The 72089-nt window shown below is 36.8% G+C and overlaps 2 protein-coding genes and 1 pseudogene across 6 annotated transcripts; 2 read left to right on the forward strand and 1 right to left on the reverse strand.

Moving 5' to 3' along the window:
* Nucleotides 1–18634: 18634 nt before the first annotated feature.
* LOC121175236 (50S ribosomal protein L2-A, chloroplastic-like) lies at nucleotides 18635–20587 on the reverse strand (annotated as a pseudogene).
* Nucleotides 20588–30313: 9726 nt separating this feature from the next.
* Nucleotides 30314–36098, forward strand: LOC100811353 (uncharacterized protein At4g17910). 4 transcript variants are annotated; one of them, XR_005892669.1, is made up of 17 exons: nucleotides 30314–30559; nucleotides 30663–30726; nucleotides 30831–30867; nucleotides 31287–31408; nucleotides 31573–31646; nucleotides 31855–31933; nucleotides 32016–32105; nucleotides 33190–33263; nucleotides 33782–33869; nucleotides 34474–34596; nucleotides 34668–34791; nucleotides 34912–35038; nucleotides 35141–35192; nucleotides 35289–35333; nucleotides 35513–35582; nucleotides 35653–35751; nucleotides 35844–35887. XR_005892669.1 is itself a non-coding variant. In XM_003530512.4 (16 exons), the coding sequence occupies exons 1-16, from the start codon at nucleotides 30504–30506 to the stop codon at nucleotides 35994–35996; spliced, it is 1392 nt and encodes a 463-aa protein (XP_003530560.1). In that variant the 5' UTR covers nucleotides 30314–30503; the 3' UTR covers nucleotides 35997–36098. The 4 variants fall into 4 exon arrangements, 3 of the variants coding, with proteins under 3 accessions (XP_003530560.1, XP_040874392.1, XP_006585889.1); XM_003530512.4 differs by lacking the exon at nucleotides 35513–35582 and having other exon boundaries at nucleotides 34474–34600; nucleotides 34687–34791; nucleotides 35844–36098; XM_041018458.1 differs by lacking the exon at nucleotides 35513–35582 and having other exon boundaries at nucleotides 35844–36098.
* Nucleotides 36099–37673: 1575 nt separating this feature from the next.
* LOC100784115 (transcription factor bHLH71) lies at nucleotides 37674–40396 on the forward strand. 2 transcript variants are annotated; one of them, XM_041018459.1, is made up of 3 exons: nucleotides 37674–38705; nucleotides 39146–39559; nucleotides 40057–40396. In XM_041018459.1, exons 1-3 carry the CDS (start codon nucleotides 38307–38309, stop codon nucleotides 40153–40155), a joined length of 912 nt encoding a protein of 303 aa, XP_040874393.1. In that variant the 5' UTR covers nucleotides 37674–38306; the 3' UTR covers nucleotides 40156–40396. The 2 variants fall into 2 exon arrangements, with proteins under 2 accessions (XP_040874393.1, XP_006585890.1); XM_006585827.4 differs by having other exon boundaries at nucleotides 37720–38705; nucleotides 39155–39559.
* Nucleotides 40397–72089: the final 31693 nt, after the last annotated feature.

The raw sequence follows: 72089 nt of genomic DNA on the forward strand, positions 1-72089 counted from the left end.
TCAAATAAATGTTGGTGGCGACTCCGCGCGTATTCCTTTCTTGGAAGACGCATCCTGCGAGTCAAGCGTCGCTCTCCCGCCGAAGGGTAGTTTGCGAAAGTTGGCGACTCCACTGGGGACTATTTTTAGAGAGTTAGGCCATTTAACCTTGTGCAATGTTTCATCATAACTTTCTCCTTTGTTGGTTTCCCTTTATTTTTCTTATGTTCTTGTGTATATAACTCTTTGATGCTTTTAGTGTGCCTTAAAAATGTATGCATGAGGTAAATATTTATTCATTTGATGCACACAAACACCAACACTATTTGCACACACAGTGAGTTGAAAAAAGGGCCCTATACCCGGGTTCGTGGAAACATAAGGAGTGGAGGTGAATCTGTGATCGTGCAAGGTCTTCGACTTGCTTGATTACAGTGAACCCTCGTCTAGAGTTTTTCTCTTTGATAACATATTGTTGCTAGTAGTCCCTACTGCTGTAATATGTTCTTCGAAGGGGATGATACCTCTAGAGACCATCAAGAGAGATATGACCACCTTGGGAATTATCACTAAAAGCCTTTTTAGCTCCCTCCCATATAGGTCCCTTGAATAGGGGCACGGAGCAGACACGCTGCGTGCCATTTTTCACACTGTCATGCATAAGTGTCATGTACCCTTTTTGCTTATATTTTGTGAATATTGTCGTGCTATGTACATCCCCGTGTTGTTCCTTTCGCATATGCATCATGCACGGGTTCTGTCTTGATACCCTCTCTTTGGCAAACCATCGGAGGGTCCGTGTCACCTTCTTAAATACATGCGTCGGGCACTGTGCTACCCCAAGACGTTGTATCTAAGAAGGAGACAATTTCCCGGGCTCCCGTATTCATAAATTGCATCTGTATCATATGTGTTTCTTCATGCATTCATCCATTCCACCCATGATAGATGTCGGAGTTTTGATTCTCACCGATTTTGTTTCACTTTAGTAAAACATGGGATCAAGTCAAATGCCTTCGCTTAAAAAGAGGTTCTATCAAGTCAAGATCAAGAGCCTAGGGATCACCAGTCTAAAAGAGTTAGGGCAATTGATAGGTCAGCTCCAACGGCAAGCTTTTCGCAAAGCTTACGGTAAAATCTGGGACCTAGCCATGGTAGAAGTCTCCACAAAGGCCATTGCCTCCCTCGCCCAGTACTATGATCAGCCATTGAGGTGCTTCACCTTTGGGGACTTCCAGCTATCACCCATGGTAGAAGAATTTGAAGAGATCCTAGGATGTCCTCTAGGGGGAAGGAGACCATACCTCTTCTCAGGGTTCTATCCCTCATTAGCTAGAATTTCTAAGATAGTCCAAATCTTGGCGTAGGAATTAGACCATGGAAAGCAAGTCGAAAATAGGGTGGTTGGAATACCGAGAAAATGTTTGGAGGCAAAAGCAAGAAACTGGGCAGGCAAAGGCGAATGGACCCCCCCCCCCCCCCCCGTTCATAGACATTCTCGTGCTGTTGATCTTCGGAGGAGTCCTCTTTCCAAATATGGATGGGTTGGTGGACCTAGCAGCAATCAACGCTTTTCTCGCCTTTCACAACCATAAGGAAAGCCCGGTTGTCGCTATGTTAGCCGACCTATATGACACCTTCGACCGAAGATGTGAGAAGAGTAGTACGAGGATTGTTTTCTGTACTCCAGCTCTTTATGTATGGTTGGTTTCGCACCTTTTTCGCCAATAAGTGAGGCATGCTTGCCCGCTAGAAAGTCACCATTCATGCACAGAGAAAGGAGGGGAAAATTGGGACTAACTCTTAGCAAACAAAGAAGGAGCATCTGTCAACTGGTTCCCTCGATGGAAAGAAGGAAGAACCGGAGTTATTATTTCGTGCGGAGGATTTCCGAATGTTCCCTTGATGGGGACGAGGGGTGCATCAGTTACAATCCCGTTCTTGCTATAAGACAAACTTGGCTACCCTATGAGAGGGGCACCACTAGAGGAAGAGATCGCGCCTGTCATTTCACGAGGTTTTAATAAGACCAACATGGAGACGCTTCAGAAGGTCCGCAAGGCATGGGAGGTGGTGCGAAAGAAAGACAAAGAACTCAGGGGCAGTAACAATGGGCCCATCGGTGGCTACCGTAAGTGGTTGAGAGCCCACGTGCAAGGTTTGGATTGACTCCCAAGTTTGAGAACCGCTAAAAGGGAGGAAGTTGAGGCACCGGAGGAAGATGAAGAGGTGTAGGCCCTTAGGACAGAACTCGAGCAAGCTCAAATAGTCAAAGAAAGGTTCAAGTCAGTAGCTCTGAAGATCCGAAAGGAGAATGCCGAACTGAGAGATATAAATACAGCTACTACCAAAGCCTTGGAACAAGAAACCAAGAGGGCTCGTAGGGAATAGCACAGCCGGAACAAGTTCCGAGGGGCTCTGTGGGGCAATAACAACGAGCTTAAGCTCCGGAGAGAGGAAAGGGACCAATCATGAGTAAACAATTTGATCTTGAAAGATGAGTTGAAGGTTTGCACAAGGTCCGAAAGAAACTTGCCTCAACGGTTATGTGAGACAGAGACCAACATGTTAGCTATTGTCAGCAAGTACCAAGAAGAACTAAATCTAGCCACGGCCCACGAGCATAGAGTGGCGGACGAGTATGCCTAAGTGTACGTGGAAAAGGAGGCTAGAGGAAGGGTGATCGACTCGTTACATCAAGAGGCAACAATATGGATGGACCAATTTTCTCTTACCTTGAACGGGAGTCAAGAACTTCCCCGATTGCTAGCCAAGGCCAAAGCGATGGCAGACACCTACTCCGCCCCCGTGGAGATCCACGGACTTCTCGGCTATTGTCGGCATATGATAGATCTAATGGCCCATATAATTAGAAACCGCTAGGAAACTTGTATTGTCACTCAGATCTTGACTAGTTATAACTTTCTGAATAAAATGAGTTTATCCCATATTTTACTCCAAAAGTCAATGCGAATCAAATCACTCCTGCATTTTATCTCTAGCATGCATTCATTATTCTTTACCTACTCCACACGTTTAGTTTTTTAGGAAGTACACCATAACTAAACGCGCCCCAAGGCATCCCTATCGCACCAGATCCAAATCTAGAACGATGGGTGATCAAGAGGAGACACAGGAACAGATGAAAGGCGGCATGTCGGCTTTGAAAGAACAAATGGCTTCCATGATGGAGGCCATGTTAGGAATGAGGCAACTCATGGAGAAAAACGTGGCCACCGCTGCCGCTGTTAGTTCAGCTGCCGAAGCAGACCCAACTCTCCTAGCTACCGCGCACCATCCTCCCCCAAACGCAGTAGGACGAGAAAGGAGAACACTGAGGCACAACAGCAACCCCCATTTGGGATACAACTGGGTGGCTTACCTTACCCTTACAGATTACCACCTAATTACACGTCGCCAGTCATGCATGACGATGCGGGTCATGTCTTTTCCACCATCCTCGAAGGAGAGCCTCCTCGACAGCCCGACGAGACCCATGAAGATCATCGAGAGCATGCCCAAGGGGATGTCGATTTCTACCCCCCGATCCCCGTCAAGGGGCCGGCGCCCAACACATTGCCTCAGCCCAACCTCACAGCACAGCCAATATTCTTGTCCACATTGGGACCACCCCCGACGGCCGAAGAAAGAAGGATACTCGATCTCCTCGAGGAGATATTGAGGGCTGTTGAAGGCTTTGGTGACTATCCGTTCACGTACATGACGGATCTTTGCTTGGTACCGGACGTCGTCATCCCCCCAAAATTCAAAGTGCCTGATTTCGACAAGTATAAAGGGACGACTTGTCCTAAGAACCATCCCAAGATGTATTGTTGCAAGATGGGGGCAAACTCTAGGGATGAGAAGTTGTTAATACACTTTTTCCAAGATAGCTTGGCTGGAGCCGCGGTTGTTTGGTACACTAATCTGGAAGCTTCCCGCATCCGTACTTGGAAGGACCTGATTACTGCTTTCCTAAGGCAATATCAGTATAATTCCGATATGGCTTCCGATCGCACTCAGCTACATAATATGTTTAAAAAGAAAGGTGAGACCATTAAAGAGTATGCACAGCGGTGGAGAGACCTGGCAGCACAAGTGGCCCCTCCCATGGTCGAAAAGGAGATGATTACCATGATGGTAGACACCTTGTCAGTGTTTTACTATGAGAAGTTGGTAGGCTACATGCCTTCCAGCATCGCGGACTTGGTATTCGCCGGGGAAAGAATCGAAGTAGGGTTGAAAAGAGGGAAGTTCGATTATGTTTCCTCCACAAGTGCCAATGCTAAGAGAATCGGAGCAACTGGGGCAAAAAGGAAGGAAGGAAGGAGATACCCATGCTGTCACTTCGGCGCCCGCATGGTTCAAGCCCCCGCAGACCTCTCATGGTACACATCAGTACGCACAACATCATCCGAGCTTTTCAGCTCGCGCCGGGAACTCCTCCAATTCATAGCCCGTGCAGCCTAGAGCGCCCGCCCCCATCCCGAGGGAGGCCCCCCAAGCTCCAGCTCCAACCACGACTCGCCCGGTCGGCAATGCCCACTTTGGTGCCGGTTCCAACGCGATGAGGAACTTTCCCCCGAGGCCAATTCCAGAATTCACCCTGATCCCAATGACGTAGGAAGATCTCTTGTCGTCCCTCATCACCAACCAAATGGCTGTAATAACTCCCGGGAAGATCTACCAACATCCTTTCCCAAAATGGTATGATCATGACGCAACTTGCACGTACCATGGGAAAACCAACATCGATGGCGAGGAGCTACCTTTACCCATGAACTCTGATGTTGTCAAGCGATACTATGCTTAGAATATGGGGCAATTAAGGATATCGCTGCATGTTCTTTTATTTTTATGTGTTCTTCTTGGTTTCCCCCAGGGATTTTCATCTGCTGTATATTTCTCATCACAGTCTTTTTAAAAAAGGAGAACATGAGTTTGAGGCTTCAGTCCTCACTTTGTGCTTTAAACCATGTGTAGTTTGTGATAACCTGAGCCTTTTCGCTCAGTCCATGGGATGCCCCAAGCGCTTAATTAAAACTGAACCTAACCAGCTTTCACTAAAAAGATTGTTGCATTTAAAAACACTAATGCATACGCATACGCATGCATATTTTGTGATAACAGAGGCAGAATCATCTTAGGCAGTGGTCAGATGCCGGGACGAAGCTGAAGGCAGAAACCAATCAAGGTAAAACGGTAACGCGGTCACAGTTTGCCGCGCAATGTCATTTCCTATTTTCAGGTACTGAGGGACGGACGCAAGTAGAGGCTAGGGTCACGACCAATAGATCGTCGTCCCTTGCCCAGCTCTGGACAAACGAAAAATGCCACTGCAAGGCAACCTAGTATCCTTTAAATTCCCAGTAATTATTACTGTTGTGTCTTTAAAATAAATATTGGATGCCTAATCTACCCCGAGGGGGTTCGAGTAAGCGAACGCCGACCCATAGAAAGCCTTACTTATTTCTTCCCCCAAAAAAAATGCAGGTTAGCTCGCCTGGGCGAGCAACCCCTGCACGAGAGTGGTTAAAAAGGGGGAGGGGGGAAGGTTTTCTGCACCCAAAAACTCTCCCCCCCTCATTCAAAAAACGAAAGCTACGGGATTCACGAGTTGTGCATCCCTTAGGTCACCATTTTTCTGCATTTTTGATTCCATTTTATGTTATTATTCATCTCCAACAAGTAAGTACCTCATTCTTGGGCTCTTTAGCTTTCCATTGATGTATTTTGGTGCTCTAAGTAGCATGTATTTGCTCAAAAACATGAGGGATTTATCCTTGAATTGTTGCTTGTTCTTGTTGAATTGAGGGGTTGTAGGGGATGGTCCTAGGCCTATGGTGCATTCTAAGATAATGGGGCATGCCACATTGCTCCTATTCCCTTGCTATTCATGCCTAAACATGCGCCCACCAAGTGTTCGATGAAATGCCTCAATGGAATTTGCGCATGATTTTGTGAAACTTAGCTTGTGAAACAAATTGTGCACATATGGCTGCCATTGTGAATGTGTGGGCAGTTTTGTAGAAGCTAGACTAAAGTGCCAAAAGCATGATTTATGCCTAGGAATCTAAGTTTTTGGTTTTGAATGTAAAAGATGCATGAATATTAGGACATGTTTGAGAGGTTTTTTACTAGAATTTTAACTGGCTGCCTCATGAGGAATACCTTGCACCTAGGTAGCATGAAAAATACCTTTCAACAGTATGTATATATGTGAATATATATATATATATATATATATATATATATATATATATATATATATATATATATAGCATGGAAATGCCTTGCAAAGTGTGTGAATATATGGCATAAAAATGCCTTGCAAAGTGTGTGAATATATAGCAAAAAATGCCTTTCAAAAATCTGTATATGTTGGATAGATAGCAAAAAAATGTCTTTCAAAATATGTATATTTGTGAGTAGGTAGCATACGGAGCCTTTCAAAAAATGTGCATATATATGGGATGTAGCATGAAAATGCTTGTCAAAAACATACATGGATGTGTGTCATAAAATGCCTTTCACCAAAACAAATTTTATGTGTGCGTGTGTAAATGCATGTATATAGATATGTGTCATAAAATAGCACATGCCCTAATGTGATTATTTTGTAAAGCACATGTTGACACTCGCACCATATAAGTGTTGTTTGGCTCTTGTTCGTAATGATTGGTATTTTCTTGTAAATTAACTTTCCAAATGTTTGTCCTCGCAGGAAATGGCTCCAAAAAAGCTTTCTGCGAAGAGATCTAGGAGGGACGCTACGGCTGAAGGGACCAGTGCCGCCCCCGAGTTTGATAGCCACCGTTTCAGGAGCACCGAGCACCAACAGCGCTTCAAGGCCATCAAAGGATGGTCGTTCCACAGAGAGAGACGTGCCCAGCTCAGGGACGATGAGTACACAGATTTTCAGGAGGAGATAGCTTGCCGACATTGGACATCGCTAGTCACTCCCATGGCTAAGTTTGACCCAGATATAGTCCTGAAGTTTTATGCTAATGCATGGCCCACAGAAGAGGGAGTGTAGGACATGCGGTCATGGGTGAGGGGTCAGTGGATTCCCTTTGATGCAGTTGCCCTCAGCCAGTTCCTGGGTGACCCGCTAGTGTTAGAGGAAGGCCAGGAGTGCGAGTTTAGTCAGAGGAGGAACAGGGCTGATGGGTTCGACGAAGAGGCCATTGCCCAGCTATTATGCACACCGGGGCAGGATTTCGCCCGGACTGCTGCAGGGAGGCGGGTGAGGATCATGCGCACCAGTATGACCACCTTGACCCAGATGTGGATGACATTGCTGCTCAACAATGTCCTGCCTAGTGATCATAACTCTGACCTTCCTCTGCCGAAGTGTCAGCTGGTGTATGCCATCCTGACACGGATGAGCGTCCATGTGGCTCAGTTGATTGCTGACGCCATCTATTTATTTGCAGGTATGCCACCCACCAGGCACCCTCTAGACCTGGATAAGTCTAACAGGGCCCTGGGGTTTCCGGCATTGATCACGGGTCTTTGCCAGTCATTCGGGGTTCCCGTCACACCTAGTAAGGTGATCCGACCGCCGATCACCCGGGCCTTCATTGAGAAGTATTGCACGCCTAGGCAGGCGCAGGGTGATGCACCACAGGCTGCAGACGCACCGCTACCACCTCATCAGGCTGATCCTGCTGGGTCATTAGGCATGGAGCAGTATCTACAACACTTGGTTCGCCAACAGGCGACCAACCACCGGGGGCAGGTGCAAATACATGAGTGTCTCTACCAGCTCAACCTCAGTCAGCAGGGCCAGGGTTTCACTCTTTTTGCATGCCCTACTCCAGATCAGTTTAGGGCTGAGGTCGCATGGCTCGGAGATTGGCCCGACGCCAGGTAGGGGAGGCGCCTGCAGGAGCTCCCAGCGATGCAGAGGAGGCCCGCATGGATGAGGAGATGACGGACTTGCTCGGTTTCTTGGGAGGAAGCGGAGCCACGTGACCGAGGTCACCGCACCTTTTTGACATTACTGTTTTTTTATTAGTTTGCTATTGACATTTTTTTTGTTATTGTCTATATTGCTGTTGACACCATTATTTTTTGTTTTGTTCATATGGTTACTAACATTATTATTATTATCGTTCGTTTCTGTTAGAAATTTTTGGCGTTATGGCTCTCAGTTATTTTGTCGCCATTTTTGCGACTTGCCATTTCGTACGTTTTTCGTTTACCTTGTGGTTAGACGTAAGTAGGTAGTGTGCGCCCTCGTCCGCACGACCATTTCAGAGAGAAAAAGAGAAAAAAAAAAGGGAGGAAATGAACAAATGATAAATAACTTAAAAAAGAAAAAAAAAGAGGAAAAGGAAAAGAGAGCAAGTAAGAAAAGAAAAAGAAGGAAGGAAAAAAAGAAGATAATAAAAAGAAAAAGTCGTCTAGCTAAAAAACAACACGCTTGTAAAAAAGGATAACTTCCAACTTTTCTTTGAAAGAATTCACTGATCATAACCAGTTTTTGAAAAAATGTGTATACATTTGAAGGGTAAATGTTGTGAAAGTTTTTTCGAACACCCAAAATAGACTCGGATGAATGCACAAATTGATAAAAGAACATATTTTGGAAACACTGGGTTGACTAAAGTAGAGAAAATGAATCCTGAGCCCTAGCATCACATGACCAAAAAAATTTCGACACTTGAGTGTCCACATAGGTGCATGCATGACTAGTTTTGCATAAAATTTCCAAATCATCATTGTTGCATTTGTGTCATGGAAATAATGTAGGACATCCCCTTTTATCCTTGAACCAAACCAAACCCTGACATATATCATGTCCAGCCATGCTACAAGCCTTGAGCCAAAATCCCAACTTACCATAAACCTTGCCCTCGGAAGAAAACAAAAAAAGTTTCCAATCAAAAGAGTGGGAGAAAACAAAAAGAGAAAATTCCCAATCAAAGATTGAGAGAAAGCAAAAAAAGAAAGGAAAGAAAATTCCCGATCAAGAATCGAAAGAAAACATAAGAAATATGCAGAAAGGTCTTTGGACCAGACAACATCTAAACAAATACAGAGTTACCACCAAGTAAGCACAAAAAGAAAGGAAACCACGACCTAAAGTCATCCTCTCCCTTTGATTGCAAACCAAAATCCTGTGCGTCAGTGACTTGTTCGCCTCACACTAAACAAAAATTGAAAAGGAAAAGGCCAAGAACACTCAAAGCCAAAGTTCCCACCAAAAAACACCATTCCCAAGAAAAAGTCCTATTGATCCATGATCACGCATGTAATCTTTGATTTGATAGGAAATGATTTGCAAAATCAAGTCATGACATATTTATGGTTCGGAATTAGGATGAAACACTTACCTGTGTGAGATTGATACACTTTGAGTGATTTTCTTCTACTTTTGTTGAACCCAGTGTTTCCTCTAAATGGTCATTTAGAAACCAAATGCTAATCCAAAATCTCATTTATGATTATGAGAAGATTTCATCAGCATACTCCCCTTGCCCGGTAGACACATTGTTTTTCATCCGAAAAGCATATGTTGCTCTGATTAGTTGGAAGTTTTGTCTCTTTACTAAAGCATGTTCGCATTTTAGTGAAGAAAACACCGAGACTATTTTTAGTCTCACAAGTTATCCAGAACTACGGAGGTCTGAGTTCCTCATTGAGGATACGTAGGAGCAAGAGCCTTGCTTTTGTCGGTCAACCCCACAATCTCTGTCATACTGACCCTGGGGTCATGTGACATGCGGAGATACCTGATGGTTATCCGTATAAACTTTCTTTTGCTATCTCTAAGACTCAAAGCATGATAGCACGCAGAGACTAACGTCGTCTTCTGCACCCTTTGTCAATCACGTCCAACAAGCCCGTTGACACGCGGAGATTAACGTCATCTTCCGCGCAGACAACCTCTGTTAGTACTAACCCGTGAAGTTAGGGGACAGGCCGAAATACCCAAGTGGTTATCTGTATAAACTTTCTTTTGCTATCTCTAAGACTCAAAGCATGATAGCATGTAGAGACTAACGTCTTCTTCTGTGCCCTTTTGTCATCCAGAGGCGACGGGCCCCGATGACATGCGGAGACAAATTATGGTCATTCCGCACACCTTTTCGCCATTCAGACACAGTCGTGTCTGATGGCACGCAGAGACTAATGTCATCTTCTGTGCCCTTTTGTCATCCAGAGGCGGCGGGCCCGATGACATGCGGAGACAAATTATGGTCATTCTGCACACCTTTTTGCCATTCAGACACAGTCGTGTCTAATGGCATGCAGAGACTAACGTTGTCTTCTGTGCCCTTTTGTCATCCAGAGGCGGCGGGCCCGATGACATGCAGAGACAAATTATGGTCATTCCGCACACCTTTTCGCTATTCAGACACAGCCGTGTCTGATGGCACGCAGAGACTAGCGTTGTCTTCTGTGCCCTTTTGTCATCCAGAGGCGGCGGGCCCGATGACATGCGGGAACCATTTGGTCCCGCACTTTTTCACCTTTTGTCATGCAGAGGCGGCGAGCCCGATGACATGCGAGAACCATTTGGTCCCGCACATTTTACCTTTTGTCATGCAGAGGCGGCGGGCCCGATGACATGCAGGAACCATTTGGTCCCGCACTTTTCACCTTTTGTCATCCAGAGGCGGCGGACCTGATGACATGCGGGAACCATTTGGTCCCGCACTTTTTACTTTTGTCATCCAGAGGCAGTGGGCCCGATGACATGCGGAGACAAATTATGGTCATCCGCACACTTTTGCTATCTGTAAGACTCAATGAGTGATAAACGCACAGAGACTAGTTATGGTCATTATGCGCCTTTTGTCATTCAGGAGCAGCAAGTTGAGTGATAAACATGCAGAGACGAGTTATGGTCATTCTGCGCCCTTTGTCATTCAGGGACAGTAAGTCGAGAGGTGGGCGGAGACAAATTATGGTCATTCCCCACACCTTTTTGCCATCCAGAGGCGATCGTGTCCGGTGGCACACGGAGACAAATTATGGTCATTCTGCGTCTTGCCACCCAGGCTCGATCGTGTCCGAAGACACGCAGAGACAAATTATGGTCATTCTGCGCCTTGTGATACCCCAAGAGGAATGAATTCGACAGTATCAGGATGATGTGTCGGTATTGATCACTTTCCAAATTTTTGCAGGTTCCGCTGGCAGGGAGATTCACCGGCCGAATGGTGTTTCGCCCGAACGAAATTAGTGTCTTATCTTTACTTCCCTTTTATCTCCAATAAAAGACAAGTAAATAGGGGCAACTGTCATACCCTAATTTCGTCCGGGGACCATCCGTTGTTGGGATGCGACCCTCGTTTGACCACTTCGAGGTACTTGGCACCCATCGTTAGCCAATTCGTGAAGTTTCGTGACGTGCCGGAAGTCAAAAGAAAGCATTGTTGCACAACCCGTGAAGTTCCGTGACATGTCGGAAGTCAAAAGGAAGTGTTAGTACGCAATCCGTAAAGTTCGGTAACATCCCGGAAGCCAAAAAAAGGGATGATTACGTGATTTGTAAGGTTTCGTAACATTACGGAAAAAAACAAGTATCGTTATGTAATTCGTAAGTTTCCGTAACGTTACAGAAAAAGAATCAGCAAAAAAAGGCAAGGGGTGTATTTAGTAAACAGGGGGGGTACAAATAGCACCCAGGCCCACTTGGGCCTTCCAGGAAGTTCTCTAGAAGGCGGTGCTTCTGGAGGAAGCAACCTAGCTCGCCTGGGCGAGCTGGGTGGCAAGCTTCTCCTTCCTTTTCCTATAAATAGGGGAAGGAGGGAAGAACAAAAATGTTCAACCCTCTTGGTATCTGAGATTCACTTAAAATTAGTGAGAAAAATTGTTTCCGTGAAGAAAATCCAAGCCGAGGCACTTCCGTAACGCTTCCGTGACGTTTCCGTGGGTGATTTCGCAAAGATTTTCAATTGTTCTTCGTCGTTCTTCGTTCGTTCTTCGTCGTTCTTCGGTCTTCAACCGGTAAGTTCCCGAAATCGAACTTTTCAATTCATTCTATGTACCCTTAGTGGTCCTCATTTGTTCCGCGTGCTTTTATTTCCATTTCATTTACTTTCTGTACCCCCTTTTGACGCGCTTTAGTCATTTATTTAAGTCATTTTCTCGCCTAATCAAAAATAAAATAAATTTCCACCGATCATTCGTATTATAACATCTTTTAATTTCTGTTAAAATGAATTCTGACCGTTCGGTCATGCCGTAACCATGTTTAAAACCAAAAAAGAGGCAAAATAATAATATAATAATCAAAAATATCTTTTAGTAAAATAAATATAAAAAAAAAATCAATCGGACGTTTTTCTTTGGGATTTTCCTTTCTTAATCGAATTGATTAAAAACCAAAGTGAAACTAAGGCTAAAATCAATTCATAAATCAAACTTTTTTCATCACCTAAAAAAGCCATTTTTAAGGTCCAACGCCTTAAAATGGTATTTTCCACCTTTATTGTTTAAACATAGATTTCTAAAAAAGGCCTAAAATCAACACGTAGTTTTATTACCTCTTGTAAAAAATAATAACAAGAGATCATTAATGGTCCAATGCCTTAATGTTTTCTCTCTTTTCAAAAAGAATCGAAAGATCATTTAATGGTCCAACGCCTTAAATTACCTTTCATTCAATAAAAACATATTTTGCAAAAAAGGATAAAATCAACTTAACCAAACACTTTGTTCTCAAAGAACTACATAGGTCTGATTTCCTTATCACAATTGAGGAATATGTAGGAGCAAGGGAAACACCCTCGTCGACCGCAAAATGATAAAAAATATTAAAAGTACAAAAGGACATAAAGACGTAAAAGGGAACATAAAACAAATTGAAGTCATGTTTGCATATTTGATTAAAGGTTGTCGTCCCTTGTGACGGACGTGTGGGGTGCTAATACCTTCCCCGTGCGTAAATACAACTCCCGAACCTTTCACTTAAAGTTCGTAGACCACGTCTTTTCCGACGTTTTCCTCAAATAAACGTTGGTGGCGACTCCGCACGTATTCCTTTCTTGGATGACGCATCCCGCGAGTCACACGTCGCCCTCCTGCCGAAGGGTAGTTTGCGACACCATCATTGAAAAACAGTTTTCCAAATATGTTTAATGAGATTTGAGTTGTTACATCAATCTCTCTCTCCTCTTCTTTTTGAAAAACTATAAAAGACAAACGCGAGCACTTGGAGAAGTTCTTGAAATTTTTGAACTCTTATAAGTATTTTTGCTTGTGCAAAATCATCATATGAAAACTTAAAGACTTCAAAAACTTTTTCTCTTTTCTCTATTTTCAAAACTCTTAGTTAATAATGGCACCTCCTAGGAAGAATGAGTCCTCTGGCATCCCCACCATCGACAACGTTGAAGACTCCCTTCAAGCTTTTCCTGAAGGCTGGTTTATCCCTGGGAAATGGATAAACTTCCAAAACTTGAAGAAGGAAGGCTTTGACATGAAGGGACTTTTTCATAGGGTGGGTTGGACTTCTTTTCTGGAAAAGTTCTGCACCTAGCTCTATGGCCCTTATGCTCTCATATGAGGAACTGCTAGGCAAGCTCTATGGCCCTTATGCTCTCCAACCACCATTGTTGCTACATCTGGATATGCTATGGATGGTTTAACCATGAGCAAAGACTAGGAGAAGGAGATTTCCTAGGAGGTTTTTGACAAGCTGTTCTATGGAAAGCCTTACCCAAACGGAGGTGATAAGAAGGCTCTCAACACCTTCTTGAGGACAATTAACTTGACCTACTTGTGTAGGTGATAATGACTATCGAATCGATTCAAAACAAATAAAACTAGGAAATTATGCAGTACAAGATTAACCAAGGTCAACTCAGAGATATGACACAATTTGGTTCCTACTTTAATTCACTTATAAACAGTAAGGGAAATTTCAACGAATAGTTGGTAGGCACTAGAAAAAAATGCGAAAACACAGAACATAAATGCAAAACCTAAACTAAAATAGAGTTTAGTTGCAGAACACAAATAGAATTGCACAAACAGGTTGTAAAACAGATTCAAAATCATCAATTCAATTCACCATACCAATGCAAATGAATTATCACAGTTCTGCAGAGAATGATTAAGTTGTGAAGGTTCAATCAATATCATTGGAGTTAGTTCAATCAAATTAATCCATTGAGATCGCAAATTAGGTTGGAATATCATCCAAACAATCTATGATTAAGTTTGAAATTAGGAAATCAACCCCTAGCCTAATTCATTTTCAATCCTAAACATATTCATAATCATGAAAATTAAAAATAGGATTGAAGAAAAAAATGAACATTCACACAGAATTAGAAATACTTGTGAATCATGCAGGTTTTGATGATGCCAAAAGAATTTACTTGATGAAAGCACACATTGTTTCAAGTCAACAAACAAGATCAAGAAAATCACAGATAAGGACTTAGTTAAATTATTAAAACAATCTCATTTTTTATTGCAATAGTTTGGCCTCAAAGTCTTTTATCAGAATTTCTTTATCAAGCTTAATAAGTTCAAAAGTAAGATATTTTTGAATTGGTAATCGATTACTAGAGCCTTTAATCGATTACCAGAGAGATCATGAACATGGCTTGTTTTAAATTTTGAACTTATTTGAATTTTGAACTGTGTAATCGATTACCAGAATTCTATAATTGATTACCAGCGAAGAGATTTCAGAAAAGCTTTGAAAAGACATGACCTTTTAGAAATATAACTGTGTAATCGATTACCAGAAACTTGTAATTGATTACCAGTGAGAAAATTTCACAACACTTTTTGAAAAGACACATCTCTTCAAACTATTTTGAAAAGGCACAATGGGCCTATATATATGTGTGTGTCTAACTTTAAAAAGAAAGAGAGAGAGATTTTCTAAGAGAACTTAATTGTCAAACGCTCTCTAAACAACTATTGGCCAAACACTTGCAAATCTATTGAGAATTCTTCTTGGAACTTCAATTTGTATCATTTACTCTAAAGGAGAGAAATCTTTCTATACATCTCATATACTCAGTTGTAATCAAGAGACTGTTTATCTCTTGGCTTGTGAGAATCTTGAACACAAGGGTGAGGGATCCCAAGGTGTGTTCAAAGACTGTAAAGGATTTACATAAATAGTGGAAAATCTCAAGTGGATTGCTTGAGGACTAGATGTAGGCACAGGAAGTGGCCGAACCAATATAAATCGAGTTTGCAATTCTCTCTTCCCTTATCTCATTTATTTTATTGCAATTGATTTTTGTCTTGCACGTTTAAAGAATATTGATTAATTTAATTGTTGCTTCTTCTTCTACATTTTGAGCCTATCATATATCATTTAAAAGGGGATTAAAAATCCCCCATCTTAAGTTATTGAGGCCATTTGTCCAACAATACTAAACTAGAACACAAATTCATCCTTGCTTGGAGTGGATCCTTGGATTTAAGTGTTTAGCCTTCCATGATCATCACTAATGGAAAAGACACAAAATTTGTACAAGAAAAAAGGAAGAAAAAAAGTGAAAAGAGGAAGAAAAATGAAGAACAATTGAGAGAAAAAGAGAGAAAAGATTTTGATCCTAAAGCTTGCACAACAAGTAACTAAATTTGTTTTTGTACAAAATGAAGTAACTAACTAACTAACTTCCACTAATGTATATAGTTACTACTCAAAAGGAAGGGATGGGCCTTGATTTGGCCCATCTAACCTACCTAATTAAACTAATTACACAAAGCAAAGCCCAAATTCGCAGCATAATTATTCAAGTGCAAAGGTTCTGACTTCCAAGCCTAATTTCACCCTTGAAATGGAAGAATTGGCCCAAGCTTATTTGTCAATAAATTTAAGATATTTTTCTTAGATTTCTAGGGACTACTCACAAACTCCATTTGAAGTTCTTTAGTTTCCTATAGGCCTTGCACAAGGCATATAGGTCAAGTAAGCACAAAAATCCCAAAATAGGCCATAATTATGAATTCAGCTCAATCATTTGCGTAAGACCAAAACTGAGTTAAGGTGGAAAAATAGGAGTCAAAGTGATGTCAAATAAGCTTAGAAGAATAGAAAAATACTAAATTACAAATGCTCATGGTAGGTGAGAAGGTGAATTTGCCCGAGATCATTTTCTATTGAATGGAGGCCTTCAAGGATAGGTTCAACCCTAAGATGAAGAAGAATCATATTTCTAATGGAATGTTCTTCATTGAGATTCTAAGGCTAGCTAGAGTGGAGGTTTCCTTGATGTAGCCATCATCTAGAGCCACTCAACTAAAAGAGGAAACCTTTGTGAAGATGAGGATTATTGAAAAATTCCTAAAGGATGTGCAAAAGCACATAAAGAAGAAAGTGAAGAAGGAGGTGATTGAGACTCCTCTATCTGATGCACATCATATTGTAGGAACTTAAGCTAATCCTTTGGATCTTGAGTTTGGAGAATCTTTTCAACAGACGTAGGGGGAACAAGCCAAGGCAAGTCAACCTAGACACAAGTTACCCACCAAAAGAAAAGACCTCCCTTCATATTTTGACACCAAAACCCCAACCTCAACCAAAAAACCAAAAACCAACCTCTATTTTACCCCAAAAAAGAGAAAAGGTTCATACTCTAACTTATGCCATGCACCCAAACCTACCATTAGAATCAAACCTTTCCAGACCTAAGCATCAGCTACACCTTCACCACCATCACCTCACCCTCTTCAAAATCCTAAACCTTCCTAACCCAAACCAGCCTTACCATCATTTGAGGTAGAAATCCTTGAAACACCTACCCTTTTACCTTTACCTTCCTTAGCCCTTCCTTCTCAACCTTCACCAAATCTACTTCACCCTCTCCCAACAAGGCTGAAGTTGCTGCCATTTCTAAGGCCAAACAACGCTCTCTTGTAGATGCTAAAAGAAAAATAAGAGTAGAGAAGGCCATAAAGAAAAAGGTCGAGGCTGAAGTAGCATAAAGGACTGCTACCCTTGAAATTCAGGCTTTAGAGGAGGTTCCTGAAGAAATTATAATAAAATCTCTGAAGACCTTGACAAGGGAATAAGAGCTAAGAAAAGCAACTGCTAGTTTTCAAGTACCTAATAAGGTGGTGCTTGAGGCTATCAAAACTATGTCTGAAAAAGAGTTGCAGAAAACATACTTTGATGCTAGAGTTCAATCAGCCATGGAAACAAGTGTTTATATATTACCTGTAGTGTCTGCTGAAAGAGACGTAGAGCTCCAACTAGCTTTAGTGCAAGATACAATAGCTAAAGAAGAAAGAGAGGCTTTGGATGATCCAACGCTTCATTTTGTTATTGAAGTTTCATTGCAAGGGTTTGATGTTGTTGTTGGTTCAGACACTATTGAAACAAACCCTGGGGTTGCACCTTTACACCCCTACCCAGTCACAACTAAAGATGAAGTTGTTGTTGATGCTATGCTTGCTCAACCTATCTCAGAAGCAAACATCTCAAGACTGGAGAGCATCTATGGGGCCATAGAGCTTGTTCCTTTTCATGCTAAAAAATTTAGATTGGAAATCAAGAAGAGAGTTGAAATTGTTGTACCTCAACTTTTAACTAATATTTTCAATAAATTGCATCAACGTCTGAGTAGACTAGACGGAGACTTAATTGAATGGTTGTTGCCTTTAAGATCTCAACCTCAGACTGAACTTGAGCTAGTGTCTACTTTAGACAAAAACGTCAGTCTTTACCATGGTTTCAAGGGATACAGATTGTCTGAAGGTCAGACTAGAAACCAAGCTTGGAGAGAGAATATGGATATTGGCACCCAACACTTGGACCCAGAGATGTAGAAGATTAAGCTTTAGAAGTTAAATCTCATCAAGCTATGGAAAGAAGGTGTTCTAAGGATTGATCCCTTTTCTTATTTATCTTTTGAGACCTTGCAAGAAGAAGAGGTCTATACTATGTTTAATTACTTTGGAAGAGCAAGTCACATAAGGGAATTTCCTTCAAGGTGTCCCTCTCCTCCAACCTCAACAACATCATATTTGAACACATACCATCTGACAGGAAGGTCTGCCCTCCAAGAATTACAGTCTGGAGAAGTAGAGAGGTTGCCTCTGATGAAATGCCTTTCTCCACTCATCTAGACCTACAACAACTTCTTGGTCTGATGGCTACCTTTAACGTAGTTCTTCCCTGGAATCATGCTCAGTCTGGGGAATCCTTATACATAGAAGACATCTACCTTGAAGATCTTGAGATGAGTCCAACCTTCTCAAATTGGGACTTTTTTTACTATAGCCCGCAGTTGCGTCTATGCCTAAACCAATATAAGGAAGAAATCAAGGCAAGACGAGCCTCTTTCAGATGACTGCAACGACTGAACGTGCATTTGAATTTTGTTTGGTTCTCAGTTTCTGTGTCTTGCACACTCTGAAACTAAGTTTCAATTAGCAATGGACAAGCCAATATTGATTCCTATGGCAGACTGCTACAAGGACAAAGAGAAGTTACTTGAAGATGATGAAGATGCACCCCCCACATGCTAAGTTGAAGCAAGTCTTGGCAAACTCTTCAAACAAGAAGTAGTTGTACTGCCTCAGAAGAGGGAACTCACAAGCAAGGATTGGCAAGCTATGCAAAGGTATTACAGAATGGGAACTTGTTGCTCTAGTCTAGAACCTAAAGAAAAGCCACTACTAATCATAATTCCTTTGTGGTTCATAAATACGGGGATCACAACTACTCCTCTACTACAAGATGCTTACCTATCCAACACTTAGATCCAGCTCTACCTAATTTTTTTTTTGGTTTACTCCAACATTTCCCACTTGTTTGATTGTTGTCAACCATTTTTTGGATATCAAACGAACCTCCCAAAAGGTAATTTTAATGTGGCCGATTTCCCTTCTTTTGCAATTAGTTTTACTACAGCACCTGTTGCTCTAGCTAATTGTCCACCTTTTCCGAGTGTGATTTCTATGTTATGTATGGTCGTGCCTAAAGGTGTATTGGTTGAAGTAGATTCTTTTTTTTTATCAATCAAAACCTCTTCCCAAACTGTACAAGCTTCTTACAAAGTGTACAAGTTTTTGGATGTAGATGATGATATCTATACAGATGAATCTTATATATATATATATATATATATATATATATATATATCACACAATGAAGTACCACATGAGTGAGTATATAGGAATCCAAATCTACCTAATCACTCATGTTATGATCTTCTACATTGATGAGAATCCTAAAACTATCCAAATACAGGGACCTATGACCAGGAGTAGGACCAAACAGTCAATGGATACCCTCCAACAAATGGTAGCAGGCATACTTAGCAAGGCCCAAGTGGAGAAGGACAAAGGCCTAAGTGAAGAAGGACGAAGGCCCAAGTGGAGAATGACGAAAGACCCAAGTGGAGAAGGATGAAGGTCCAAAAGCAGAGGCACTACTAAGCATATTAATCGTTGCTGAAGCCCAAGATTAATTTTAAGGCCCATGCCAAATATGTTCTATTTTTATTAATAATTTTTGTTTATTGTAATTTTGGCCCAAACTGTTTAGAAGGTCCATGTCTATTTTTATCTTTTTGTTCAAATACACTATAAGTATTGGTCTTTGTTTTCAATAAAAAAAACTTTTGGCATTTTCATAAAATTTGGTGAGAGCTTCTCTTTGGGTTCCTTGTTGAACCAATCTCAGACTTATCAAGGTAATCCTTGTGGTGTCTACCCTGGCTTATCTTCCTTCACTAGAAGTGGCGTCATCCAAATCTTCGTAGCCTGTATCAAGCGATCCGCTCCTAGTCAGGATCACATCATACATCCTAGATCTTCTCATTCCTTCATCTGGCTTATGTTTTTCATGTAGCATTCAGACTGAACGACTTTATCAAATTATGTCATTACTTCCACATGGTACAAGTAACATAGAAGACATCTTTATTTTTCCTGGGGTGAATCTTATAATTACCACAATTTAGCTTTCAATTTGCCTCTGGCCATCAAATGAAATGTGAATAACTCATCCTCTCCTCTTTGAAACTTTAAAACAAAGGGTGTTTCTGCTTCTGTCAGTGCTTGAAACAATTTTGTCTTCTCCATATTACTATATCTCGAGAGTAAATAATTTTATATGAGGAATTACTGAACTCAATCACTTGTTGTCATTACTCTTCAATTTTTTGTTGAGGTATATCATGTAGAGGTACTCTAATTGGACCAGTGATTGATTTCTAGGTTTCACCGTAAACCTAGTTGGTTACTTCTAATTACGCAAATCAATAGTTCCAACCGCCCTCAATGGTAGGGCATATCCCATTTTTGTAGGAACTTTTGTACCAGAAACAATGGTATCTCCAATTATAGCCCCTCTAGGGTGTAAAATATATTTTTTCTCGCCATCCCCATAGTGTACGAGACAAATGTATGCATTCTAATTATAGTCGTATTCTATGGTTACAATTCTACCATATATGTTTTTTATTCCATCAAAAAATCAATTTTATGGTATAGACGCTTATGACCTCCCCCTCCTATGCCCTATTGTAATGATTCCTCTAGCATTATGGCCTTTACCTCAAGGATGCTCTCCATAGATCAAATAATTTTGTGGATTGGATTTTACTTGATAGTTTACGACTCTATTACGTGTGCTTGGGGTAGAAGTTTTGTATAATTGTATCACCATGCTATTAAGTATTTTGATTTAAGTTCATTTCATTCTAGGAGGTGGAATAGAATAACCCGGTTGGAGCATAATAATCATAGGTATGTAATGCATTGTGTGTCCCATAATGCTACCTTAATTCAGATGAGAAGAGTAAACATGTAGATGAATCGAGATATAGAGGTATGATTAACTCTCTCTTATATCTAACTATTAGTCATCCTGACATCATGCATAATGTTTGTGTGTGCGGTAGATTTCAAGCTAATCCTAAGGACTTAGGTAAATAAAGCTTAGGTAAACATCATAATCCTCTAGGACTAACACGATTAAAGTAGGGAATCTTAAAAAAAAGTAACAACAAGTAGTTTATGCAATGACTACACAGATTCATCACACATCAGTGCAATTATCTCAATATTTGTTCTTTGTTTCCTTGGTTTGCGCAGAAGGGCAAGGATTTCATCTGGAGAACACCCAAAGGTTGCATTTAACTCAATCGGACCCTTGATACTAAATTACGAATAGATGAAAAATATTTTTCCTACATCATCGTCGTGTTTGAGCTCCATACAGTCATATGCAACACAACCATCACCTATATAGATTGGTTAACAGTAAAAAAAGATTTATTAAAATTCTACAACCTTCATTGTGTCAAAAATTATTTTCCTTAAGGCAGCAAACAAGATGTCCTCACTTATTGTGATGACTTTAGGATCACTAGGGCTTTCAAACACTATTCCTTTATCTGATGGAATAATGTCCACATCATAATGCACAAAAGCGGATACACTCTCCATGTTTTAAGCAATAGGGTGAATATCAGACAAATGTGTTGAGTTGCATCAAGCCCTTACTATTATATATATTATATGATCTAATGTTCTTTCATGACTCATACCAATGGCTAAGATCACACCGATAATATAAATGGTTTAGATTGAGCCTTAATTAATTATGTTTGGTTTGCATAATTCGAAAAAAGTAGTGTTCAGTCAAATCGTATCATAGAAAGCATTGTCCAATCACATCATCTTGAAACAAGAAATGAGAGGTCAAATTGTATGGGGAAAACAACGTAAGGTCAAATCATCTTGAAGAAATGAATGTTCAGTCAATTCGTATTAGAAAAATGTAGTGCTCAGTCAATTAATGCATTGTTCATTCAATTAACAAGGGCAAATTAACAATCATCATAATAGGACATAATTAACAAGGGCAATCATTTAATGTCTTCTGTGTCCATCAATTCCACATTTGGGAGGTTGCATATTTCTTGTCCGTTGTCGATGTACTTGTCCATGTTCTCGTGGTTCAAGTTATTCATTAGGAACAACGAGTTGTTATTCCTGGATTAAGTCATTAGTCGATGAATTGCCGACAATACTTTGGTGAAAAGATGCAAATGAAGGTATGAGCATACTTTGCATGTACGCATAAGTAGAGTCTAGTGTTTGAAGATTTGTACCCATGAGGTTGCTCATAAAGTCTTCTTCGCTAGCACTGAAGAACTGCGGATTGTACCCATAATCTTCTTGATGATGATGAGGTTGTGGCATGAATTCATATGATTGAGCATGCGGTTGTAGTCCTTCATCATGCATACTGGCAACGATTGGTGGGCTTTGTTGTGGAAGATGTTGTTCAGTTTCCATGTTTTGAGCTGAATGAGATGTGGCGGCAATGTTTGGATGAGTTGTAAACCATGTTAGGCAAATTTTTGAATTTGCTCAGCACTAATTCATGTAGTGACTCATGTTCAATCCTTACTAGAATTGGTTGGCTGATTAACACATATTTGCATCTTTCCTTTCGAATTGCATTCCACTGTTAATGTTCCTCTACCTAATTTGTTTCACTATGTTCTCTCATGTCAATATGATGGACTTTGTTAAGATTATGCGGTGGATTTGATATGTCTTGACAAAGACCAAATTGGAGCATGACCATGTCAGTTTGATGTCATACTACCACTGGAAAACAGATTAAAGTTACACAAGCACTCCATATTTGGAATCCTTGTATGCATTTTCTAGTAGAAATGACTCAAAACCTTTACAAGGAATACAATGGAACTGAAAAAATAATTTGCGTTCGTAATTTTAAAAACAATGTAATTGATGTTTGAATAAATAAAACAAAAAACAAATGGTTCAACCTACTTGTAATGCATGTTGTTGAATCTTGACCTGTAGCCTATCACATCACTGTGTGGGATTCTAAAAAAGGTAGCCCTCTGCCACTCCATCTAGTGAAATGTAATATGTTAGTGTCAAATATATTACCAAAAATGGACTTTGTTTGAGTGAGAAATTTTTTTTACCTAGTTGTGAGTGGATATGATAATTGGCGCTCAACACTTGGTTGAATGAAAGACATGAGATACCATGCCCAAGACTATAACAACACTGTACATCCTCCCATTTTTTTGGATGTGGGATAAATAGCCCTACACATTTCTCTGTACAAATGTGCTAAACATGTCAAATCCCAACAGTATCGACCAACCCGATCAAGATATGCTAACAAGGGTGTTAGACATGTGATCTTAGAAATCTTAAGAAGAGGTGAATTAATTTCTCATTAACAAACTTTTAACCCCCTTCTAAAAGAAGAGATAGGCTCAGAATGCAGAAGAAGCAGCAATCAATTTAATAATGTTCTTTAAACATGCAAGACAAAATTGCTTGCAATAAAATGAATGAGATAAGGGAAGAGAGAATGCAAACACAGTTTTTATACTGGTTCGGCAAAGTCCGTTCCTACGTCCAGTACTCAAGCAACCCACTTGAGATTTTCCACTCCCTTTGTAAAAATCCGTTTACAAAGTTTGAACTACACAGGGACAACTCATCTCTTGTGTTCAGGAATCCTTACAACTTAAGAGACCCTCAGTTCCTTAATCAATCTCTTTGAAAGAGAAGAAAGAAAGAAGAATTCTCTCTTGAAGACAAGGATATTACAATTGAAGTCCATGGAAAAACTCTTAATGGATTTGCAAGTGTTTGCCCAAGAGTTTCTTTTGAGAGAGCATTTGGCAATGAAGTTCTCTTGGAATATCTCTCTCATAAATTTTGTGTCTCAAGTCACCTATTTATAGGCCTTTGATGACCATTCAAAAATCTCTTGAACAGATGTGACTCTCAGGAGTTATTTTCTGAAGAGTTGTGACTCTTGGAAGTTATTTTCTGAATTTTTGAATTCTTGACTTGGATCAAACTTGAGAAGTGCTTATCTTTGGCATCATCAAAATCATGTATACATACATTCACATTCTCCCCCTTTTTGATGATGACAATCAAGTGATTTCTTTTTTACATCATCAAAACAATGCATGATCAACATTCTCCCCTTTTTTGATGATGACACTCATTATCCCAGGCTTGATCTTTTTGACATCATCAAAATCTTCATGATTTACATTCTCACCCTTTTTGATGATGACAACCACCTGTAGGTTAGGAGCAACAACAACAACAAAATATCCATTTGTATATAGTTTTACTCCCGCTTTGTTTTGCAATGATTGCTTATATGAGACAGTTGAAGATTTCATATATCTTTTATCTATCTCTCCCCCTTCAAAAACAAATTATGAATAGAGAGGAGAAAAATATTACCACTTGTTGCAATGTATGAGAATCAAGTGATACCAAAAGGCATTAAAACAATCATTCAATATTAATCAAGCAAAAACAAGTACAATAACACATCAATCAAACACAATCAAATACAATCAACCATCAAACATTTCAAATCAAATTAATTAAATTAACAATCAACTAACTATGCACAATAATTTTTATTCAAAAAAAAGTTCAAATTTCAAATTACAAATTTCAAATTTCAATTTTCAAATTTCAAATTCCAACTTTCAACTTCCAACTTCAACTTCCAGTAACTTCCCCTTCCAACTTCCATTTTCAACTTTAAACTTTCAATAACTTCCATTTCCAACTTCCAACTTCCACTTCCAACTTCAACTTCCAGTAGCTTCCACTTCCAACTTCCAAATTTCAAATTTCAAATTTAACTTTTCAAATTTCAAATTTCAAATTCAAATTTCAAATTTCAAAATTTCCTTTTCTAAATTTGAAATAGTTTTCTTAAGATATGAAACTAATTTTAAAAGTTTAATAGATTCTTTAAAGACAATAAAAAACTTAATCAGGAACAACCATCAAAGACAATCAAAACTCAATCAAGAACAATCATCAAACACAATTAATCAAATATAAAATATAATCAATCAATCAAACTAACAAACATTGAATATCAATCAAGCAAAGACAAATACATCAATCAAAAAACACAATCAATCAATCATCAAACACAATCAATCAAATTCAATCTCAATCATCAAGAACAGTCTAAACTCAAGTAAAAAACAAGCATCAAAAGTAATCAATCAAAGACAAATGACCTGTTGATATCACTTGTTTGACTTGTTGATCAAGTGGCCTTTGTTGTCTCCATAAATCACATATTCACTTTTCTTGAGATTCACTTTTCTTGGGGAGAAATGTGACATTTGTTTGTTGTCTTCATAAATCACATATCCACTTATCTTGGGGAGAAATATGAATAAACTTTGATGCATGCCATGTGTTTGGAGAAATTGCTATCAATGTATCGACTTTGCTCTTCTCCGTTTTCATAGTCTTTTATCATGATACCCATACTTATGATTTTATTCTCTGAATCACTCGAAGCATTTATGACATTATCTTCCCAAGTGATCTATCCTTTCTTTTCTTTCTTCTCTTTGAAATTCCTCTTGTCAGATTTTTCATTCTTCTTTTGAAGACAGGACAATTGAATCTCATATGTCTAGATTGATCGCATTCAGCATTTTGGGGCTAAGGAGGAATCTTCTTCTTTCTTCTTTCTTCTCTAGTCTTTTTATGTAGTTGCATTTCTCTCTACCATTGTAGGAATAAAGGAATCAAATTCAATGGCTTCCCATATCTTTAAATCTATGGCTTCTTTAAAGATTTGCATTCGGGTTTTCCAATAATGATAACCCTCACCATTGAACATAAGAGGCCTATTAATAGATTTTCTCTCAGGAAATGGAAAGTTGGATGAGGCCATATCTATTCTTGTAGTTTTTAAACTTTAGGCAAGAACCCTGCTCTAATACCACTTGTTAGACATGTGGTCTCAGAAATCTTAAGAAGGGGTGAATTAATTTCCCACTGACAAACTTTTAACCCCCTTCTAAAAGAAGAGATAGGCTCAGAATGCAGAAGAAGCAGCAATCAATTTAATAATGTTCTTTAAACATGCAAGACAAAATTGATTACAATAAAATGAATGAGATAAGGGAAGAGAGAATGCAAACACAGTTTTTATATTGGTTCGGCAAAGTCCATGCCTACGTCCAGTACTCAAGCAACCTACTTGAGATTTTCCACTCCCTTTGTAAAAATCTGTTTACAAAGTCTGAACCACACACGAACAACTCATCCCTTGTGTTCAGGAATCCTTACAACTTAAGAGACTCTCAGTCCCTTAATCAATCTCTTTGAAAAAGAAGAAAGAAAGAATAATTCTCTCTTGAAGACAAGGATATTACAATTGAAGTCCATGGAGAAACTCTTAATGGATTTGCAAGTGTTTGCCCAAGAGTTTTTTTGAGAGAGCATTTGGCAATGAAATTCTCTTGGAATATCTCTCTTATACATTTTGTGTCCCAAGTCACCTATTTATGGGCCTTTGAGGACCATTCAAAAATCTCTTGAACAGATGCGACTCTCAAGAGTTATTTTCTGAAGAGTTGTGACTCTTGGGAGTTATTTTCTGAATTTCTGAATTCTTGACTTGGATCAAACTTGAGAAGCGCTTATCTTTGGCATCATCAAAATCATGTATACATACATTCACAAAGGGTAGATACATCAGGTGAACTTTGTTCCCTGACTTGTCTGGCATCAACACCTCACCAATTAGCCCTAAAATGTATGCCCTACAATGGGCTACTAATTGTTGTGGTGTGGGTTCTACTGGAGAGTCAACATATTTTCTTTTAACCATTTTAGTTTAAGTGTCCCACCAGTACATTCTCTAGGGGAATAGCAACTATATATTCTGTGCACATTTGTTCCTAATCATAATATGTTAGCCCAGTAACTGGTCTTCCATCAATGCATAAACCCGGTTCAAGAGCAACATCTTCTAAGGTGATTGTGTATTCACCAATGAAACATGTGTGATTTAGGTCTCCATCTTTCAACCAAAATGACTAAAGCATCCTCGATTTTAACTTTTTTGAGCTTTGCAACATTTGAAAACACAACTTGAACCAATAAGGTTCAATTTTGGGATCTGAAGAAGGAATAGCTTGAGCATACGACTGGATTACATTGTATGTTACCTACAAAAATCAAAATAGTAACAACATCATTATTTGTGAATCATAACATAATTAACATTCAATTAAATTGAATGTATTGCATACTTCTTGAGATCTATAAAGGTATTGTTTCCAAAGAAGAGGAATAGTTGTAGATTCCATGGTTTAGGCTTTGGTACTATCATCAAGAAGTTAAAGAAGAATATATGAGAACAAGAGAAAGTGAGTCTATAAGTTAGTGTAAATGGTGGCAATACATGCATTGTATTTATAGAAAAAATTTAACAGTAACATAATTCATTCGGTGGGATCTTGGTCATTGATTTTGTTAGTGGGATATTTCCCATTCAACGTGCGTCGCTCCAATCGGTGATATCTAGACCGTTAATTTTGTTGGTGTGATCTTGGTCGTTCAATGTGCGTTGCTCCAATTGGTGATATCTAGGCTATTGATTTTGTCGATGGGATATTGGTCGTTCAACATGTGTTGCTCCAATCGGTGATATCTAGGCAGTTCATTTTGTCGGTGAGATCTTGGTCGTTCAACATGCGTTTCTCCAATCAGTGATATCTAGACCGTTCACTTTGTCGATAAGATCTTGACCATTCAGCGTGTGTTGCTCCAATCGGTGATATCTAGACTGTTCATTTTGTCGGTGGGATCTTGACCATTCAACGTGTGTTGCTCCAATCGATGATATCTAGGTCATTCATTTTGTCATTGGGATCTTGGTCGTTCTTTTTGAAGTGTATGTGACAAGCCATTAAACATTATAAATATGGTCTGCATTGAGGCGGTTCGGTCCATCACCTTAATCCAAAACCTAACTGCTACTCTAAACCCTAAACCCTAAACCATGACTTCATCATTAGTCAATGCAATTGTGTATTATGATGACATCATCATAACAACTAAACATGGTTCAACTTTCATAAGTGGCTCACCAAAGATCGTTCAACTTGATAGTAGAATGTCATTTGATGCCTTAAAATAAGCTATTGGAAACAAGATTAGTCTACCAAATGATAAAGTGGTCAAGGATATACATTTTTTTATTACCTATATCATTTGTTGATGATTGTGGCCAGTATAGGGCATGCATGTTGCACGACGATGAGGATATAATGCCTATGTTTTCTATGTTCATAGAAATCTCCAAGCTCACATGCCTGGAGTTATATATTACCACCGCAGACACACCTACACAAACATATGCACATCCACCACCATTCTTTGCCAGCTCTTTGAATTTGGAGGGTTTGGATGAATACCTTGATGAAACAATGAACCTTGAATCGAGTTTTGAAGAAATCCCCCACCCCCAATTTACTCAATTTTTATTTTATTATTTAATGATTTGTAGTTGTCATGTGTGTTTTTCGTTGTTGTATTTATGAGTTATCATCATGGATTGAAATCTTGAAGTGTTAGTAATTTTTCTTATTTTTGGCCACTCATTAATGTGTTTGAGGGCCGAATCGAGACTCAAAACTTGTCTTAATGGCTTTTTTGTCATGAAAATTTTGTTAATGAAACATTATTTTAATCAAAACAATTGATACAAATAATAATCTAAGTGCCAAAAGTTGCCCTCACGAATTTAAATCTTCAAGTCTTAGTAATTTTTTGTTGTTTTTGGCCACTTCGTTAATGTGTTTGAGGACCGAATTAAGACTTAAAAGTTGTCTTAATGGTTTCATTGACATGAAAACTATGAGAATGAAACATTATTTTAATCAGAACAGCTGATACTAATAACAATCTAAGTGCCAAAAGTTGCCTCATGGATTAAAATCTTCAAGTCCTAGTAATTTTTCTTGTTTTTGGATACTTCGTTAATGCGTTTGAGGGATGAATCGAGACTTGAAAGTTGTCTTAATGATTTCATTGACATGAAAACTATGGAAATGAAACATTATTTTAACTAAAACAGCTGATACAAGGTAATTATTTTCTCTAAACTTCAACAATTAAATGCTAATTATTTGTTAGGATGTGGTAAAATTTAAGAGAGGGAAATCTTGAGATAAAATTGTTTGGGGGTAAAGTTTGATCTTCTTATCAATCTTGCATTAACTCAATTAATTCATATTGATTTTCTTTAAAGAAAAAATTTAACCACTTAAAATCTATTATTATTTTTTTTACTTAATCATTGAAAAAAATATTTTCAATATCACCCTCACCTACTTTCTTTTATATATATATATATATATATATATATATATATATATATATATATATATATATATATATATAAGTCGTACAATAATAAAAGTAAATTAATAATAATAAATGGAAAAAAAACTAAAAGTCATATTACCAAGTCATAATTTAATCACCAAATTACAAGTCACTTTTTTGTTGCTTAAAATGAGAGAAACTAAAAGTATATACAATAATATTAATCATAAAAATGACTTTAAAATTTACGTGTTCTATAATTTTAAATTAATATGTAAAATAAAATTATTTATATCATAATAATTTACGTGTTATATAATAATTAATTTATTAACTTATATCCTTAATTATTAATTTAAAACAATAATTACATGATACGAGATATTATATTATAAAATACTATATACATAATAATTTATTTCTTAATTTATATAGTTAATTATTAATTAAAGTAAAATATTATAATCTCTTGAAAATTTATTCATATATTTATAAAATCATTAATTTGAATAAATTGACTTATTATGACATCAAAATTCTATTAAAAAAATATTTCTACAATTACAAATTTTTAATTTATTGAAAAGTAAAATAAAAGTAATGATTATTGATATAATATAAGAATCAAATAGTTGCTTAAATAATGGTAGGACTATATTTTCTTTATCCAAATTAGTTATATTTAATTTTATACTTTTAAAATAAAAATTACCAATTGTATAGAAGTTGGTATAAAAATAGAAATTTATTTAAAATCGTATCCCAACGGGTGGGAATTGATTGAATGAAGAAAAAAAAAGCAGAATAACAATCAGTTAAATCAGTTATATGAATAGCTTCTCTATTTATAATGATAATGAGGAGGTATATAAAAAAAATCATATACATTAATTAACTACTTATTAAAAAAAAGAAAACACAACATTTCAAATTTTTTAATTTAAAATGTCATTTTTAACTCCATTTAATTATTAATTATTATTGATTCGTGGACTTATTTTATTACATGGAATACATAAATTTTGTGCAAATATTTTAATTTAATTATTTTCTATTGATTTTCTTTAAAGAAAAAAATCAACCAATTAAAGTCTATTATTTATTTAACTTAATTATTGAAAAAAATATTTTCAATACTACCCTCTTGTGCTTCTTTTGATATATAAAGAAGATATCTTATAATTTTCTTGTATTTTAACAGGACAATCGGTTGTTCACTTTAAAAAAGGAAGAATAATCATTCATTTGGAGATCTAGAAATCCAAAGGGTTCAAAATAAATCCAATTCATCGCTGCCATTCTAAGGGAAGGTAGTGCAGTCAGTGTGACTATTGTTCCCCGGTTCCGTTCTCAGTTTGTGTCTTTGAGCCAGAGTTGACCGTTGGATTTCATTCATGGATCTTCCTCTGCCTAAACCCTCCTTCAACCCCAACAAGCATCTCAAAGAAGAGTTACTCTCTTCATTTCCTTTTTTCCCCGATTAATAATAATAATATTTTTCAAATTTTCACTATTGACCCCCTATTTCCTTTTTGTCTCAATTTTTTCTTCAGATTCGTAAGCAACTTGACCGGATCCTCCATGCTCGAAATCGCGACGCTTACAGTGTCTATTCCCGTGAGTGATCACGCAATTTACATGCTCCATTTCTTCACACCAACTTAAATGTGACGCAATCGTGTTTTTTTTCTTTTCTTTTCTCTTTTCTGTTTTCATTACAGATTCTGGTTCTTATTCGTCACTCCATTTCCATCACTGGTCAGTCCCTTTTAACACTTCAATTTGGAAGTTTCAAATTTATATACTCAAACACTACATTTTAGCAACCCGAAGGATTGATGTAACCGTCTAAGGTCTGGTTGTGTTCACATGAGTGAGAAGGATCTATTTAGTGGGAGAATCTGTATTCGATTCTCACTTAGTGCGAAATTACCTTGGGCCAGCGGCAACTACAAACCGCGAGCGGATTAATTTCTGACCTAATGGGTTGGGTTGGAGGACACTGGTCTCGGCAGAAAAAAAAAACACTACAATTTAGCTATATGCTCAATTGCAATATTTCATTCTAATTCTGCTTGATTTCTTTTCTCCTTATCATTATTGTTTGATTACATTCGGTCTATTATTCGTTCTAATTGTTTGAATTTCCTTTTTATTTTTGTTTTTATTAATTATAGGTGCCTCACTGAAGAAGAAAAATGATGATGCGCCTTCGGGGAATAGGAATTTAAAATCATACCTAGCCACATTGTCTCTGGACTTCCTTGTCATTGTTGTTCCTATGCTCTTATTTTTCACCGTAAGTGGTCAATAGCATCAAATGTTTTGCCAACAAATAGAAAATTTGGGACTTGAAAGTAGATTAAAATAGCTTGTTTAACTGAAGATATGTTTGTAACAGGGCTTTTGACTTATGCTCCCCTCATTTTTATTTTGTAATTTTTACAATGACCTTGGTGACAGGTACTTGCAAACTGGACCTATTTCTTGGCAAGTTTGTTCACTATCTTAACATTGCTTTATATTGCAGTCAAGAGGTAATTTTGCAATTTTGTGTAGGTAACTTCCTTTTTGTTCACTATCTTAACATTGCTTTATATTGCTGTCAAGAGGTAATTTTGCAATTTTGTGTAGGTAACTTCCTTAAAGGACATAGGGTTTTTTGTGAAATGGAAAATTAAGGCCAAAAGTTTCACAGCCAAATTTTGAAGTAGATAATAGCTGATTCTGTACACTTAACTGCAGGTCTGGTGGTTCTTCTCCTTCTTTTGAAGGAGAGTCCAACTCTCTTCGGGCATATGTTACTTCATATAGGGTTATTGTGGTATGAAGTGCTACTATAGAGTTTTTTTATTCCATTGTTCTTATTGCATTCTGTTTTTATGCTGATGAAGTTATTTTTGCAGATGATTATAACATTCTTATGCATCTTGGCTGTTGACTTCAGAATATTTCCTAGAAGATATGCAAAGACTGAAACTTACGGAACTAGTTTGGTATGAGTGTTATGCAATTCTGATATGAGAATGAAAGACATGTTTAGAATAAGAATATAGGAAATAAGATTTCATTTAATATGATTCATATGGTTACTAACCCAACACTTTTTCCCACAATGGAAATCATTGATTAATTTATGAAGTCATTGTATGAGTCAAATTTCTATTTCACAGATTTATTAAATAATGATTGTAGATAATTTCTCCCAGAGTATATCCCTGTTTATCAATGAAGAAAAAAAATACTTTCAAAGATTGTCAATTTTTTGTCAAAAGTCAGCGGTGGAGGTTTCTCAAATATCTTGTCTTGAACTTAGATGGTAATGCCAGAGTTTATAAGCACCTATTTTATTTAAGCTGATTATTTGCGATATGACTGTCTTCTCAAAGCTCATGGTTTCTTTACCAATGTCACTTTGTGTGACCTGTGAAGGGATTGGATGTCTCTTCTGAATAATGTATTTTTCTTTTTCTATTGGCCCTGTTTGGATAAACTTTTTCATAACCATTTATAGGAGAAAAAAAATAAGAATGTGAAATAAATTGAGCTTCTCCCGTAAGCTAAAATCAACTTATGCACCTTAACTTTTATAGAAGCTTCTATAAGAATTAAGTGCATGGATTGATTTTACTTTGAGAGAAGCTTAATTTATTTTATCTTCTTATTTTCTTCTCCTATAAGTTCTTATAGAGTTTATTCAAACAAGATCTTCGTGTATTTTGTTTCGAATAAGGAGGATTTCTTGTCCTTCCTTATAATGCACTTCTTTTGGTAAAATGTGTATGCTATATTACTTATCACTTGGGTGATATACAGCTAGAGTAAATGCTGAGAAAGGGAAATGGGTGTTTGTTGGGGTTCGGAGTTGGAGAAAATGGGTTTTTTTCTTCAACATATAAATTGCTTCTCATTGATGGATTGCATTAAGTTACAAATTTTGATCTTTTCCTCTTGTCAACTATTTATGTTATTTCCATCTTCCCTTGTGCACATTCATTTTGTTTTGCAATATTACTAAAAAACAGTGTATGTAATAATTTGATTGTTATGTTGAGATTTGAGATTACTTTTGCATTCCAGATGGATCTTGGGGTTGGAGCATTTGTTTTGGCAAATTCACTAGTTTCTCGGCAAGCACGTAATATCACATCGGTGTGAGTCATTCGTTGCAACCTTGGAAATTAATCTTTGATATGCATGTTTACCAATTTTCCTAGATTTTAAAAATGTTTTTTTCTTCTTGAGTTTGATAAATTATAAGATGTTTTACCTGAATGAGTTAGGGAACTTTTGTGACAATCCTACATATGAAGAAGTAATGTGAACAACATGAACATCACTTGGAAAATTTGAAAATGAAAACATTGATTTCAAAAATTAGTTTCACTTCTTCAGAAAAGGCTGAAAACACTGATCTGTTGTTTTTTGTTTTGGGTTTTGAAAATATTTTCCAAGAAAATGTTTTCTAAATTTTAAGCAAATGTATTTTCACTCTTATTTTCTGTTTTCTTTGAAAATGAAAACAGAAAACACTCAAACCAAGTGTCACCTAAGTTTCTCCTTTTCTCTTTTTGTTTATCTTCTCTCTATAATAACATTGATGTCTTTTTTAATGAATTTACTCAGATATACTGCATTCCTCTGATAGTGTCATTGTTTTGTCATGTTTTAGAAGCTGGAAGACTGCAATAGTTTCAACTAGTCCACTGATCATCTTAGGATTTCTTCGTCTTGTTACTACGACTGGTGTGGATTATCAGGTGAGATTATTGCCATTGGGATTCTTAGAAAGTTCTGTGGCAACTGAAATACATTAACTTGTCTTGCATATACAAATACCATATCTAAAGCTTTAACAAGGTCAGTCACCTATATGTTTTTGATACTTGAAAAGTAATATGACGTAGTTAATGAAGATTACAGATAATAATATTTTGGGCAGTATATATCTTAAGTCAACCCCCAGGTTTTGTATAAACCTGAAAACTCTGAATGTCGTGGAATGTAGGAGTAGTAATAGGGCTTATTCTGCAAAAAGAGTTTATCTGGCATTTAAATGAAAATTTATGTTGATTGCAGTATGCTGGATTATGTTATTTCTTCTGGTTTTTAATTAAAATGCTCACTGGTCTCGTATGTTTTTTTTTTTTGCCTGTTTATAGAAATGAGTTCTAATTGATTAATTTCTTGGTTCAAGACATTCTTAAGGAAGGAAAAATCTTCTTTTGCTTCTCATGATTGTTTTTAATTACAATGGACACTGCTATGTAGTTTTTCCTATATACAAATTGTTGAGTTATAATTGCCTAATCCAAGACTCAAGACATTCTCAAAGAAGCAAGTGATCATTTTTCCTTCTTATAGGTACATGTGGGTGAATATGGTGTACATTGGAATTTCTTCTTCACACTTGCTGCTGTGTCAATCCTTACTTCCTTTATTAATATTTCCCCTCAATATTCTGGAGTTATTGGTTCACTTGTACTAGTAGGTACTTTTTTTATTTCTGTCTTATTTTTATGTCTTCTTGTCTTTTGAAATTTGATTTTCATATAAAGTTTAATTTCTCTTTCCAAGGGTACCAGTTCTGCTTGGTGCAAGGTTTAAATCATTACTTGCTTTCTAATGAAAGAGGAATGGATATCATAAGTCAAAACAAGGAGGGGATTTTTAGCATATTTGGTGAGAACTATCTTAAGGCTATAATTTTGATTCTAAGGCTATAATTTTGTTGGCAAGTACTTATAGCTGTTTTACCTTTGATATATAAAAATTGGTCAATAAATCTCATTTTGTCTCCAGGATACTGGGGAATGTACCTTCTTGGTGTTCATTTGGGAAACTATCTTATCTTCGGAAGCCATTCCTCTGGATTTAGAAGTAGCAGATGGGTACGGATGAGGGTTTGGGTTCTCTCCATCCTGTTTTGGTAAAGCTTGATCCAAAACATTGTTTATCATGCACAAAGAAATCTTGTTTGGATCATGTCTACAGCTTTGAACTTATTCCTTTTTCATGATCCCCTTGCTAGGTTATTAACTGTGCTTCTAGACAGGCATGTCGAAAGAATTTCTCGGAGAACTGTATGTCTGACTATGTTACAGTTTCTTAATCAGAGGGGCTTTATTAGTTTCTTTAGCATCAATGGATGAAAAACTAATTGTTGATACTTTGTGCAGTGCAATCTTCCATATGTTACTATGGTAGTGGCTGACAATCTACAGGTCATTCTCCTTTCAGTTCTATTCAATGGCTCAGTGTAACATAGTTTGATAGGACTGTTGACTTTGTAGCTTTATTGCAGTTTCTGCGTTATAAAATTGCTTCTGGGCTCTAACTTATTGTTAATGTTTAGATTTTTTTTTTCAATTAAATATTTTGAAGTTTGACATACCAAATGCAGCTTATGCTGTCTCAATCTGTACCATAACCCAAATTTCCCAGCACGGCACTCTTGAGTTATCCTTGACATTGTAATTACTAATTTAACTTCTGATTATGGAATTTTGTTGTTATTTAATCTGAATATCACCCATTTTTCAGCTGCTATCAATTCTAATGCTAGCCGATCTTGTTCCTGGAAGTAAAACTTCAATACTTGAAGAAGCATTCAATCGGAACCTACTGGCTACATTTCTACTGGTGATAACGAGATATTCCTTACTTACAAGCATATATGCTGCTTTCTATCCCTAGATATCAGTTATAATTTCCTCGGATAATTTTGTGTGCAGGCAAATATTCTCACTGGGTTGGTAAACTTGTCTGTTGATACCCTCTCTGCGTCATCAATCACTGCCTTTTTTATCTTGCTTGTCTATGCTTATGTTTTATCAATTGTAATTGGTATTGCAGATTATTTTGGTATTAAATTAAAATTTTGGTGATGCAGTCAATTGCTATGCTGCAGTAGTATGTTTTGTTAGTGTTATTATTTATTTTAAAAGAACATCTCTTTTTATTAATCATTAATTGAATTTACTATAAAACTCGTGTGGCAATTATGGTTGATTATAAAGGTAGATATGATCAAAATTCCACTGCCGTTGAACTCAATCTGGGTTAACAAATAATTAAGAGTTTTAGGAATGCATACATATTATAAAATCAAAAAGATTTAATTCAGTTGGTTGAGTAAAGTATGATAAATCTTCTAATATCATGTTTAATTTTTATGGAAGAAAAAAATGTATAATTAAAATCACTAATGGTGGAGACCGGACAAGCTTATCTTTTTGACACTTACGGACAGCCATTCCGTTGACAAAAAAAAGATACCATTTCTCTGCTCATGCAATATCGATTGGCCACTCTGCAATTGCAGCTTACAACTCATACTAAGTTGCTTTTGTGTTTCCATGCTTCATTATCATGCATCTTGATTTGGCATCCCCTTGGTAGCTTTTATACATGATTGCACAGTGAAACAGTGGGGGTAAAATCATGCATATATAAATCTTTCTAGGCAATATATATATATAGTGGAAAAAGAAATGTTGAACCTGTGTTATGGGGATTTGAATGTAGCCTAAAGTGATGTGGACCTGCAGATGATGTACTTTTTCGAGAAGGGTAGCTTACAGTCACATGGTTAATCCAACAGAGTCTGACAACTTGGACCACGCTCCTAACTCGCCCTCTGTCCTTTCGTGTGTCCTCCTCAGCAGATATGGCTAAAGGTTCTGTTGTTTGCAAAAACATGCACATCGAGGTGTAGCCTATGCCCATAAGAACTCCACGTCAATATTAATAAAGAGGCAGTTTATATCTGATAAGACTAAATAAAAAATTAAAAAGATAACTGAAATGGATAACCGAAAAAGCTAAAAGTTAATAAATAAAAATTAGCACTTAGAAGTCTTTAAATTAATTTATTAAATCACAAGTAATAAGGAAAACTAGTATTTTAAAAAAGATAATAAAAAAATGAATAAATATTTTAAAAATAAAAAAGATAATAAAATATAAAAAATTAAAAATTAACATTTTAAAAGAAGATATTTCAAATAACATATTTCAAAAAAATATTAGAAATTATTTAAAAAGACTTAAAGTTAAATTAAATGACTTGTTAAACATAATCATTATAATTGTTAGAAAGTATATATACTTCTACGCGCTATGCTTTGCTTAATTTTATTCACTTACATCTACACGTTTATAATTCACGTATTTGAAAGAGGCGACATGAAAGATATTCCTTGTGAAGTATCTGGTGGTCCCCTTGTACAATACAAGAAATAACGGGAATTTCGTAGTTTATAGTGTATAAGAAAATAATAAGTGGTTACAAACACGATTATCATTAACACAATTAATTGATAGGTGACATCAAAATGTTATTTTTTGGTAGGTAATTTTGTCGATTATAATGATGAAGTTCTAACTATCTCTAGCAATTATAGATACAGTTTAATTGGTATCATTAACACAATTCATTAATAATATATGAACCGTAGGATTTTCCAACTAGAACAAAATGTTGATATGGCTTTGACATGTAGAATGTTGTACCAGTGGATTGTCAAATAGATGCAATAGTCTTTGTCTAAATTATTTATATGGGAATCTCGGGTGCGTGAGCCTTTCATTAATTTCCTGCAAACCCCAAAACGGATTTGAATGTGATGAGTAGCTATTGCAAAGCTTGTTCTGTTGTTTTTATGCTTATTTCTATATAGATTTGGGTCCCCCACCTTACTCTTCATTGGCATAAGCTGTGCCAGTGTAATTGACAGCATCTTTGAAATTGGGAAGGAAACCAAAGCAAGGATGTGTGAGGAGCCTGTTTCCTTTTACTACACCTTTCTGATTCCTGAAAAGCACAAGACCTTTTCTGCCCCTTCTCACGTGCTGCGTATCCTCTAATCTTTGGTTTTTTTTTTTTTTCATATCCGAATTAACCACTTTATCAAGAGATTTATATCTGTCACACATTTTGCTCAACCAACTGAGTTAGATTTTGGTGTTATCCTTTGATATAAACTAAGCTCTTTCATTTTTCCAATATTAAAACTTCCAGCTTCTTCCTTCCTCTGTGACTCAAACTGCATCAACCAAGTTAGTGGGATTTTCTATAAATTGTTGTCAATTTGTCATGTCATGTATATGAGAAACTCATGAAAACTCTGGTGGTGACTTATTAGTTCTCTCGGCAAGTAAGGATTTCAAACAAACTAAAGTTGAAGAGAGTATAAATGACTTTGGAAACTCTTCAATCCAATGAGTTCTCCAACTTCATTATCTATGACACTATCTCTGCAACTCCATTTAGCAGCCATGGCTCCCCAGAGGCTAGTTTCTTGGAAAGTTTTGTGAACTATCAGGAGCAGCATGACCACCCTACATTTGATAATTGCGCAATGAGGACCCGAAAGCGTGAAGCCAGCGAACCAGAAAGCATTGGCCGGAGGCAGAATTCGGTGGCAGTGCAAGGGAGGAAGAAGAGGAGAAGGAAGCCAAGGGTTTGCAAAAACACGGAAGAGGCTGAGACACAAAGGATCACACACATTACAGTGGAAAGAAACCGCCGGAAGCAGATGAATGAGCATCTTGCTGTCCTTCGTTCACTCATGCCGGAGTCCTACGTCCAAAGGGTTTGTTTTGATTCTCTTGCTAGTTTCTTCTTTTTCAGTCTCTACTCTCTTTCTCACAGGCTGGGGTTTTCACAAAATTACTACTATGTTATGGTCTCAATTAGTAGAAAACTAGAGATGAAAAGATTAGAATACAAATGCGACGTGAAATCTTAGGATAAGTAAAAATTATCTGAGCCTTAAGATTTTAGATGAAATTATAATATTAAGTTCACTTGTGTAATTGTTTATGATTTATGGGTGAAAAATCTCTCGGGTGGTTACTCCTAGAAGAGGAGATTCTCTTTTCTTTTAATTTATTTATATATATATTTTTTGCATTCATACTTAGGAAGCCACTAGGTCGAAGTGCTTGATGTATAAATAATGCTCTCTTAACTGTGATCTCATGCAACTAATTCTTTCAATTAAGATGCAAACTTAGTATACATGTTTTTTAGGGTGACCAGGCCTCTATAGTGGGTGGTGCCATAGAGTTTGTAAAAGAGCTGGAGCACCTCTTGCAATCACTTGAAGCTAGAAAGCTGCAACTTTTGCACCAAGAAGTGGCACAAACCAATGAAAATACGGCCATTTCCAAACTCATGCAACCTCCTTTTGCACATTGTTTTTCGTATCCACAGTACACATGGTCCCAGACTCCTAACAAATACACATCCAAGACCAAAGCTGCCATAGCTGATATCGAGGTTACTTTAATCGAGACCCATGCAAATCTTCGAATTCTCACCAGGAGAAGCAGCCACGGGCAGCTAACAAAGTTAGTAGCTGGTTTTCAAACGCTGTGCCTCACCGTCCTACATCTTAATGTCACCACCATAGACCCTTTGGTGTTCTATTCCTTCAGTGCTAAGGTATGTAATTAATTAACTACAGATTATAATCAGGCTTTAATAATTTTATTCTTAATAAATATTTAACTTTTTTTTAATAAAATTTTATTTCGTTGAGTCTTTAATAAAATACCAATTTTGTGTTTGATCTTTAATATTTCTTTTTAAATCTATGATAAATTAATAAATTTTGTGTTTGTTTTTTTTATTGTAATTAGTAAAAAATTGTTAATTTATTATGAAACAAACACAAAATTCGTTAATTTATCTGATATTAAAATAAAATATCAATAACCAAAAATAAAATTTATTAAGTATAAAAATATATTTAAACATTATAATTAATTAACTATTCATAGTACCGAGTCAGTTTCATTTTCCACCTTTGCGTCAACTTCATATACTAAATGTGGCACAATGATTCTTTCTATTTATAAAATTATGATGTCCTTGTATAAATTCATGAAAGTTTAGAGAGATTGTTTACCTAAATTAAAATGAATATTTTTTTTATGAAGGTTGAAGAAGGATTCCAACTTGGTTCAGTAGATGGTATTGCAACGGCAGTCCATCATTTGCTTGCAAGAATTGAAGAAGAGGCTTCCCTTTGCTGTTGATCAGGTTCATCTGGGGACACGAGATTTTAGTGAAATGACCAAATCAACCATCTACACCAACCTCAACAGAGAGAGAGGGGGGAAAGAATATTTGCTAATGGCTTTAGTTTTTTATTTTTGTTTGTTTGATGTCCAACTGATGTGTTAATGCTAAACTTTAGTTGCAGTAGATGATGGTGTTTTTTAAAAGTTGCTTCAAGCAAGTACAACTAAAAATCAAATGAAAAAGAATGTTGATACAGTTTATCTCGTTTGCAGTTAGTTGAGCTCTATTGTCCTCTTCAGTGGCCCTAATATGAAAGTAGTTTGCAATGAGGATGATAATCTTCATAACATAAAATTTTTCAGCTTACTGATAATGCAATGACTTACAACGTCATCCCATTATAATTTTTTTTATATAACTTTTAAAATTATTATCATAAAAGTCAACAATCATATACAATATGTTAATGATTAAATATAAAATTTTTACACTGTCAATCTATAATTTCTTCTGTAAAATTTTATTATTTATATTTGAAACATCGATCTCTTATATTATATTATTAATTAAGAAAGGAAATTCTTGATTAATGAGCCCATTTGAATGCTGAACTAAATTATTATAGGCAAATACGAGCCAAAACTTTCATCATCATGCTGATTTTTGTCCAGTATGAATGCTTCTATTTTAGAGCAATCATGCACAGTCGTGGATTAATCCTTGTTTGGGCGATAATGCACTTGAAAGTTGACACACTTAAAGAAGAGTATATCCTAGTAAGGGGAGAGGTAAAAGAAAACAAAATTGGCCCATGTTGGCTCTGTGGCTACATTTATAAATTTTGTTGTTTTTCGTTAATGGATGGGAGACAGTGAACCTTAGCTTGTAAGATATATGGACTGATTTTTGCAGCAAGATAATACAAAGCAAAAATATATGTGAGGTTAGTTTTAACTTTTAAAGACATCCATTCTGGATTTATGTGAGGTTTTGCAAGTGGGGTACGTGGTTACCTTCATTGCAAACATTAGTTGGGAACATTGGTTGACTGGCCAGCTAACTTGTGTTTGATTAGGTTTCCTTTATGTTAATATATAATTTAATCACGAATAATATTTCTGATTGTTCAATTGGAATAGCGCGCCCATTCAAACTTTTTTTATGTAAAAAAAAATGTCATAGACTGGTACTCAATTGAATTATTATACAAAATGCGTGATTTATTATAAATCTCTCCTAGTTATCTTTAATTTTTCTGTATAAAAAAATTGAGTTATTATGCATTCGTGAGCTAAACATGGGAATTAATTGGAACTATAAACAAATACATTGAATACATATATTGGGATGCAATCTTTTTTCTCTAGAGGGAGAATAAGTAACATCAAAATGCATGCTAATTAGATGATTTAAATGATCCTAGAAAACCAAAAGAATGTGGTAGGAAATGGTATATACGAAAATATTTGTCGGGGGTGATTAATTGATAATTGATACAAAATACTGCTGTTCATTGTTAAACCATGTAGTAAGAATCATATGTTCCAAGGAATAATGAATACATTTTCTTGCATGTTAAGGAATAATGAATACATTTTCTTGTTTTTGTTTAAGGAGCTAGCGTGGGAGGGAGTTTGTTGTATGAGTCACCGCAGCCTAGTTTGCACCTTGGGGCATGTGATACGTTTTTTTTTTTTTTTTTAATGAAAAGGCTGGTGGGATCAAATTAAAGGCCTATGTCGGATCAATGCAATTTAACTTTTGTTTTCATTCTCATCAGCTTTCAGTTTTGTTTCGTTCTGTGTGATCGATAAATCAATATCCTCATTAATACATTGCGTCCGTTAGTGCAAGCAAGAATCAGAGAAACGGACATGCATGGATGATTCCTAAAACAAATCTACAGCTTTGCTCTATCTGTGTATTTTTGTTTGGGGACGGATTTCTATGTTGTCTTGAACTCTAGAGCACCCTGCGGGGTTGCAGAAGACCGTAATTAATTTAGTATAAGGATTTTTATATATTATTATCTAATGCAATTTAACTTTTTTTTTTATTTTAGTCTTTTAAATATTTTGATTTAATTTTAATCCTTTAATTTTGGAGGGAGGGGGAGGTGGCTCAGGACGAGTAGAGAAAATCTGAGTTAGAAGATTGAGGACGAGCAGAGAAAAGAAGGATAAGAAGACATTGAAGCTACCTTGATTGATGTTGGATGTGATATGATGTAGAGAGTGTAGTTCCTACCTTTTATAGTGTGTTTGGATGAAACAATTCAGTAGGGGAATTCATCTTTTTAAAGAATTTGAAAAGATTCATGATGAAATAGCTTGTTTGGATAGAATATTTTAAAGGAGATTTAATTTTTGGATAAAACAGTGAGATTTCAAATTTTCTCAAAAAATAAAGAATTTGAAATTCTTTTTTTGGAGATGCTCACTCTAACTCACGCTCTTGTTCGCGACTCTTTCTTGCTCAACACTCGCAACTAAGGGTGATCAAAGTTTTTACGACCGATATCGACATAAGTTATTTTTCACTGACGTTGGCTGAGGTTATTTCGGTTAGAATTTTTCGTATGATGTCAACCAAAGCTATTTTTTGCCAATATCGGCTAAGATTTTTTTTAGATGATGTTGGTTAGGGTTATTTTCTCACTGACATCAGTCATGGGAATTTTTTTGCTAACACCGGTCAAGGATATTTTTTGGTTGTTGTCGTCCAAGTTTTTTCAATTGATGTTGACCAATGAATTTTTTGGCCGACATCGGCTAAATTTTTCTACTGACATCAGTCATGGCTAACTTTTGAGTAGACACCTGCTAGGGTTTTTCAGTTGACGTCAGCTAGGTTTTTTCAGTCAACATCAGCCATAACTATTTTTTATCCAACATCAGTTAGGGTTATTTTTCAGCTAATGTTAGCTAGGGTATTTTGGCTGATGTCAACAAAATTTTCTTAGTCGACGTTGGTTATGATTTTTTTTGTTGACATCGACTAGGGTTTTCTACTAACATTAGCCAGAGCTATTTCTTAACCATAGGGTTTTTTTGGGTTGATGCGTCGACCACCAGCTAGGTATTTACACCAGCTAGGGTATTTTTTTTTTAGTCGACATCAACTAGGTTCTTTTAGTCGACATCCACTAAAGTTTTTTCGGTCGACATCGGTCAGAGCTATTTTTAGTCAACATCAACCAAGGTTATTTTATAGCCGATGTTGGCTAGAGTTTTTTGTCCGACATTTATTAGGGCTATTTTTTTAGCCAACATAGGCTAGGGATTTTTCGGCCAACGTTGATCAATGATGTTTTTTAGGCGAGGTCGGGTAGGTTCAATTGGTCGACATCGACCAAGCTATTTTTTAACCGATGTTGGGTAGAGTTTTTTTTTTTTTTTGTCAATGCCTGCTAGGATTTTCAAGGCTGATGTTGGTTAGTAAGGGCTATTTATCGACTGAAAAATCCCCAGAAGACATCGACCAAAAAATCCCAAGCCGATGTTGGCTAAAAATAATCTTGGTCAATGTCGTTCGAAAAGGCCTTAGTCGGTGTCGGCCAAAAAAACCCTAGGTGACGTTGGTAAAAAAAAGCTAGCCAACATCGATAGAAAAATAGACTTAACCAACGCTAGCCGAAAAATAGCCCCGATTGACGTCAACTGACAAATATTCCCAGCGTATTTTGACAAAATAAGCCCTATTTGATGTCAACCGAAAAATAGCCTTGGTTGATGTCGATTGAAAAACATCACTAATTGTGGTCAGGAAAAACAACCCTAGTTAAAATTATCAATATTTCATATTTTTAAATTATTAAAAATTGAAATATATTTTTTAATTAATATTTTAAAATTAGATCGTGTTTGTTTTCTATAAAGTTTAATATTGAAATTTTATTTATTTAAAATATAAAATTGAAATTTTGCATATGGAGAAAATTGAATTGCCTTATCCAAACATCTATTTTCTAGTTATGATCGTAAAATTTGTTTAAGTTATAGAGCTTATGTATAGTTTTGATGAACTAGTCTCAAGAGAAATAGAAGAGTATATTCAAAAGTAATCAAAATATGATCTAAAATTGGAGAAGTTGAATGTGTCATTGAAGGAATTTGTTTCGATTGAAATTGACGGGTTCGATGACTTCATTAAGGCACGTGGGATTGGAAAGCGATCAAAAGCAAGATCTTTTCAAAATTCAAAATATCAATTGAAGCAGTTATAGAAGAAGTTACACAAAGTCATCAAATGAATGTTACATCTGTGTATTTAGAAATATAGTTGTACACGTATCGAAAGCATAGAATTTGACCATTAATATTAAAAATTTATAAATAAGACCTCTAATTGTCAATTTTCGGTGGATTGAATTTGTAGCTCTAGAATGTTTCAGTTTATGTTCCTATCTACTATTTGGATATACCAAGAAATATGTACGTTCTATTGAGGCTACTATGAAATATTTACTCATGGGTGGGGCGAGCTCTTCTATTCTGGTTCATGGTTTATCTTAGCTATATGGTTCATCTGGGGAGAGATCGAGCTTCAAGAAATAGTGAACAATCTTATCAATACAAAAATGTATAACTCCCCAGGAATTTTAGTTGCACTTTTATTTATCACTGTAGGAATTGGGTTTTAACTCCTCAAACACTGACAACACCACACATCAAAGTTGATTATTGGTTCATAAGGCCATCATGTATGTATTCATTCTTATCTTTTATGAATTTATGTTTCTTTACTTTATTGTATTTTTTCTAAACCCTTTACTTTTCCAATCCTCTTGTTTTTTTCGAAACCTTTACTCTTCCAATCTCTACTTCAGGTTACTATTGAAATTATTATCGAAGTATAATCATTATCGAAATTAACTTTAAAATAGAAAACACAATTATAAAATCTACTTACAAATTATCTTACAAACCATTATATGATATTACTTTAATTGACTATAGATATCTTTATCGAAATTACTATTATTATATGTGATGGAAGCTTGCTTGTGGGGCTTCTATGGAGGCTGGATCTTTGAGCTTCAATGAGGTCCTTTAATGGTGATTTTCCACCATGGAGATGCAGCGGAAGAAAAAGGAGAAGAGGTGAGAGGAGGCGCCATCCACTAGGGAATAAGCCATGGAAGAAGGAGCTTCACCACCAAGATGAGCCTTGGATAAGAAGCTTGGAGAGGATGCTTCAATGGAGGAAAAGAAAGAGGTAGAGAAAGACAGAGGGGGAGCACGAAATTGAAGGAAGAAAAAGGGAGAGAAGTTGAACTTTGAGTTGTGTCTCACAAGACTCTCATTCATCAAAGTTACAACAAGTGTTACACATGCTTCTATTTATAGACTAGGTAGCTTCCTTGAGAAGATTTCTTGAGAAAAATTCCTTGAGAAGCTTCTTTGAGAAAACTTCCTTGAGAAGCTAGAGCTTAGCTACACACACCCCTCTCATAACTAAGCTCACCTCCTTGAGAAGCTTCCTTAAGAAGATTCCTAAAGAAGCTAGAGCTTAGCTACACATACCTTTCTAATAGCTAAGCTCACCTCCTTGAGATGAGAAGCTAGAACTTAGCTATACACCCCCTATAATAGCTAAGCTCACCCCCATGACAAAAACCATGAAAATACAAAAAAAGGTCCTTACTACAAAGACTACTCAAAATGCCCCGAAATACAAGGCTAAAACCCTATACTACTAGAATGGCCAAAATACAAGGCCCAAACGAAGGAAAAACCTATTCTAATATTTACAAAGATAAGCGGGCTCATACTTAACCCATGGGTTCGAAATCTACCCTAAGGCTCATGAGAACCCTAGGGCCTACCCTTGGATCTCTAGCCCAATCTACTTGGAGTCTTCTACCCAATGCCCTTGCGGGATAGGATTGCATCAATATGTATTAAGTATTAGACAATTCTATAATAAGTTGAAAATTATGAATTTGCTTGTTTGATTAAAAAAACTTAACAATCGATAATGGATTCTATGTATCATCTTTAAACATTTATTTGTTAATAGAATCATTTAGTGAAAATTACTTAGTTTTTATAATAACATATTCTTTTCGAAAAGTAAGTACAATTTTCACGATTAACAAATTGGCACCCAGTGTGACAAGTTTGCCAAAAAAAACTCGATCTTCAGGACAAGTCTTAACGAGAAGTGTATGTTGTTAACAAGTGGTAGAATGACAACAAATAGTCAAAGAAACCGTAGTAACAACAACAACAACAACAACAATAATAATAATGTTGCAAATACTTCTACTAATAACATTGGCAGCAATGAACAAAATCAAACAAATCCACCTTTCGGGGTAAGTAATGAAATGACTATAGGTGTTAATCATGCAAACAACGACCCCAAAAATATAAGTGGCAAAGACGCGATGCGTACACAATTCCAGATAGTTGCTATCGAAACTTCTTTGCCATAAAATAATGCAGTGTCAACTACAAACATGCACCCCACGATTTTATACTTCGAGTCCATAGGGTATGCCACCATTGTCTAATGAAATGAATATACCACAACTGAGTTTACCCATGTCTCAAAATCTAGATACTATACCACCTATTGTAGTTAGTAGGCAAACCAATAGGCTTTTAGAACTTAGGGGCAGTAGTCATTCTTATGATGCTAACTAGTTACGAAATATAGCCTTTTCGAGGATGGGCTTTAGATTTGATAGGTCAAATTTCTCCACCTTCCTCGAATGAACATAGGTATACCTTAGTTGCAGTAGATCATTTTACCAAGTGTGTAGAAGTTATTCCTTTGAGAAATGTTGATCAAGGGAACATAATAAATTTCATAGAACAAAATATTATATTTCGATTAGGTATCCCTGAAACACTTACAACAAATCAAGGCACCATTTTTACTGGTAGGAAAGTGGTCAATATGCCAATTCTTGAAATATCAAGTTATTAACTTCTACTCCTTATTATGCACAAACAAATGGCCAAGTCGAAACCATAATAAGATTTTGATAAGCTTAACTAAGAAACATGTTGGCCAAAAACCCAAGAGTTGGCAAGAATGTGTAGATCAAGTTCTTTAGGCTTATCGAAATTCACCAAAAAGGGCTACTGGTGTTACTCCTTTTACGTTGGTTTATGGGTATGAAGCAGTTTTGCCTATCAAAATAAATCTAAATTTGATTCAAATTTAAAGACAAAATGAAATCCATGTGCAAGACTATTGGGATATGATGTATGATGAGTTGAATACTTTGGATGAAGAATGTTTAATTGCTCTAGAAAACATTATTTTTCAAAAAGAAAAAGTTTCTAAACACTATAGTAAAAAGGTGAGGAGAAAATATTTTTGAATTATAGATTTGGTTTGGAAAGTTATATTACCAATGGATAAGAAATCGACAATTCTTAGTAAAAGCTTACCAAATTGGGATGGACCGTATGTTATCGAAAAGTTTTTTTTTTTTAGAAATGTATATGTGATTCGGGAAGTAAATACTGAAAGTTATATTGGTTCAATAAATGGTAAATAATTAAAAACATAAAAACCAATAGTGACTAAAATAAAAATTCCCACGACATGAAATTTAATGTGCACTTTGTTCGAAAGGAGATTAGATGAATTGAAAAACATCGACGAGAAAATAATAAAATATTCTTCAAGAATCCACAACGGATGAAGTTTTAGCGGATCGAATAAAATGACTCTGCTTCAGCTTATTGAAGGCTTCGATCCATGTGGATAAGGCATTCATTGAATCCTTTTGAGCAAACTTGAGTTGTTTGCGCTTCTCCAGATGACCCTTTAGTTATTACACTATTTCTTTGGTAGGTGAATAAAGAAAATCTTTATTTTTCTCATTGGCTCCCTTATTATATCGGAGTTCTGCAAGCTTGAGACTAGTGGAATGAATTTCATCTTGAATAGGATTGAGCTTCACCAATAGATTTTCTTTCTTAACCAGTTCTATTTCAGATCTCTCTATTTTCTCGATTGGTCCTTGTATTAGTATAAGATTCTCTTTGGCCTTCTGAAATCTCTCTTTAGCTTGAATTAATTTATTTCAATCTTGCTCTGTAGAAGACTCAATTTCATCAATATTAACAGTATGTTGACTATGTAATTGATGAGCTTCGAAGGCATTATTGAAGGTATTAAGGAAAGATTCTATTTCCTTTCGAAGTTCATCAATCACCAAGTCATTAAAGTTCTAGACCTCATTGATTGATTTTCGAAGTTGAGGTTTGTAATCTAGATTGGAGAGGGAGTCTTCAAGGGATTGATTGAACGCTAGCATTTGAAACTTTGCCACAACTTCATCAAATTATGTGAATGGCCTGTTGTGGCTAGATTCAAAAGCTTTAGAGGGCATTGAATCAAAAGACCAAATGTCGATGAAGGAAAATGGATCAACATCTATAGGATTTGCTTCCCTTTAAAGATTTGCTACATTCACAATAGCAAATTCATCTATAGTAGCTGCAACGAAATCATGACAGAGTTAAATTTAATCATCAAAATAAATAGAATTGAATAATGGTGCTTTTTATTGGTACATCCTTTGATCAATTGTCGGCTCATTAGTTTCAACAACCAGAATAAGTACAAAGACATCATCAAGTCTATGAATGAAAGTTCGTCTTTTGCAGTCAAAGTGTGTTGCTCAGTTTCGTAATTCAAAAAATAGTCAAGATTTGAATCCACCTCAACAATGTTATTTTTACTATTGGTTCCGGGAATGACATTTGTTTCGATAGGGAGGATTTTCTATGACTTTGAGTATCCTCTTTCTCCTCCAGATTCTCGTCCACTTCGACATTACTTGCATCCGTTGTCGAGACTGGTATATATGAATCTTTTGGGGAAGAAAACATATCTATTAAAGTTGAATTTTTGATATTGAAATGAAAGTATTGGAAAATAATTAAGGATGGAAATATTTACCCATTGTTTCCTTATTTATGCTCTTTGCACTAGAGCTAACAGTTGGGGCATTGTGAATTTCTTTTTCCTATCAAAAGTTAGTTAGTTAGTTCTATAATTCTTAATAGAATTTGGTTGCAAAAATAAAATTTATGAATATTTTAGAAATTTACCCCATCATCACCAGTTTGGGAAGGACCTTGAGAGGAGGAAAGATCCACTATATCATCATCTTGCGTTAAGAGAGCAAGGATTTATCCTTCAGTATTCCATTTGAAAGATGTATCTCAAGAAATTCTCTAGATCGAGATCGTACGAAATAAGTTTCCCTCAAAGATTCCTGGAAAATAATGTGTTTGGATTTTCGAAAAGGACTTCCATCATTTAAAAATCCATTATTCAGAAAATGGAAAGTAAAAGAAATTGAAAATCAAATACCTTTTTCTTGGTCGTAGCGGAAGAGGTTGATTTAAATGAAGAATTGACAAGCATGTCTTCATCAGAGTTGTCCAAACCCTTTGATGCTTTGGTTGTTGATGGGTTGAGAAGCAGTAGACTAGAATAATAGGAAATTTTGATAAATTATGCAAATTCTAGAAACAAGTTAAATTGAAATAAAGTAAATTGAAACTTAGATGGTTATTGAAATTTGGGTAGTTTTGGTGGAAGATTCACTTTGTCATTAGTCTTGGTCTTAGTGGTTTTCTTTGACCCTACAAGAAATTTAATGGTGTTAGTGAAAAATTACTAACAATAAAATCTGATTGATTAAAAATTTGATATACCTTAGTTCTTGTGCTGTTAGAGGAAGGAGTTTTTCTCTTTCGAGAAGATTTTTTCAAGGTCCCTTGATCTTCAACCTCCCAATTTTAATTATCTCTTTGATGAGGAATTTGGATAGGGATAGCTAACAGTTGAAATCAAGAACATTAAAATATTTAGTAAACGTTATTCTAATTATTATAATGTGATGAAAATGAAATTTACCATTTATCTGTTTGGTTTCGATTTCTACACATTCCTGTAGGATTACTCATGATGAGTAGTAAGGTAGTCTCCAAGGTAAATTTTGGCAAAAATAGTTTTTTGAGAAGAAGAAACATTTTCAAGTTTATACATGGCTGAAGATGGTAATAGTTCTCAAACCAAGGCAGATTTCAAAGATTTTTACTCAGACCAAACCAAGCCTTGGGAAAGAGAGGAAGGTTTTTTGGATAGTATTGAGAAAATTTAGTGTTTCCTTTTGAATTGATCACTCTACCATTGGCTATAAGGTGACTTGGATGATAACAAATATGATAGAAATTTTTTAAGCGAGTAATTTCAATAGAGAGTTTGTGTTTACCTTTACTCCTTTTGCTAGTATCTTGCAAAGAACCACAAGATTTGATTAGTTTCTCTAAGCAAGTCATGATAGAAATAGGTCTCTGAGAATAATATTTTGTCCACCATGAATGAAAATCTTGTGTGCTTAGGAAACAATTCTGGAAAAGGGATGGTTGCAATTGCAACTTCACTTTAGGGATGCCACTTTTTATGACTAGGGTAAGTTGACATATACTAAATTCTCTTGCAAAAATTTGGGGTTGGTAAGGATAAAATCTGATGTCCTTCAAAGTGGTTCCAACAAAAATAATGTCCCAAGTAAGGAAGCTACTCCAAATTTTGACTAAATCAGATTGTTGACCAAGAGTTTCACAAGGAAATTTCTAATTTAACCATTCTAGTCCTATCAAGTTTGTAGTCGAAAAGTGTGCTAAATTGTTACTGAAATGATCGAAGTTCAGAAAGGCCTTGATATACTTGGTATAACATTCATATGTGCAAATTCTCTGCTAGTCAGGAATGTCTCTTTTAGGAGTTATGTAAGTGGATAAAATGACATTTAACCATAATTGCACAATCCATAAAGGTCCAACTATGTGTTTCATTTTGCTAGAGGTATCCATGATTTCGATAGCCTCTTCCATTACCTTGTAAACAAGGCTAACAAAAATTTACTAAGACAAATGTCTTCTCCAAAGTGAAGAGCTTGGGCCAAGTTGTAGTTGTACATTGGAATTTGAAGAGAGCTAGTGCAAAGAAGATGTGAAGACACCCAATACATCAGAAAAGCTATATGTTCTTCATCAGGGACTTCCTCAATGTCTTTCGCGTTCTTTTTTATGAAAGCTCTATAAGACCTAGCGTTATCTATATATACTTCGCTCCTTTCAATTTGATCTTCAATTAAACCTGCAACATAGGTCTTACCCAAAGGTTTGAGACCAGCTATGTCCAGTAAAGTTAAAGTAACTGCACCACTAGGAAGTTCCCAAGCATGAAGGCTTATATTCCAGAATAAGAAGGAAGCCATCAACATAGTCATGTCTAAACTAACAATATCATACTTACTCAATTGATTTAAGTCATAGATGCTTATGTTCTTCTAGTGTTGGGTTTCTCAGCCTCTACACGTTTCAACTAACTGAAAAACATTTTCCTATCTTTAGGCAGGGAGGCTTTGAAAATTCCACTCTTTTCTTTTAGAAAGTCACTCCTAATGGTTTCCTTGTGGATTATGGGTGTTCATTCTTATAAGTTGGGAACCAACTCCTAATGACTTCATAATCTAGTTTAGGGTGGTAAGGACCTGCAAAGCAAATGTTTTTAGTGTTCAAAGAGAACTAATTCAAGACCTGGGTTTCCCACACCTTCCTACATTCTTCTTCACGACCTGTAATAAGAACTAATTCAAGGCCATTGTTGGTGTTGGCAATGGTATGCTTCTCTCAGTATTAGCATAAGTGTCTTGGTTTGTAGAGATATTATGTTGAGAAGAGGCCGCCATTGATGAAAGTAAAGATGAATGTGAAGAAGGTTACTCGAGTAAAAAGGAGAGAACAAAGGTTCATGAATTAAGGATTGGAAGGAAGAAGCAGTGAAAGCTTTAGTGAGATGTTTGGTTTATATGTATAAGGTTTAAGAGATGAAAAGAATTCAAATTTGAATAAATTGAATATATTTTAAACCAATCATATCATGTTAATGTGACACATTAATAGGATAGACAGTTATAGCCATAAAAGAGATAATCATGCTTATGCTGGTTAGCGCAAAAATCGCAACCATGATTGGATTATTTTCTTTAGGACATTTAATGATATACAATCCTTTAACTAGGTAAGATGTGACAGTAATCTCAAGATAATTGTTACAAAAATACTGTATTCATGAAAGGTAGTACTCGAACACACTATTTTTGGGGGGCATTTGTTACCTATGTTATGCAAAAAAATTCTAAGCTATGGAACTTATGTATAGTCTCAGTGAACTTGTCTCAAGAGAAACAGAAGAATGCATTCAAAGGTAATCAAAATGTGAACTAAAATTCAAGAATTTGGATGTCCCATCGAAGGAATTTTTTTCGATCAAAATTGACGGTTTCAATGACTTCATTAAGGCACGTGAGATTGGAAAGCGCTCAGAAGCAATATCTCTTTGAGACTCAAAATATCACTTGAAGCAATTATATATGTGTATTTAGAATGTTACATATGTGTATTTAGAAATACTGTTGTACGTGTGTCGAAATCAAAGAATTCGACCATTAGTATTAGAATTTTATAAATAAGACCTCTGAATGTCAATTTTCGGTGGATTGAATCATTTTCACTTAACTCTTTAAACACTGACAATTCCGCATATCAAAATTGACTACTGGTTCAAAAGGTTATCGTGTATGTATTCATTCCCATCTCCTATAATTCATGTTTATTTACTTTAGTACATCTTTCTAAACCCTTTACTTTTCCAATCCTTTGTTCTTCTCTAAACCTTTACTTTTCCAATGTCTACTTTTGGTTACTATTGAAATTACTATCGAAGTATACTCATTATCGAAATTAACTTTAAAATTGAAAATACTATTATAAAATCTATTTAGAAGTTATCTTACAAACCAATATATGATATTACTATAATTATCTATGGATATATTTATCGAAATTACTATTATTATATGTATTAAGTATTAGAAAATTCTTTGATTAGTTAAAAACTATGAGCTTGCTTGTTTGATTAAAAAGATCTTACAATCAAGAATGAATTTTATGTCTCATATTTAAATATTTATTTGTTAATAAAATCATTTAGTGAAAATTGCTCAATTGTTACAATAATATATTCTTTTCAAAGAGTAAGTACAATTTTCACGATTAACACTAGTACAATGAATTAACTTGTGGGATTAGTGTGTATAGTCATATTCTCATGGTATAATCAATGATATAAGATTTATGTACAATTGAGGTTAATGGTTATCCATGTTGAGAAAATAAGTTAGAAGGGTGGAGTAACTTGTATAAGTTGGAAAAAAAGAAAAATCACAAAAAATAGAAAAATGCATTTTGTGACAATTTTTTACAGCTTCAATTTTTTTGTGGCTAATTTACCTACGTTTAACAAAAAATTGCCACAAACTGTCACTGACACCAATATTCTTGACGGTTAATCCTAACCGTAAAAAATGCAATTTGTGGTGATTTTTAACCGTCACAAATTGCAAATTTTGTTGTAGTGAGGGGGCTGCAAAAATGATTAAGTAGCACATTTTATACATCAAAATCATGATTCCATGACATGTGCATTTTGGTAACAAAAAAATGTATCAACCCCTTGGTAAGGGCCAATGACAAAGAGAGTATGGACAATAGCAATCCCTTTCTAAAATCCTTTTAGTTAGGCCTACGTGATTTGGGTTTGTGGTCTTGAGTGGCCAATTAAGAGATCTACAACATAATAGTCAAGTTTCTCTTAGCCATCTATGCAAGCTCAATAATTTTGGGTTAACCAAATTTTTAGTCCTTAATTTTTTTTAAAAAATGATTTTTAATTTCTAAATTTGTATTTCAGTGGTCAATGTCATTTTATTTTTTCATTAAAATTTTTAGTCCCTAAACTTTTATTTGATTGGACAAGATCCCTGTGGTTTATATGAAATCATTACTTTATCACCGAGCTTATGGATGAGTAAAGGATAAATGATTATTGTGGTTTCATAATATTTCATTTCATACATGATTTTTTTTTTAAAAAAGTATTTACTATGAGAAAATATGGATGCTTGAAGGAGAATTTGAATATTCATGCTCTCACCCTATTCTGCCATGCGCTTATAATGGGAAAGGCATTGGGCCATGATTGCAATTCACTGACTTCTACTCACATTTTGCCACAACCAATCATTCAAATCTTATGGTATCTCCTAAAACTTATACCACACAGACAAAGTGGTTTGTTAAATGAATTTAGTCCAAAGGATAGATCTAGAATCTAGTAGATAATTATGAAAATCTATATATTAATTTACTATATCATATTTTTAATATAAAATTGTAAAATCTAAATATTGATCTAAACATGTTAACAACCATAAGTAACACATTCAGATCAAATAGTAGAAACAAAGAAGAAAAATAATTTTTTGAGGTACCTACCTCCAACCATTGTTATCGAACTCCTTCAGCCTTCACAGTTTTAGCTTTCAGACCCTCGCTCGCTCAAACTCAATGATGTGTTTATTTGAAGAGAGGAGTAGGGTTGGTGATGCAAAACTGAGAGCACCTGATTCTATTTATAGAGCTCTGCCCATCACAGAGCTCAACCTCCATGGATTAGATCGTGGGTATGGATAAGATCATGGGTTGTTGCTGAATGGTTCTTGATAAACCAGAAAATCCATTCATTCTCCCAGTTGGTCCATTTAACCTAACATTAGTCATAACAAGAAACACAATATATGAGTCTTGGCGATAGGTCCTCTAATAGTGAGTATTATCTTCCATGTATAACAATATATTATCTTCTAATCTAGCTACAGGTGCAAAAGTTTCTTCATAGTCTATACATTCTTCTTGGTTATATCCTTTCGCTACAAGTCTAGCTTTATTCCTAATTACTATACCATTTTCATCTAATTTATTTCTAAATACCCATTTAGTTCCTATGATTGGATAATCTAAAGGTTTTTCTACTAATTCCCATACATCATTTCTTTCAAATTGATTTAATTCTTCTTGCATAGCTATTATCCAATGATCATCTATAATAGCTTCTTTAAACTCTTTAGGTTCTATTAATGAAACAAATGCCATATTATTGCATAAATCTTTAAGAGAGTGTCTAGTTGTTACCCCTTTTGAGATATCACCGATGATGTTGTCAAGAGGATGATTTCTTGAAGTTTTCCATTCTTTGAGAAGATTATCATTTTCTTGTGCTGTGTTATCTTGATCATCCTTGTCTTCATCATCTCTCTTTCTTTTCAGATTTCTTTCTTCATTTTGAGTGTCTTCCAAAGCATCTGCAATATCATCAACGAACTCCTTTCTCGGGGAGGTAATATTAGTTTCATCAAAAGTAACATGTATTGATTCCTCAATTGTCATGGTTCTCTTGTTGTATATTCTAAATGCTTTACTATGTAAGGAATATCCAAGGAAGATACCCTCACCTGCCTTGGCATCAAACTTTCCTAGGCTTTCTTTACCATTGTTTAGAACAAAACATTTACATCCAAAAACATGTAAATGTGCAATGTTTGGTTTTCTATTGTTGAAAAGTTCATATGGGGTTTTCTTAAGAATGGGTCTGATTAAGGCTCTATTCATAATATAACATGTGGTGTTAACCTCTTCTGCCCAAAAGTATTTTGGAAGAGGTGTGTCATTTAAAAGAGTTCTAGCAATTTCTTCTAGGGCTCTATTTTCCCTTTCTACTACTCCATTTTGTTGGGGTGTCCTAGGTGCAGAAAAATTGTGTTCTATTCCATACTCATCACAAAACATTTCAAAATCATTGTTTTCAAATTCACCTCCATGATCACTTCTGATGGAGATAATTTTGAGATTCTTTTTGTTTTGAATTACTTTGGCAAGTTTTCTAAATGCATGAAATGCATCATTTTTATGAGTAAGAAATAAAGTCCAAGTATATCTAGAATAATCATCAACAATTACTAATGCATAGTAACTTCCACCAAAGCTCATGACCCTAGATGGTCCAAAGAAATCCATGTGTAATAATTGCAATGGTTGGGTGGTGGAAACAATATTTTTAGATTTAAAGGATACTTTTGTTTGTTTACCTTTTTGGCATGCATCACATAACTTATCCTTTTCAAATTTTAATTTAGGCAATCCAATAACAAGATCTTTTGAAATTAACCTATCTAGATGATCCATGTTAATATGAGCAATTCTCTTATGCCATAACCATGGATCACAATCTTTACTTAAAAAACATCTATCATTTACAGATTTTTATTTTAGATCAATCATGTAAACATTATTTTCTCTAAAACCTATATGTTCAATATCTTTGTCATGCTCATGCTTAATAACGCATTTTTCAGAATTAAAAGATACTTTATATCCTTTATCACATAATTGACTAACACTTAATAAGCTATGCTTCAAACCTTCTACAAGCAACACATTTTCAATAGGAGTAGAAGAACTTGTACCTATTTTGCCGACTCCAATAATTTTTCCCTTGTTGTTGTCGCCATATGTAACATGTCCACTTTTCTTGGGAGAAATAGTTGTGAATTTTGATACATCACCCGTCATGTGCTTGGAACATCCACTATCTATGTACCATTTCTTCCTTACAGAATCTTCTTTGTTATTCTCATCAGATTTTGTCATAAGACATAAGTTGACTTGGTCTTCATCATGATATTGAAATAACCTATTCCTGAAAATACTTTTGAAATATAAAGAATCTAAAGAGGCCATTCTACAAGTAACCTGCTCTGATACCACTTGTTGGATCGAGTGGCCTCAGAATAATTAAGAAGGGGGGGTTGAATTAATTATTCCTAAACCTTTACTAATTAAAAAATTACTCTTCTAAGGCTTTTACTTATGTTGTTAAGAGAATATGGAGTAGAAGAGAAACTTAACAGAAAGTAAAAGCGAAAATTAAATGCACAGCGGAAAGTAAAAGAGTAGGGAAGAAGGAAACAAACACACAAGAGTTTTTATACTGGTTCGGCAACAACCCGTGCCTACCTCCAGTCCCCAAGCAACCTGCGATCCTTGAGATTTCTTTCAACCTTGTAAAAATCCTTTTACAAGCAAAGATCCACAAGGGATGTACCCTCCCTTGTTCTCTTTGAAACCCTAGTGGATGTACCCTCCACTAGAACTGATCCACAAGAGATGTACCCTCTCTTGTTCTTAGTCAAACCCAAGTAGATGTACCCTCTACTTGTACCACAAAGGATGTACCCTCCAATGTGTTAAGACAAATATCTCAGGCTGTTAAACCTTTGATACTTTGTGAATGGGGATACAAAAGAATTCTCAGGCGGTTAAACCTTTGAACGCTTTTGTATTAGGGAATGGGAAGAATCAAAAGAATTCTCAGACTTTGTCGTTTTGAATTCTTTGACAAGGGAGAAGGGAGACACAAAAGAATTCAGGTGGTTAGTCCTTCGTTCTTTTGGAAAAAGGAGAAGAGAGACACAAAAAGAATTCAGGCGGTTAGTCCTTGGCGAATTCTTTTTGGCAAAGGGAGAAGAGAATGAAAAGGATGAATAGCACAAGTTTTCAAGGTTTGGAAAACCAAAAAACTTTAGAAAGATTTTGGTACAAAGAAGAAGAAGTTCAAAGAGATTTCAAGGCTTGTAAAGGATTGATTGAAAAAGCAAAAAGTATTCAAGATTGGTTTTAGAAAGATTGATTGAAAATGCAAAACAAAGCCTTGATTTTATAGACTCTTCATGTCTGGTTAAGAAGGCCATTCAGAAGAGTTATAACTTTTAGAAAAACTTAAAACCCATTTGAAAAATTCAAAACCTTTTTGAAGAGTTACATCTTTAGATTTTTCAGAAACAAACACTGGTAATCGATTACCAAATCAGTGTAATCGATTACACAAAGCTTTTGAGTGAAACAATGTGACTCTTCACATTTAAATTTGAATTTCAACGTTCAAGGACACTGGTAATCGATTACCAAATCATTGTAATCGATTACAGCCTTTTGAAAATATTTGGAACATTGTAAATTCAGTTTGAAAACTTTTTCAAACTCATTTTGCTACTGGTAATCGATTACAACAATATGGTAGTCGATTACCAGAGAGTAAAAACTCTTTGGTAAAGGTTTTGTCAAAAACTCATGTGCTATTCAAAGTTTTGAAAAAACTTTTTAATACTTATCTTGATTGAGTCTTTTCTTCATTCTTGAATCTTGAGTCTTGAATCTTGATTGTAGACTTTCTTCTTGAGTCTTGAATTCTTCTTGATTCTTGAACTCTTGACTTGTTCTCGATTCACTTGAGATGTTCTTTGATTCACTTGAGTTGTTCTTTGATCTTTTGAGCTTTTTGTTCATCACCTTTGTCATCATCTTTTGTTGTCATCATTGTTATCATCAAAACACCTTTGAATCATTTTTGATTCATCATGAAGCTTTGCTTCCACAACCTCCAACCATTGTTATCGACCTTCTTCAGCCTTCACAGTTTTAGCTTTCAGACCCTCGCTCACTCAAACTCAATGATGTGTTTATTTGAAGAGAGGAGTAGGGTTGGTGATGCAAAACTGAGAGCACCTGATTCTATTTATAGAGCTCTGCCCATCATAGAGCTCAACCTCCATGGATTAGAACGTGGGTATGGATAAGATCATGGGTTGTTGCTGAATGGTTCTTGATAAACGTTGCTCAATGTGGGTTGAAAGTGGATAGAAAAAGGACCACAATTGGAAATGATTCTTCCTATAAAATAGCAATGGGAATTTTTTCAAAAATAGAGCAAGTCCATTCCGCTAAACCAGAAAATCCAACATTCTCCCAATTGGTCCATTTAACCCAACATTAGTCTTAACAAGAAACACAATATATGAGTCTTGGCGATAGGTCTTCTAATAGTGAGTATTATTTTCCATGTATAACAATATATTAAGTCTCTAAATGCTAGCTCTCAACTTAATGAATAAACCATATATTTATTCCGGATCTAAACTTAATGATATTTCTTAAAATAAATAAATGAATATATGCACAAAACCATATGAGAAAATATCAAACTAAATAAGAGTTTCAAAAATAAAAACTGTACATACAATGAAATCACATCATGCAACCAAGTCCCATTTGTACTACATGATCCTTAAAATTCTTTGGTGGCATGCCTTTAATCAAAGGATCGACAATCATTAACTCAGTGCTCACGTGTTTGATGACCACTTTCTTTTCCTTAACATGTTCTCTTGGCTAAATACTTGATGTCAATGTGCTTACTTTAACTTCCACTTTTATTGTTCTTAGCTATAAACACCATAATAGAGTTGTCACCGTACAATTTCAATGGCCTAGAAATAGAGTCCACAACTCTAAGCTTAGATATGAAACTCTTCAACCATACACTATGTGAGGTAGCCTCAAACTAGGAAACAAACTCAGCTTCCATAGTGGAAGTAGCAGTCAAATTTTGCTTGGCACTTCTCCAAGATATAGCTCCACCAACTAGCATGAAAATGTAACCAAATGTTGATTTTCAAGAATCAATGCAGCTAGCACAGTCTAATTAGAGTATCCAATCACCTCCAAATCATTAGTCCGTTTGTACATGAGCTTGTAGTCTTTTGTTCCTTGAAGATATTTCATCACCTTCTTTGCAACTTTTCAGTGGTCAACACCTGAATTACTCTAATATCTTCCCAAAACTCCAACAACAAATGCAATGTCAGGTCTAGTGCAAACTTGAGCATACATAAGGCTTCCAATAGTTGAAGCATATGGAATGTTCTTCATATGTTCCCGCTCAAAATCATTTTTCGGGCATTGGCTCAAATCGAGTTTGTCACCCTTCATAATGGGAGCTACACTTGGTGGACAATCTTTCATGTTAAACCTCTCTAGAACTTTTTTGATATAGGTCTCTTGAGACACACCCAAAATGCCTTGAGATCTTTCCCTATGGATCTTAATGCCAATGTCAAAGTTATTTGAGAGAAATTGTTTCACCTCATATAGTAAACTATTATCATTAGTCGCAAGCAAAATGTCATCCACATATATCATAAGAAAATAAATCTTACTCTTGCTGACCTTCTAGTATATACATTGATCCATGATGTTCTCTTCAAAATTGAATGAAGTGATGACCTCATGAAAGTTCAAATACCATTGGTGGGAAGCTTTTTTCATTCAGTAGATGGATTTATTAAGCTTACAAACTAAGTGCTCACTATCACTAGAGGAGAATCCTTCAGGTTGTTTCATGTAAACCTCTTCCTCTAGATGACCATTAAGGAATGTCATTTTCACATCCATTTGATGTAACTCAAAGTCAAAATAAGCTACTAATGTCTAATGTCATAATTACTCGAAAAGAATCTTTCTTAGAGGCAACAAAAAATGTCTTTGTATCGTCGATTCCTTCTCTTTGAGTGAACCCTTTGACAATAAGTCTTGTGTTATGTCTCTCAATGTTTCCTTGTGATTCTTTCTTGGTTTTAAATACTAATCTACATCCAATGGCTTTTACGCCAGGCAACTCAACGAGATCCCAGACTTGGTTAAATGCCATAGAATTCATCTCATATTTCATGACATTGTACCATAAGTTTGATTGCTTAGAACTCATGGCTTGTGAAAACGTTTATGGATCATTTGTGGCTCCAATGTTGTAATCCGATTCTTGTATAAAAGTTTGATCCCAGACTTGGAATTTTTGACCTTTTAGCTCTAGTAGATCTTCTCAATGTTGCCTCACCATCTTCTTGAGGTACTTGTTGTTCAATCGACTGTTCAATAGGTTGTTCAACATTATCTTTTTGTTCCTCATCAACAACTTGATCTACATGACCATTTTCAATAGCTTGTGGAACTTGAATTATTGGTTGTCTAACACCCGTTTGTACCTGAGGGGTGTGAATGACAATCGATCTGTCACTTGACCCAGAGGATTGAGCTTCATAGTGATCCTTTTCAAAAGTAATGTCATGAAACTGATAACTCCCACTAATCAAGTCATTCTCAAGAAATTTTGCATTTATTGATTCCACAATCCTAGTGCTATGTAATGGACAATAGAATCTATATCCCTTGGACCTTTCAACATATCCAATGAAATACCCAGTAATAGTCCTCGGGTCTAGTTTATTCTCTTGTGGGTTATAAATTTGCACTTCAAACGAGCATCCCCAAACGTGTATATGTCACAAACTTGGTTTCCAACCTTTGAATTTATCTTTGAGATAGCTCTAGTTGGAACTCTGTTTAATAAATACACTTTTGTCTTTAGTGCTTCAATCCATAAGAATTGAGGAACTTTTCTATTACTCCTCATACTCCTTACCATGTCCATTAAAGTTCAGTTTTTTCTTTCTGTCACACCATTCTGATTCGGAGAACCAGACATAATGTATTGGGCAAAAATTCCATGTTCTTAAAGAAACTTCACAAATAGACAAGGTACTTGTCCATTCTCCGTGTATCTACCATAGTACTCTCCACCTCTATCGGATCTCACAATCTTAATTTGCTTTCAACATTGTTTATCCACTTCGGCCATAAAAAATTTAAAGGCATCTAAAGCTTCATCTTTAGAATTAAGTAGAAATACATATATCATGAATAATCGTCTATAAAAGTGATAAAGTATTTCGGACCACTTGAGTCCATGTCTGGACAACAAATATCTGTGTGTATGATTTCTAATAGGTTTGAGCTCCTCTTTGCACCCTTCTTAGATTTATTAGTTTACTTACCCTTAATGCAATCTGCACAAGTTTCACAATCAGCAAAATCTAAAGCACTAAGTACCCCTTCATTTACCAATCTCTTAATTCTCTCGATAGAGATGTGTTCTAATCTTCGATGTCACAACATAGAGATTCCTCATTCACAACACATCGTTTTAACTTCAAGTAACATGCATAGAATTATAAGTAGCATCATTTTGCAATTCAATAAAGTAAAGCCCATCAAGTAATGCACCAAAACCAATGATTCCAAATTTATTAATTAAAGAAAAACTAGAATTCAAAAAATTAAAGGAAAAACCCAATGGGTGCAATTCTTTGAAAAACTTGGAACGTAAAATGTCTTTTCTAAACACAAAATAAAATCGTTGCTTAAAACTAAACTGCATGTCCCAATGGCTTCCACATGTGAGGTCATCTTGCCTCCTGAATAGATGTATTGCTCACTTCCCACTGGCCTCCTTAGGTTTTCCATACCCTGCAAATCCACCATCTGTTATGATTAAAATTAAGCATATTAGATTCATAACAAACAAAAGCAAATAGAGTACCTTTCTTGTCGAACCAAATTATGAGCAATATTTCTTCATGTGCCCTTTCTTCTTGCAAAAGAAACACTTTGACTCTTTCTTTATGACTGGCTGAGTAGAGATCTTGCCTTTATTCTTGGCTTCATCCCCTTTCTTCTTTCCATTAAGAGTTAAGTTCATCCTTATGTGTGTTATAAAAGATTTTGAAAGAGGCATACTACAAAGGCAGAGTACACAAAATATAGTGTACTAGGAAAGAATTTGACATGGCAACCTCCAAGGCTTTAAGTTAAGCCATTATATCCCTCATTTACATGATGTGATCACGCACACCCTTTATCCCATGTAACCTTAGGGATGAGAGCTGCATTATAAGGGTGCTGACAAGGGTCTTATCATATGTAACAAATTGATCATCAACGCCCTTCAAACGATCCTAAACTTTCTCATGCTGATCGACAAAACTATGGATACTAGCAAATAATTTGGTCTTTATGAACATCATGAAGAGACGATAGGATCTCTCTCATTTTTCATAAAGATCAACAAAATCTGGAGTGCAAGTTTCAATAGTACCCGGTGGTTCATCTTTTCTAATAGCATAGTCAATGTCCATCCCGCCTAAATGGAGAAGAACTTTCTCTCTCTATCTCTCTCTCCAAACCTTATAATTGTCCCCTTTTAATCTAGGAACATCACACTTAATATCAGAAATATTTGTAGATTGATTAACTGTAAAGTTCAAACACATGCTCATTACTTATAATTTGAGACAAACAAAATGTTATGCTTTACAAATGTAAAACATGTCTTAATGTATAAATCTAGTTACATAAAACTTGTTTGTGGGCTAAAGTCCTATTCAATTAGATTAGTTCAATAACCTTATGACAAAACTACCAAATTACATTCTTTTTCTTAATTCCTGAGGGTAGATTAAGAAATATAACTTGATATTTTATCCTAATTAATCATACAAATATAACAAAATTCCTATGGGTAGATTTCATTATATACATATGATTAATTACAACTAATGTCTTAAATGTGATTCTAAAAATTTATTTATAATTCTAATCAATTGAAGATGATGTGGTTACTGTCTAATCCATTAAAAATTATATTAATCACTTAACATTAATTAATTCTTAAAGAGCTAAATATTTACATAATATCCTAAATAATAAAAATAATTGAATAACATTGCATAAATATTATTTAACATACTATTGCATGTACAATAATCATAAAATCATACATACAAAATTCAGGAACTAAATAAACAATATATGCATATCATTATTCAATAAAGGAAACCACACAAGCTCTTTAATCATTAATTTTAATGTGCATAAATTATTTAACTTAATATTGCATGCTTAAATAAATATCAAATTTAAACATACAATTAAACCGAATAAAAAATAATTTAAACACATTAAAATGCATTAAATAATTCATAACCATATATGTGCTAAAGCATTTAATTTAATTAAATGGCAAAACATGCACGTATAATTTAATTCATAACCATATATGGGCTAATATTCCACGTGATGTCGACATAACGAGGCGACACTGATTCCTTCTTCAACCTTCAGTCGGGTCACTTTGACCTAGTTGTAGCTCGCGAACCTAAATAGAAACCCGCCGGTTTCTCCATTTTCAACAGTGAACTCATCATTTTAATTCACAAAAAGCTTAGTGTCATATCCTAATTTCATTCGGGGACTATTGTTTGTCGGCATGTGACCTTCGTTTGACCACCTCAAAGTGTTTAACACCCATCGTTGTGGAATCCGTAAAGTTCTGAGATGTTTCGGGAAGAAATTGATCAAAAACACGAAAACGGGAGTGTATTTAGCAAAGTGGGGTGTGTGTAAATAAACTGTTACACTCTAATTTCATTCGAGGACCATTGTTGATCGCTTCAGAAGGCTTAACACTCATCGCGATAGAATCCGTAAAGTTTCGTGAGATTTCGGAAAGAAAACAGCCAAAAACACAAAAATGGGGGGTGAACTTATCAAGATAGGGGTGTAAATAGAAATTCAAATCTAGGCCTCCAAGACATTTTGGAAGTTGGGTTGCTTAAGGAGGAAGCAACTCCACGTTGTTGAAAAATGGTTTCTGGGGCTTCTGTGCCTTCCGTAAAATTTCAGAAAACCTTGGGTAAGCATATTTCACTTAATATTGGTGAAAGGGAAGAGAAAAAAAGATGAAAATCAAATCCGAAACACTTTCGTAAGGCTTCCGTAACTTTTCCGTAAAGTACGAAAAGGGAGTGAACTTAGTAATTGGGGTGCACTTAGAAATCTTCCTCAAGAAGCCTCTGGGTGGCAACTACCTCCCTTTTTCCCTATAAATAGGGGAGGAGGGGCTATTTCAAAAATGTTCATGACCCCTAGGCTATGCATTTCGGTTATTTTGGGTTAAAAAACACGTTTTCATGAAGAAAAATCGAGTTGAAGTGCTTTCGTAACGCTTCCGAGATGTTTCCGTGAGCAAATTTGTGAAAATTTTTCTTCGTTCTTCACCGTTCTTCGTCCTTCAACCGGTAAGTGTTCGAATCCGAGCTTTCAATTCATTTCTTGTTTTGTTTACTTTCATCTCCATCTCGTTCACTTCCGATTTTCTTTTCTTCCATTTTTAACATGTTTTAACTATTTATTTAAGTCGTTATCTCGCCTAATAAATGATAAAATGAATTTCAACCGATCATTTGTGTTATAATGTCATTTAATCATTGTTAAAGCAAAATCTAACCGATCGTTCACGCTATAACCTTGGTTAAACAAAAAAAAATCAAAATAATAATAAAATAATCAAAATATCTTGAAAAACTAATAATAAAATAATCAAAATATCTTTGAATAAAATAATCAAAAAAATCAATCGGACGTTTTTCTTTGGAAGTTTCCTTGAATGAATTGACTAATAACCAAAGTGAAACTAAGGCTAAAATCAACTCATAAATCAAGCTTTGTCCGCAAAAGTCACTTAAAACCGTTTTAAGGTCCAACGCCTTAAATGGTCCTCTTTGCTTTTATCAGTTAACATGGACCGTTCAAAAGCCCCGCTTTTGTCGACCACCCCAAGAGATCGTTAATGGTCAAACGCCTTAACGTTTCTCTCCTTTCAAAAACCAAGAGATCGTTAATGGTCCAATGCCTTAACGTTTCTCTTCTTTCAAAAACCAAGAGATCGTTAATGGTTCAATGCCTTAACGTTTCTCTCCTTTCCAAAAATCAAAAGATTGTTTAAATGGTTCAATGCCTTAAACGACTTTTGTTCGGTCAAAATATATCTTGCAAAAAAAGATAAAAAAAACTTAACCAATGTTCAGTTCTCAAAGAACTACGTAGGTCTGATTTCCTCATCACAATTGAGGATACGTAGGAGCGAGGGAAACACCCTTGTCAACCACAGAAAGATAAAAAATACAAAAGGCATAAAAAGACATGAAAACACAAAAAGGGAAAATGAAACAAATTGAAGACATGATATTACACATTTGATTAAAGGTTGTCGTCCTTTGTGACAGACGCATGAGGTGCTAATACCTTCCTCGTGTGTAAATACAACTCCCGAACCTTTCACGATTAAAGTTCGTAGACCACATGCATTTTGGTTTTTCTGACGTTTTCCTCGAATAAATGTTGGTGGCGACTCCGCGCGCCTTCCTCCCTTGGAAGACGCACCCGTGAGTCTCGCGTCACCCTCCCGCCGAAGGGTAGGTTGCGACTGTTGGCAACTCCACTGGGGACTTTTTTTAGAGTTAGGCCTATTAATATTTTGTGCAAAAGTTGTGTTTTCCCTTTCATCGGTTTCCCTTTTCCTTTATGTTCTTGTATAAACTTCTTCAATGCTTTACATGTGTTTTAATGTATGCATGAGATAAATATGTATTCATTTGATGCACACAAACACCGACACCTTTTTGCACACACAGTGAGTTGAAAAGGGGCCCTATACCCGGTCCATGGGAACATAAGGAGTGGAGGTGAATCTGTGGTCATGCTGGGTCTCTGACTTGCTTGATAACAATGAACCCTCATCTAGAGTTTTTCTCTTTGATAACATATTATTGCTGGTAGTCCCTACTGCCGTAATATGTTTATCGAAGGGGATGATACCTCTAGAAATCGTCAAGAGAGATATGACCACCTTGAGAATGATCACTAAAAGCCTTTTAGTTCCTATCGTTTAGGTCCCTAAAATAGGGGCACGAAGCGAACACGCTGCGTGCCTTTTAAACACTACCATGCATATAACTTAAATGACATATACACCTTTTGATGTATGATTATTTGTGGATATTGCCATGCTGTGTACATCTCCTTGTTACCCTTTTTCGCATCTGTTTCATGTCATCATGAACGCGTTGCATTTTGATCCCCTCATTTGTCACGAGAAGTCAGAAGGTCCATGTCACCTTCTTAAATGCATGCATTGGGCGTTGTGCTGCCCAAATGCAGTATTTAAGAAATAGATAATCTCCCGAGCTCTCGTGTCCATAAAATCCATCTATGCCATAAGCATTTCTTCATGCATTCATCCATTTTACTCGTGATAGATGTCGGAGTCTTGATTCGCACAGGTTTTTTTTATTCCACTTTAGTAAAACATGGGATTGAGTCAGGCGCCTTGGCTTAAAAAGAGGTTCTATTAGGTCAAGATCAAGAGCCTAGGAGTTGCCAGTCTGAAAGAGTTAGGACAGTTGATGGGTCAACTCCAGCGACAAGCCTTTCGCAAAGCCTATGGTAAGATCTGGGACCTAACTATGGTGGAGGTCTCCACGGAGGCCATTGCCTCCCTTGCCCAATATTATGACCAGCCTTTGAGGTGCTTCACCTTTGGGGACTTCCAGTTATTACCCACGGTGGAAGAGTTTGAAGAGATCCTGGGATGCCCTCTGGGAGGAAGGAAATCGTATCTTTCTCAGGCTTCTATCCCTCCTTGGCTAGAATCTCCAAAATAGTCAAAATCTCGACACAGGAATTGGACCGAGGAAAGCAAGTCGAAAATGGGGTGGTTGGAGTACCAAGGAAATGTTTGGAAGCAAAGGCAAGAACCTTGGCAAGTCAAGACGAATGGGCCCCGTTCATGGATGTCCTGGCGCTCTTGATATTTGGAGTGGTCCTCTTTCCAAATGTGGATAGGTTGGTGGACCTGGCAATGATTGATGCTTTTCTCGCCTTTCACGACCGCAAGGAAAGCCCGGTTGTCGCTATCTTAGCTGACCTATATGACACATTCGACCGAAGATGTGAGAAGAACAGTGCAAGGATTGTTTGTTGTACACCGGCCCTCTACGTATGGTTGGTTTCACACCTTTTCCGCTAAGAGGTGAGACACGTTTGCCCGCTAGAAGGCCACCGCTCATGCACCGAGAAAAAGAAGGCAAACTAGGACCGACTCTCAGCAAACAAAGAATGAGTGTCTGTCAATTGGTTCCCCCGATGGAAAGAAGGATGAATCGGGATTATTATTTCGTGTGGAGGATTTCCAAATGTTCCCTTGATGGGGACAAGGGGTTGCATTAATTACAATCTCGTCCTCGCCATAAGACAACTTGGCTACCCTATGAGAGGGGCACCATTAGAGGAAGGCCTCGCACCTTTTATTGCATGAGGTTTCAATAGCACCAATGCGGGGGTGCTTTAGAGGGTCCGCAAGGCATGGGAAATGGTGCAAAAGAAGGATGAGGAACTTAGGGGAAGTAGCAATGGGCCCATCGGCGGTTACCATAGGTGGTTGAAAGCATACGCACAAGGTCTGGATTGAGGTGGAGGGTAAAGCTCCGAAAGAAGACGAAGAGGTACAAGCCCTCAAAACAGAGCTTGAGAAAGACCAAATAGCCAAAGAAAAGTTCAAGTTAGCAGCTGTTATGATCCGAAAAGAGAACGTCGAACTGAGAGACGTCAACATAGCCACCACCAAGGCCTTGGAGCAAGAGACCAAGAGGGCCCGCAAGGAAGAACATGGCCGAAACAAGTTTCGAGGGGCTCTATGGGGCAATAACAGCGAACTTAAGTTCCAAAGAGAGGAAAGGGACCAATCGCGAGTAGATGGCATGATTCTGAAGGACGAATTGAAGACTTGCCTAAGGTCAAAGAGGAGTTTGTCTCAGCGGTTATGCGAGACCGAAACAAACATGTTGGCCATCATCAGCAAGTACAAAGAAGAATTAAATTTGGCCACCGCCCACGGGCACAAAGTGGCGGACGAATACGCCCGAGTGTATGCGGAAAAGGAGGCTAGAGGAAGGGTGATTAACTCATTACATCAAGAAGCGACGGTGTGGATGGACCGATTTACTCTTACTTTGAACGGGAGTCAAGAACTTCCCCGATTACTGGCAAAGGCCAAAGCAATGGCGGACGCGTACTCCGCCCCCGAGGAAATCCACGGGCTCCTCAGCTATTGTCAGCATATGATAGACTTGATGGCCCATATAATTAGGAGCCGTTAGGGAGTTTGTATTGTCACTCAGATCTTGACTAGTTATAACTTTCTAAATAAAATGAGTTTATCCCATGATTTTACTCCAAAAATCAGTGCGAATCAAATGACTCCCACACTTTATCTCTAGCATGCATTCATTCCTCATTACGTACTCCTCACATTTGGTCTTTTTAGGACCGACGCCATAACTAAACGTGCCCCAAGGCATCCCTATCGCACCAGATCCAAGTCTAGGACGATGGGTGACCAAGAGGAAATATAGGAACAGATGAAAGCCTACATGTCGGCTTTGAAAGAACAAATGGCTTCTATGATGGAGGCCATGCTGGGAATGAAACGACTAAGGGAGAGTAACGCGGCCACCGTTGCCACCGCTAGCACGACTGCCGAGGTAGACCCGGCTCTCCTGACTGTTGTGGACCATCCCGTTCCAAACATTGTAGGATGAGGGAGAAGCACACCGGGGCATGTCAGCAACCCCTATCCGGGGTAAAACCGAGGTGCTTACCCCTACGATTTACCACCCAACTACACACCACCAGCCATGCATGAAGACGTGGGTCACGTTACTCCCTTCATCCTCGAAGGGGAGCCTCCTCGGCATCCTGACGGGGTCCACGAGAATCCTCGAGAGCGCGCTCAGGGAGACATCAACTCTTACTCCCTGTTTCCCTCTGAGGGTCCAGTGCCCAATGCACTACCTCAACCAAACATCACGGGAGAGCCTCGAAACAACCCAACGCAGCCAATGTTTCTATCCGTGGGAGGGCCGCCCTCGGCAGCGGAAGGAAAGGAAAAACTCGATCTCATCGAAGAGAGATTGAAGGCTGTTGAAGGATTCAGCGATTATCTGTTCGCAGACATAACCGACCTATGCCTGGTGCCGGACGTCGTCATCCCTCCGAAGTTTAAGGTACCTGACTTCGATAGGTACAAAGGGATGACATGTCCTAAGAATCACCTAAAAATGTACTATCGAAAGATGGGTGCATATTCCAGGGATGAGAAGTTATTGATGCATTTCTTTCAAGATAGTTTGACTGGGGCAGCAGTTATCTGGTACACTAACCTAGAAGCTTCCCGCATCCGCATCTGGAAGGATCTGATTACAGCCTTCCTTAGGCAGTATTAGTACAACTCTGACATGGCTCCCGACCGAACTCAACTGCAAAACATGAGTAAACGGGAACACGAGTCTTTTAAAGAATACGCTCAACGTTGGAGGGACCTAGCAGTGCAAGTAGCCCCTCCCATGGTCGAGAGAGAAATGGTTACTATGATAGTGGATACCTTGTCTGTATTCTACTATGAGAAATTAGTGGGCTACATGCCCTCTAGCTTCACGGACTTGGTTTGTGCCGAAGAAAGGATCGAGGTGGGTTTAAAGAGGGAAAAGTTTGATTATGTCTCCTCGATAGGTGCCAGCGGTTGGAGGACCGAAACCGCTGGGGCAAAGAAGAAAGAAGGAGATGCCCATATCGTCACTTCAACACCTGCGTGGCCCAAGCCGCTGCAAACCCCCCACGGTACCCACCAATATGCACAACATCACTCGAGTTTTTTGGCTCGTGCTGGGGGCTCTTCTGACACAGCGCTCGCCCAGCCAAGGGCGCCCACGCCCCCACAGAGGGGGGCTCCTCTGGCTTCAGCTCCAACCCGGCCTCACCCGGCCAACAATGCCCACCTTGGCACAGGCTCCAACACGACGAGAAACTTTTCGCCAAGGTAGGCTCAAAATTTCACCCTGATCCCAATGACGTGTGGGGACCTCTTGCCATCTCTCATCGCCAACCAATTGGCCGTGGTGATTTCAGGAAGGATCTTCCGGTCTCTATTCCCAAAGTGGTATAACCCTAGTGCAACCTGCGCATACCATGGGGGAACCCCGGGCTACTCGGTCGAACAATGCTTGGCCTTAAAGAGCAAGGTCCAAGGCTTGATAGAAGCCGGATGGTTGACATTTCAAGAGGACGGGCCCAACATAAAGACAAACCCTCTTGCCAATCATGGAGGGGGAGTTGTTAATGCCATCAAGGTGAGTAGGTCGCACGGGCCCAAACTTTTGAAGGACGTAACGACCTCCAGAAGGTTTATCTACAAAGCCATACAAAAGGCAGACATGATTCCCCGCGGCGAGCACAAAGAAGATTCATGTTTAATGCATCCGGGCGTATTGCATGACATGGAAACGTGTTTAGAGGTAAGAGATCTATTACAACAAGTGATAGACCAAGGCCGGCTTGAGGTCAACAATGAGGGGGAGGAGGAACAACATATATGCATGCAATGAGGGGGAGGAGGAACAACATATATGCATGCAGTCGGCAGATAAGGAAGGTCCTAAAAAGCCTAAATCCTTGGTAATACACTTCACCAGGGACATGACTCCCCAAAGGCCCCGACACCCCTTGACAGTGTCGGGCGTTAGACCTATTCTGTTTCCTTAAAAGAACAGCCGCGCAGTTCCGTGGAGGTATGCCCCTCCGGGCGGTAGGAAGGAAGAAGCTACCGACATCGGCTCACTAGCGGCCAAAGTAACCAACATCATCGGGCTGAGTGGTATAACCCACAACGGTCACGTGTTCGCACCCCTTGGCCTGCCAACGCAGCCCGCAAATGCTAAAGGGAAGGCAAAGGTGACCGAAGGACAAAATGTCAAGGTGATCCCCGCACCGGACGAGGATGTTCCGACGAAGGAATTTTCCGAGGGAAGAGAAGACTGCGGAAAGAAAGAGGTATCACTCGAGGAGGCCAGCGAGTTCCTCCGCATTATCCAACAAAGTGAGTTCAAAGTCATTGAACAACTCAACAAGACCCCGGCTAGAGTCTCCCTTTTGGAGCTGCTCATGAGCTCTGAGCCTCATCGAGCTTTGTTGGTAAAAGTCTTGAATAAAGCTCACGTAGCCCAAGACATCTCCGTAGAAGGCTTTGAGGGGATCGTCAATAACATCACAGCCAACAATTACCTCACCTTCACTGAAGAGGAAATCCCTGTCGAGGGGAGAGGGCATAATAGGGCTTTACATGTGTTGGTCAAATGCATGGAACATGTTATGGCCAAAGTACTCATCAATAACGGCTCAAGCCTGAACGTGATGCCCAAGAGCACATTGGAGAAGTTGCCATTTAATGCCTCCCACATGAGGCCGAGTTCCATGGTGGTCCGTGCCTTCAATGGCAGCCGCCGAGAGGTAAGGGGAGAGATCGACCTCCTAGTACAGATAGGGCTGCATACCTGCCGAGTTACATTCCAAGTGATGGATATCAATCCGGCCTAAAACTG

This window comes from Glycine max, chromosome 8, assembly GCF_000004515.6.
Source record: "Glycine max cultivar Williams 82 chromosome 8, Glycine_max_v4.0, whole genome shotgun sequence".
NCBI classification, from domain to species: Eukaryota; Viridiplantae; Streptophyta; class Magnoliopsida; order Fabales; family Fabaceae; genus Glycine; species Glycine max.

Coding starts and splice junctions, on each gene's coding strand:
- LOC100811353 (XM_041018458.1), top strand. CDS start 30,504: ATGGATCTTCCTCTGCCTAAACCCTCCTTCAACCCCAACAAGCATCTC. Junction 31,409..31,572: donor CTATGCTCTTATTTTTCACC/GTAAGTGGTCAA, acceptor CCTTGGTGACAG/GTACTTGCAAACTGGACCTA. Junction 35,334..35,652: donor TAGTGGCTGACAATCTACAG/GTCATTCTCCTT, acceptor CCCATTTTTCAG/CTGCTATCAATTCTAATGCT.
- LOC100784115 (XM_041018459.1), top strand. CDS start 38,307: ATGACTTTGGAAACTCTTCAATCCAATGAGTTCTCCAACTTCATTATC. Junction 38,706..39,145: donor CGGAGTCCTACGTCCAAAGG/GTTTGTTTTGAT, acceptor CATGTTTTTTAG/GGTGACCAGGCCTCTATAGT. Junction 39,560..40,056: donor TCTATTCCTTCAGTGCTAAG/GTATGTAATTAA, acceptor TTTTTTATGAAG/GTTGAAGAAGGATTCCAACT.